Source organism: Lepidochelys kempii, chromosome 21 (assembly GCF_965140265.1).
Source record: "Lepidochelys kempii isolate rLepKem1 chromosome 21, rLepKem1.hap2, whole genome shotgun sequence".
Classification (NCBI taxonomy): Eukaryota; Metazoa; Chordata; order Testudines; family Cheloniidae; genus Lepidochelys; species Lepidochelys kempii.
The window spans coordinates 13,292,028-13,356,301 of NC_133276.1; the positions used below are offsets into that span (position 1 = coordinate 13,292,028).

At 49.9% G+C, this 64,274-nt stretch overlaps 1 protein-coding gene across 4 annotated transcripts; it reads right to left on the reverse strand.

Moving 5' to 3' along the window:
• Positions 1-2,777: 2,777 nt before the first annotated feature.
• Positions 2,778-52,073, reverse strand: KCNC4 (potassium voltage-gated channel subfamily C member 4). 4 transcript variants are annotated; one of them, XM_073320021.1, is made up of 4 exons: positions 50,031-52,073; positions 37,454-38,390; positions 33,899-34,084; positions 2,778-3,564 (listed from the first exon to the last, which is right to left on the reverse strand). In XM_073320021.1, exons 1-4 carry the CDS (start codon positions 50,673-50,675, stop codon positions 3,545-3,547), a joined length of 1,788 nt encoding a protein of 595 aa, XP_073176122.1. In that variant the 5' UTR covers positions 50,676-52,073; the 3' UTR covers positions 2,778-3,544. The 4 variants fall into 4 exon arrangements, with proteins under 4 accessions (XP_073176122.1, XP_073176121.1, XP_073176123.1 ...); XM_073320020.1 differs by having other exon boundaries at positions 33,893-34,084; XM_073320022.1 differs by lacking the exon at positions 2,778-3,564 and adding an exon at positions 19,304-19,433 and having other exon boundaries at positions 33,893-34,084.
• Positions 52,074-64,274: the final 12,201 nt, after the last annotated feature.

The window sequence follows — 64,274 nt, forward strand, 5'->3', positions numbered from 1 at the left end:
TGGCACCTTAACGATATCGGCCGTATGAGAGAATAGGAGCAGGACGCATGCTGCAGCGGTAGCAGGAGGGGTAGAAGGATTTTTTGGAGCAACAGGGTGGTGTCAGAAGGAGATGGCTGCAATCAGGAGCAACTAAAATGCTCAGGAGATATAACGCACTCTTGCAGGATTTAGGAACATTAACTGAAGCCAGCTTCCCCAGCCATACAGCTCCTACCTTGCACCAGAGTGGGGCCCACTTTGCAGAGGCATAGAAGCCCTGGGTAGCATCTGCCTTCTTACGCTCCCCCCGCAAGCTCCATGCCTTCTGCTGCTACCTATCCTTCTCCCTGCAGGTGACACAAGGGATAGATCTACCATGACCCCTTGAATTCCAAAGGGAGTTTGATCAGGCCCCAAATGATTGTGTAATTGATTAACTGTAGGAAGCAGCAAAGCCAGCAGAGCTTAGCCACAGGCTATTGGGGACAATTGTACCACATAGAAAGGGGCAGAGGGTGGGCGGCTTAGCCAGCAGCTGACAGGGGAAGAGAAAGATTTGGATCTGCCTATTGGCAGAGACAGGAACCAGCGGGAAATTCCTGACCCGGATCAGAACTTCCTCAGTGTTTGGGTGTGTTCAGCCCTGGGGTTACATTTCTGGCCCATCTCTAGTTAGAAATGGGCATTTCAAAATAACCCGAGTGGATGCATGCCGGATCTGGGGCTGAGAGGGTTAACAAGCTGTTAATTCGAGCTGGTTAACATTTGCCCCCAAATAAATTGGTTTTGGACAAAAACTTTTAACTCAAAAGCTTTGAATTGCAATGAGAAAAAACAGGACTTTCCCCCACAAGTTTCATCTCATTTTCTCATCGAAATTTCAACAAGATTCATCGACAAACTGACTATTGGAAAGTTTTGATGGCAGAGTGTAACAGCCTGGCTTTGAGTTAGTGACAGTGCCCCCTAGTGGTGCCAAACTGCATAAGGGACATAGCACCACTGCCCTCTAAAGGAGATCTAGAACAGCTGGGAGGGGAAGGTCCCTAATTTTCTCCTGTTGCAGCAGTCAGTTGTCCTTCTGCCTGCAGCATTGCCCCAGTTGCTTCCTTCTGTTCCAGGCTTGCCAAGGCCCTTGCGGTCTCTGAGCTGATCAGATTGCTTGCTGAACGCCTGCTTCTACATAGAATATCAGGGTTGGAAGGGACCCCAGAAGGTCATGTAGTCCAACCCCCTGCTCGAAGCAGGACCAATTCCCAGTTAAATCATCCCAGCCATGGCCCAGCCCTGCATTGGCCTACATAGTTTGCAGCAAATACTCATCTATCTTGGACATCTCCACCAGGGCTTGCCTTGCTCGGCATTTCTGATCCCTATTCTACCACCCTGGGAGTGGTGCAAGAGGGCCACCCGGGCTTGAGAAGTTAAACTCTGGGCTATGGAGCCTGGGCACAGACTCATCCCGCAGCACGACCAATCAGTAAGTGCCACTGTGGCCCTGCATCACTGAGGTGCTCGGGCCCATTTACACAGCGACTGTGAGCGGCTTTCAGACCCAGACAATGAAGCCGCTTGCTCAGCATTGATCTTCTGGAGAGCGAAACAGCAGCAATTTTGGAACCGGGCCATGGAGTTTAATATAATTATGAAGTCGGTGGTGCAGCTTTCAGCCAACCTGGCTTGCAAATGGCTTGATCTCATCTGAGTGGGAAATATATAGTTCTCTAAATGTCTCGGAGAAAGGTTTTAATCTTTAACTGATGCTTGGCCATCAGCCACAAAACCACTGATCACTCAGTAAGTTGCACTGCTTTCTTTCCAGTGTTATGGAAGGCCTTTCCCAGAGATGGATTCCCAGGGGCTCAAACCCTCTAGTTCTGTTTCCTATCATCGCATTTCACCATCATTCACAAAAATCAGCCCTGGCCTGTGTACATTCTCTCCACAGTCATTCCCAACATGCGTTTCTTGTGAGCTTAAATTAATGTCCCACAAGCTAATTACGACAGTGACCTGGAACTAGGCAGTGCAGTCAGGGCCACTATGTACACTGCCATTCCATGCCATTTGCTGCTCAATCCCCATCCTGTGCTGGAGAACCTAAGCTGTCATTTAAAACTATTAGGGGCTAGATCCTCACCTCGTGCAAATCAGTGCAACTCCTTTGACTCAAGTGGAGCTACAGCAGTTAACGTTAGCCGAGGATCTGATTCTATATTTCTAGGCCTTACGATGGAAAAAAAAACAAAACAAAACACACCATTGAAAATATTAACCTAATATAAAACCAATATAGTGCCGTCTTCCTGAATCTGCAGGCAGCCTGACACAACAGCTCAGCGAGGTGCGAATGATTCCATTCCTTGCAAGAGGTTGTTAACTCTGAAACCTAAAGATGGCATTTAAAATGTCAACATTGCTAACTATTTCCCTGCTAATCATCTTTACAGAAAGAGAGCGTGCTTCTTCTACAATCTCATGCTGCCAAGTAGGGAAATCCATATTAAAACACACACACATAAAAACAGGAATCATTTAAATGAAGCTGCCATGGAATTCCCAGTCTGTTGCACTGAGAGCACTGTGGAACCCAGGTGTCCAGAGGCAGACTCCAATGACCCTGTCACAGAGTCCAGGGACCTGGACACAGAGCCTAGGGGCCTGTACTGTAGGATACAGGCCTAGGGTGCTGCAGGATTATACAGAGTCTTGGCTGCAGTTTATAGGTGCTGATCACCAAATGGGATTCAGTGAGCTCAAGCAAAGGAAAGGCAGTGACACATACAAGAGCCAAATTTCAGCTCCCAGATCTCTTTATTAGAACTCTAGTACTGCTTGACAGGAAGAGGCATGTGTACAGCATATAAGGTAATGGGATTAGTATTGCCTTGGTCACGGAGATATGTAACAGCATTAGAAAGAAGCTGGCCATATCAGGCCAGCTGGTCTACCTGGTCTCTGCTATTGCACTCAGTCATTGGCTGCTCGAGTATTGCAACTTGGACTTCTTGGAGGCTTCTTCCCCCCACCCCCATGCACCTCCGGAGCCATCGTCCAATGGGTCCCAAACCAATCCCAGGAGCTGCCTCTTCTAGAGAAGGAATCTGTACATTGGAGGAGGCCGGAGCAAACGTCACAGAGTCTAAAAATAATAGTCCACAGCTACCGCTCGGCGGATGGACACGGTGAGAGCACAGATGGTGCCTGCGACAGGGCGCCCGTGATGAGCTGCTGACGCCCCGCGATGGTCGTCTGCGGCGAGATCTGGGCGCCGTCTAAGTTACTACAGCAATCACGCCAGCCAACGGGTCAGTCAACAAGTGGAGGGGAGCGAGAGGGTGCATCGGAACGGACAGCACGGGAGTCGTGAATGGCATCGTCAGTGGGGGCAGGGCGGGGACCATGGTATACGTCAGACAGATGGTCGTACAACACATGCACAACAAGCAAGGTTACAGCGTGGCGGGGGAATCCGGTCTCGTCCCCCTCTTCCCTCGCCTGCCCGTCCTGGGTACATTTAGACCCGGCAAATGGTCTGAGCAAATCCCAGCTTCCAAGGGAGTCACAGGGGATTCGACAGTCCTGCAAAAACAAGGATTTTCAGAGTCTTTCACAGCAAAAAGAGCTTTGCCCATGCGGCTGAGAGCAGGCCAACATGGCCCCACTAACGCGTCTGTTGTTCTCTCGGCCTGCCAGCGCCTGACCAAAGTTTTAAGAGAAGGTGATGACCTCGGCTTGGGGATAATTAGAAGAGGGGACACCTTTGCAGTTCTCTGCATTTAAAGGATGCAGGCATTAAACACACCATGGTACGCACTCTCCTCTCAGCACTTCCTGCTCGGGGATTTAAATAAATAGATAAACAGAGACAGAATGAGATTCACGTGCCCTGTGGGTCCAGAAACCAGGATGCTTTGAAAGGATGATTCATTCAGCTTTCTAAAGCCTGGGTAACACTGAAGCCGCCCAGACAGACCATATGGTAGTTGGGGTGAGTCAGAGAGAGAAGGCTCAGGCTAAATGAAGGGCTGACATCACCCGGGATGGGCACCCCTGAGGCTGGGTACCGTACAATCACTCTGCAGTTATTTGGGTCCCAGCCCATAGCTGAGCATCCCTGGGCACCGGACGATCCTCACCCTGGCTGGGACTCAGAAGAGCAGTGGTTCTTAACCTTTTCCACCCAGTGACCCCATATTATTACAGGGCCTCACTCCCAACTGGCCATGAAGAAAGAGGGAGGTAGCTGATTGCAGTGTGGGATCGCAAACAGCTGAGTACCACCACCCCTCGCGGGGCTCCCTGAGGGCCGGCCACGTGAGGCCCCTTACCTTGGCTAAGAATGCCAGGGGCCAGATAGGGTACCACTCCAGCCACGAGCCTGCACGCACCCCAGGATTGCACATCCCCCCCGGGCTATGTTTCTACTGACAATTCCCTGCATCATCCCACTGCCTGGGTTCAGATCCCAGCTGCCCCTGAGTTCACTTGAGGCTGAGCGGAGCTGGTAAATAGCTGGCAATCCCCCGGGGCCCTTACCTAGCTAGTTAGGTGTAGGGACCCCCATGTGAGGTGTGAGAAAAGAACTTGCATTTCCTGATTATAATCAATAGCAACAAGGGAACACATTCTGCAGGAGACCAAAGCTGTGAAGGCCCCTAGTTATATGATCCCAGCTAATAAACTGACCAAAGTGACTACTGGCATCATGGGTGTACGATTCTTTTAGAAAAAGAGCCTTCACCATAACATAAAGCTCATCTATTTCCTTAACCGGATGTTTAAGAAACATCGTCCTGCCTATGTCATCAATACAGCACACTCTGAAATCACTCAACACCCCTCATTGCCACAGAATACACCTGACACGCCATGCATAGTTGGGACCGGCTGCCTAGGGACAGATTCTGTTCTTACCTAGGCTGGTGTAAGCAAGCTAGAGTAACTCCAGCGAAGTGAGCAGAGTCACATGGACACTGGTGGAAATAAGATCAGAATCCAGCCCTGTGATCACTGAGGCATTCTCTCTCCTCAACAGGGTATTGTTATGGCCACGGGAAAGTTGGGTATGGTGGGATAATCCACAGATGGGCCAGATTCTGAGCTCTTACACCGATGTATATCCAAACTCAGTGGACTTCCAGAGTTACACCAGATCACAATTTGTCCCAAGGAGAATTCAAGGAAGCCCCATCACTTTTCCCGCTGCCTGATCTGAACTGCACAGGATGGTATATTCATGCAGATAGGGAGGGTGTGTTCATTGCATTGGTCTCTTTCTACCACCCTGCCTTCTTCAGTACTTAAACACTGAAAGATTGATGCTCCAATTCAGCAGAGCTCAAATGCAGGCTCACTTTTAAGTGTGTAAGTGTCCTATTGGAGTCACTGGGACTACTCACACTCTTGAGGTAAGTGCTATAAACCCAGATCCTGAAAAGTACTTGGGCTCCTAACTTCCATTGATTTCAATGAAGTTAGGAGCTTGAATACCATTGAGGATGTGGGTTTAGGACCCGAACGGGTAGCCTGGACTCCCAGGGGGAAAAAATAAATAAATACGGGGACCGGGAGGCTGGGCTCCCAATAGGGTTGCCAATTTTGGTTGGATGTATTCCTGGAGATTGGATCACATGCCATGATCTTTAATTCCTGGAGACTCCAGGCCAGTCCTGTAGGGTTGGCAACCCCAGCTCTCTAAGAGCAAGTCAGGGGAGTGTTTAATGTATCATAGAGGTGGGATCCAAGTTTTCCAGACGTTCCTGGCATTCTGAGGGCTGTGTGTGTGTGTGAGGTGGAATACCGAGAAAGGAGCATGTGCAAACTCCGCTTTCGGGTCTCAGGGACGTTTGGATCCAGCTCAAGTACATAATGCAACAATGACTAACCCATGCACCATGGATGTGAACCATGCATTGGAAAGAGCAGGAATGAGATCTATGCATTCAAAACAGCTTCAGAATAGTTACCAAGGAGCTAACCCCTGGCTGGGTACTGGTGACAAACACATGAACGCGACCTCAGAATAGGTCAGTGCGACAAAACAAAAATGAACCATGGATCCTCCCTTAGCGCCAGCTGCTGTGCAGAACAGCAGGTGCAGTGCCACTGAGCAGCCACCTTTCCCAAATTAATCACGGTCCATCCGATTACATTCTTGCTTTCCCCAGGGTGCAGGGTAGGAATGCACAAAGGCTGTCTTCGCCCTGGTTGTCACTGCGGGAGAGGCAGCTGCAGTGGGAAATGACTATGACCCCCCGTTAACTTACATCCTGGGAGGAGAGGAGAGCAGAGCTGGCCCCACTTGTGTGGGCGAGGAGGCAACGTTCAACTATAGAAACGAATGGTATGTCCCTGCCCATAGGCGGCTTTCCGGAGGGGAAGGAAGGCCCAGTAAGCAGGGCACTCCGGATACATGGGATCAGTTCCCTGCTTTGCCACACACTCCCTTAGGCAAATTGCTCAGGCCCAGATTTTTAAAGGTATTTAGGCGCCTAACTCCCCTTAATTTCTGGAGGAGATGGGAGTGAGGGGCCAGTGACAAGGCTGGGATCTGCCCAGGATACAAGTCTCTACTTGCCCCCCCTCCACATCCCCACACCCTGGCCCCTCCAGGGGCCCCACTTTCAGTGGGAATTCAGTAATAGAATTAATGCCAGTCAACATGGGTTTATGGAAAATAGATCCTGTCCAATTAACTGGTAATCTCATCAAAAAAGATACCAAGTTTAATAAAGGCAATAGTGTTGATGTACTATACTTAGACTTCTGGAAGGCATTTGAGTTGGTACCACACGACATTTTGATTAACAAAAACTACAACAATATAAAATTAACATGGCACATATTAAATGGCCTCAATTGCAAATGGGGAATTATTGAGTAGATGCGTTTCTAGTGGGGATCTAGTCTTGGCCCTATGCTATTTACCATTTTTATCAGTGATCTCAGAGAGAACAGAAAACCATCCCCCATGGAAGTCTGCAGAGGACACAAAACTTGGCAAAGTGGTAAATAATGAAGATCACAGGTTACGGATACGTAGTGATCTAGAATGCTTGGTAAACTGGGCATAAGCAAACAATCTGTGTTTTAATACGGCTAAATGTAAATGTGTCCATCTAGGAGCAAAGACTGGAAGCCCTACTTTCAGGATGGCAGATTCTATCCTGGTCAGTAGTGACTGAAAAAGATTTGGGGGTCGTGGTCACACCTTCTTGTCAACTGTTTGAAATGGGCCACTCTCATTACCATTACAAACGTGATTTTTCCTCCCTTGGTATCCTACTGTTAATTGAATGGTCTCGTTAGACTGACCTCCCACTTGGTAAGGCAACTCCCATCCTTTCATGTGCTGTGTATTTATATCTGCTACTGCATTTTCCACTCCATGCATCTGATGAAGTGGGTTCTAGCCCACAAAAGCTTGTGCCCAAACAAATTTGTTAGTCTCTAAGGTGCCACAAGGACTCCTCGTCGTTTTTGTGGATCATCAGTGGAACAGGAGCTCTGAGTGCTATGATGTGGCCAAAAGAGCTAATGTAATCCTTGGATGCATTCATAGGGGAATCTGAAGTAGGAGTAAAGAGATTATTTTCCTTCTATATTTGGCATTAGTGCGACCGCTGCTGGAATCTTGTGTCCAGGTCTGGTGCCCACAATTCAAGGAGAATGTTGATAAATTGGAGAGGGGTCAGAGAAGAGCCCCAAGAATGAAGAAAGGATTAGACAACCTGCCTTGTAGAGACAGACTCAAAGAGCTCAGTCTATTTAATTCAACAAAGAGAAGGATAAGGGGGGGACTTGATTGCAGTCTACATGGGGAACAAATATTGTATAATGGGCTCTTCAGTCTAGCAGAGGAAGGTCTAACAATCCAATGGGTGGAAGCTGAAGCTAGACAAATTCAGACTGGAAATAAGGTGTATATATTTAACAGTGAGAGTAGTTAGCCACTGGAACAATTTACCAAGGGTCGTGGTAGAGTCTCCATCACTGGCAACTTTTAAATCAGGGTTGGGTGTTTTTCTAAAACATCTGCTCTAGGAAATATTTTAAGGAAGTTGTCTGACCTCCTGCATAACCCAGGACAGACTAGAGGATCACAATGGTCCTGTGTGGCCCTGGAATCTATGAACCAAATATTTTTCAACATCTGGATCCTAATCTTGCTGTTCCCCCATTTCTACAATATGGATAAAAGCACTTCCTTGGCTGCCTACCGGAGGTGTGGTGAGGATAAATACCTTACAGATTGTGAGGGGCCTAGATGCTATGACACTGCTGGCGATGGATGGTACCTTAGATCGGTAGGTATCCCATGTGATCGTTGCCCGAGTCTGCCCATCAAGGGCTGCTTTCTCTTGAGAACAGCAGTGTGAAGCTAAACCACCATAGAAATTCTAAGCGCAGGTTCCTTGATGCTGGGGGCAGCTTGTTAACGGTACATTAATGTGGGCCAGACCAGACCTTCTATGAAATCACAAGGTCCTTCACTCAAATACATCTCCTTTCCTTGACTAGAGTCCCCTCCACATGCACTATTTGAACCAAGTATCCATTGAGACACCAGAAACTGCAGCTTAGGCTTGTTGGTTCCTTGTTTGGTTTCTTTTTTAAGGTTATGGATGACCTATATTCCCAACATTTAAAAAAAAAAATCCTTTTAGCCTCAAAGCCTGCAGTGGCAGAGATCAGTTTGCAGATTAGCTGGAGCAGTCTGCCATGTGCCTGCTATATCTCATGGCCTTCATGGACACAGCACACAGACCGCTGGGTGCCAAGAGGCAGGGCAGGACGAGGGGTGACTGCATCTTGAACAGGGATCAATGCAGAAGCAAAGCTTTATTTTGGAACACAGGGAGCAATTAAAGGGTCTGCTGAGCTTTTCCATTGCCTGGATGGATCTCAGGGAACTGTTGTGTTGAAAGGTGCTAATGGCTGCCCTCAGGAGAGTCTTTGATCCAAAGACAATCATAGACCTCTAAATTCAGTGGGTATGGGACTCAATGGAAGGAGCACTTAAGCCCGTTTTATAGCAGACAGCTACGAACAATGCAGGGACTGCCCAAGACACATGGCCAGTTGCAGCTCAGCTGTGTGGGCTGAGTTTCCCTGACGGCCACTGCAGGAGCTAGGAGGCTGGTTTTGCAGCCTGTGTGTGTTGGAGGCAGGAAGCCTGGAGAAGTAATTGTGAGCGTGACTCTGAGAGGAAGCAGAGAGACAGAACTTCTTGGGCACAGAGCTCGCTGGAGTGGCAGGCATGGGGATTTCTGAGGCAGGAAGCTGCCTGCTATTTGCTTGATGCTATGAGTTAGGTAGAAACTACTTCTCATTGTAATGATCCCAATCCTGTAAGGCCTTGAGTATTGGCCAAGCACTAGGCCAAAAGGGAAGTGAAAATGTTGGCCCCATTGGGGGCACTGAGCAGTTGGAAATCTGGCCCTATAAATAGATCTCTGTGCCGGGAGCGTGAAGGATACCTGGATGGCAATGTTCTGATAGGACATTATATCCCCTGCTGGGGGAAGACAAGCTAGCTCACATGCACTAAAGCCATGGAGGGAGGTACGCTGGCTTCTCTTGTGCAGGGAAAGAGAGGTCACCAGGAAGAAGATCAGCCACCATGCATTATACATCTAAAAATCTTCCTTTTCTAAAATCCCCCCTGCTGTTTGTCAGGGTGGGAACCGCTGAGATGGCAGTTGTGGAAAGTTAAAGCACCTGGAAAGGGGTAGCAAGCTCGGTAATGAATATCCTTCAGCTTTGAAAAACTTGCGATCTGTTAGGGCAGCAATGAAGTGACACAGGGATCAGGGGTTAGACTAGGGAAAATAGTAAGAGGGGAAAATCTCTGCAAAAATATTTGCCACTGTAACAATCACCCTGGATGGGTCACCTGCAGGGACAGAACCCAGGAGCTCTGGACCTAAGGCCATGTGCTGTTACTACTAGATAATAAATAATCAGCCCCATTCACTCAGACAGTGTCAGTTAAATCTCCTTCCATGGTCTGGCCACTAGAAGGGGACCAAGACAGATTTAGCTCGCATGATACATAAACTAGGCTAGGATGGATTACAGTTTTTTAAAATCAGTAAGTGTTGGTTTAAAAAAAAAATCAAAGAAGTAAAAATCACTGCACAGGTAGAAACGGACAGAGTATTTCCACCAATAATCATCGAAGTTGACAGACAGGCAAAAGACGACAAATGCGGCTTGAGAACACGGAGTTTGATTTAAGGCTGCTTAGTGCCTAGGTTTTGACAGGGCGTTGACAATGTGTGCGCTAAGGGTTCTAAACCCTTAACTTTTGAATCTCCTCATCTACTGCCATTAAATCATCATTGTCTGACCCACTTGTAATTTCTGACAACTGTGAATGTTTAAATAGATACAAATAGAAAAAATAGCTTTAAAATCAATCAATATCTGTTAAATTGATTTTAAAAAGAAAAGAAAAATCCAATTCTGCCAAGCCTATATATAATCAATCCCTGAACCCAGAGGCTGGCTTGTCTGGGATAGACTATCGTATCTCCAGCTCTAAGCAGAGGTTTCTATCACTTGAGCTAATTCTCTATTTCCTGGTAGAAACAGCATGCCCTTATGGTTCCTCCTGACTCTGAACTCCAGGGTACAGATGTGGGGACCTGCTTTGTGTGGATTAGCCACTAGAAGGGGTCAGGACAGGCTTAATTGAAGAGTTACATGTTGTTTACAGATGAACATGTGGGAGAAAAATGTTTCGGTTACTTCAGAGGTTTTTTGTGTGAGTGCTATTGTTATGGCCACCCCCTCGGCAAACACACAGGGACTGAATCCGTAACTATCAAAGCTAAAAGCATAGTGAATGCGCCAAGGCTCTGTAGCTGGTGGTTGTAACAACGAATGTGGATCAGGCACAGAGGGGGACCTGTAATATACACTCACCACTGTCACATTATCTTGTGGCAATGCGTTCCACAGGCTAACTGTGTGAGGTGTATATAAAAAACAACACTGTGCCCTTCAGGTGAAATCCCAATGCTTTCTCCCAAGGGTGTCTCTCCCTGTGACGTAACAGATCCCATGCGTACAAGGAAGTGCACTTTGTAGCAAAAGAGATTATTTCATAGGCTTTAATAATCTCCTTGCTCACACTGAAAAAAAAAAAAAGTCCTCCAAAGCTGAATGGGGAATAAACTCTTGCTTTTAAGAAAGGTATTTCTCCAGAAAATCTGGAGACAGGAGGGAGTTCTTAGTCCTTGCAGTACAATAGATGCCAGGAGCTTAAATTGGAGTGAGATCAGAATCAACACTAGTGTCACTCCAGTGGAGTCACTCCAGTTTGCTCCTGTAAGCGGCAGCAGACTCATACCCCAGGTTTCTAGTCAGAGAAACCTGGCTCATCGAAAGGACCTTTTCTCCTCTGTTTACCTTTTAAAGTCCTATTTCTTACTTCATGTGAATTCCACTAATTTCAGTGCTCACTAAATATAGGGCCCAGATTACAGAGCTCCTGCTTGCCTTCCCCACCGTCCTGTCCTCTCACACCATCCTACCCCAAACTCTCTTCTCTAAGGAGCTGTATACCCAGTCTTACAATGAAACCAAGACTCAATGGGACCCGCCATTGTCATCCGTTGGGTGAGGGATGCAAATGACCAAACTTCTTCACCCTAATCCTGCCCTGCCTGCTCCCCTTTGTTGCTTCTTCCTGCTGCTGGTGTCTTAATTTAGGATCAGGTGTGGAGTCCTTTTCCACCCTGTTTTACACTTATTCATATGAGTAACTCCATGAAAGCCTACTGGGAGTCAGTGATGCCTAGTGCCAAGGGCACTGGGCGGGGAATCAGACAGACCTGCATTCTGCTCCTGGCTCTGTCCCGGACTTGTGGGACCCGGTCAAGTCACTTCCCCTCTGTTTCCTTTGTCTATAGCTCCTTGGGACAGCGGCTCTTCCTTGCTATGCACGTCTGCAGCATGCAACACGATGGGGCCCTGATCCAGGCGTTAAGGTGACAAAAATGAATTCTCTGCTCCTTGGAAGCTAAGTCCTTCTGGGCAGGGACTCCACTGTTGTTTTGCAAAGCACCACGTACATTTCCGATGCCTTGTCTAGAACAAATAATTACAAGGGATGCTATGGGAATGAGCTTTGTAAGCTTCCCACCCACACAGCTCTGCCGATACACTTCGGCCCTGACCTGCAGTACTCCCTGCTGTTCCAGTGCTGGGCTCCTACCGTCAGCTCTGCTGATGCTCCTCCTTCTTGCCAGTGGCATCGTAGCTCGTATCACCCACACAGCCCTGCCCCGCTAGTCCAGTCATCAGCCCTCACAGAGCTCTGACCTCCCGGTCCCTCTGATAGCCCAGTCCTGGATCCTATCTTGGCAGAGAGAGAGACAGGTTGCTTAGTTCTCTACAGGCAAACCTGACCACCTAGCCCTGCCTATGCTGAAATCCATCTGTGTCACACAGCTCAGTCCTGACAACGCCCCATGACCCTCCCCAGACATGACCACCCAGCTCAGGCAAATCTGATACCTAATTTACTAAAGTCTCATTATCCAGCTCCAGACCCCTGCACTGGGCAGAATGGTAAGACGCACTCATGGCGGTCAGTGGGATTTTCATGATAGGGAGTTAGCGCTAGACCTTCCCTGCTGAATTTCATGCGGTGGCATTTGCTTGCAAAGGAGATTCAAACTAGTGATGGAAGAACCTCTAAACCGGTTTGGAATTTGGAGCCATGCGACTCTCCAAATGTTTGGCTGCTTTGCTGAGCCTCATCCAAACTACTGGGGCTGCAAGTCTGTCAGGAATGTCCCAAGATGATGATCTCTGGGAGGTGGGTGACCATATTTCCCCAGGGAAAAAGGGATACCGTGTAGGGATAGCCTGAGCCTTCTCCCACCATGTATGGGGCTGGTATCACCATTCTCCAGAGCCCTTCCTGCCCCCGGGGTGATGCTGGGGTTGGTGTCGCTGCTCATACGAGCCCTGCCTCCCCCACATGTGGGGCTGGCATCACTGCTCCCACACACATATTCCTCCCCACCCCACTTTGATGAAAATGGGCATTTGTCCCATTGATCAGTTGGCAAGAGCAAATGGGACAAATGCCCACTTTTGCCAAAAAAAGTTGGGACACCCAGGACAGGGCTTAAAAAAGGGACTGTCCTGGCTAAAACAGGACATGTGGTTACCCTACTGGGAGGTTGCCACTCAGGAGAGCAGCCTTTCACTTACGATTCCAGGGATTGCTGCATCCATCCTGGACCACACTAGGAGGAGGCTCAGAGACCAGCAAAAACTAAAGCAAAAGTTTACCAAAAGCTTTTTCACAACTCCAAAAAGAGAGTTGGTTTAGAGATGCTAGCCTGAGACCCAGTTCTTTTACTGATCTAACTAGAGATCCATTGATTTACCCCAGCAGAGGATCCAGCACCAAACATTCCCATAGGTCAGCGCTGGGATTCTGATCTGCTCCCATCCCCAGCGAATGTTCAGGTGGATTTTCACAGGTGTGGTTTTGCTCCATCATGCCTCACTGAAAACCAGACGTCCCAAAGCCAGAACTTAGAGCACTGGTAACCCATAGCGCTCTAGTTCTCTTTGTCAATGAGTTCATCAGTATTGATTGGAGCTCTGAGTCACGCTGCAGCCTCTGTGGGTGTATCAGCTCTGGCCTTCCCAAATGAAGGGCCATCAGACAGACCCCACAGTAAGGGGGGCAGTTTGTGATCCATTTAATAAGGCACGGGAGTCGAGACTTGGATTTGAGTACCGACTTTGTTTTCTGGGCCGGCTGAGTTCACTGAAGCTCTCTGAGCACCAGTTTCTCCCTTCTTTCGGGAGTGCTTTGAGAGCATCAGATGAAAAGCGATCCACAGAGTGGTGGTGACTTATGGAAAAGCCCCACAGAATTTCCCATTCGTAGCGTTGTAGGTTTTAAGGTCAGAAGGGACCATCCTGGCCAGCCAGTCCGACCTCCTGTATAACAGGCCATAGCGCTTCACCCTGTGATTCCTGCATCCAACCTATAAGTCCCGGTTGAGCTGCAGCAGCCCTTTTACCAAGACAGCCAGTCTTTAAATCAAGACTGCGTATGGATGAAAACAAGCTACTCTAGAAGTTGCCATAGAAAACTCCTATACGATTGAATAGAACAGATCGGCTCTATAGGTGTTTTAACCATCCTGTCGAATGCTTCAGTCAGTTCTAGTGGCTGGCTCAAGGGACCTTGAGAAAGACTCTGCTCTTCTAAATTCCCTAGCACTTTCCCATACAGACAGTAGTGGAGAGGGTCCAGACTCTGATATGAGCTGTACCTGCGCTATACAGCTTAGTGCTCTGAAGTTCCATTGACTCCAAGGGGCATTAATAAGTGAGGCACAGAGCGGCTAAGTGACTTGCTCAAGGTCACACAGGGAGTCTGTGGCAGAGCAGGGACCTGAATCCAGGTCTCCCAAGTCTGAAGCAATTTGTTTCCCTGCTAGGGGGAGCTGTCCATTTGCCTGGGACCAGCCCATTCCCCCGAAGAAGCTGAAGGCCATCCACAAAGCTTGTGAGACTGCGTGTGAACCTCTGAGCCACCGTGCTGGGCAGATGCCATTGGAACTGCATGCAGAGGCAGTTATCCAAGTGAAGAGAGGATCTCAAAGGAGGTAGAATCAGGAGTCGGATCACAGCTCACATATCCAGCTGATGGAAGCAGTGGGGTGGCAGGGCCCTAGACAGGGCTGAAAGGGGGAGCGTCCTAGGGAAGCAGAGGTGTGGGGTAATCCAGGATACCCGCAGGACTCTAACACTTGGCAATACCCGTTCCTGTCTGGATGGGGAGAGGATTGAGTTTGGACCTTGGCTGGGGAATGATCTCCCAGGAAAAGCCAACTGTAGCCAGGAGCAGAGCTGCTGCTCAAAGCATCTCCTCTTACCTGTGCAAACACCCTGCCCTGCTTGTGGAGAGAGGGGCAGTGTTTAAAAGCTTTCCACTGTCCTGCAGGGCAGCTAGGAACACTCCAGCCTGCTCTATGGATTTCTCATGATACCACTAAGCTTTTTGCTCCCCCAGCTTCCTTTACCCTCCAAGCTGTTTTTGCATCAAACTTATGATTGTCCAGATCCCCCAGGGACTTGCCTTTGAAAACAGCTTCACCGGTCTGAGAAATTAACCCAGATAAAAAAATAATAGCAACAAAGGACTTTGTTTAGTCCCATCAACAGACAGCAATGCCAAGAGTACAATCTGCGTTCATAGAATTATTGTATTATGGCAGAGACTATAGTGGCCCCAACCGAGATTGGGGCTCCCCCACTGCGCTAGTCCCTGACCGAGATCAGGGGCCCATAAGACAATATAGTCCCTGCCCCAGTCTAAATAGACAAAGAAGAATTCTCCTCCTCAGAACAGAGACAGAACTATTTAGTGACTTGCCCAAGGTCCTGTACAGAGTCTGTTCCAGATCTTGAATGGCACCCAACTCTCTCGAGTCCAAATTCAGTGCCATGGTCACAAGGCCAGCCTTCTACTCTGAAGCAAGCTACCCCAAGTGCCCATCATAGCATGCGATCATAACAGCAGAGCCAACTCCCACTTGCATGACCCATAATTGGGGCCTTATGTTATTTGCTACAGTAATGTCTCCTCGTGCTATCCTAGTGCCCTGCCCACGGTCATAGCTTGGAATCCTCCATGGGTACGTCTACACTAATCAGAGAGGGGATTGTCGCTCAGGTAGACATACCTGCACTGGCTTTACCTAGGCTAGCATGGCAAAAATAGCAATATAAACGTGGAAGTACATGCTTCAAACTAAAAAAAAATAAAAATAAAAATAAAAGCCAATTATTCACACAGCTCGACCCATGCCACATTGCTCTGATTGTGTGCATTCTACAATAGATCACCTGCTTTTGTTGGTTCTCTTTGTCAAAGGACCTGTTTGAGCTGACAGAGCAGCTCAGGAAACACCCATTGTTTCATGTTCTCTCTGTATATAAATCTCTTCACTGTATTTTCCGTTGAATGCATCTGATGAAGTGAGCTGTAGCTCACAAAAGCTTATGCTCAAATAAATTTGTTAGTCTCTAAGATGCCACAAGTCCTCCTTTTCTTTTTTTCAGGAAACACTGGAACCTGAACCCATTCAAGCAAAAACACACACAAAACAAACAGGGACGGGAGCTGGAGAGCTCACAGAATCCTTTCAGATGCAGGGAAGCCAATCTTGTTGGTTGAAAGGAATGGAGAGGTTTTCGAAGTTGAAACAACAAGTGCTGGGCCCTCAGGGGGAATGAATGCTGGCTGCTCAGTGCTAAAAGGCACAAGGTTCTGTCACTTGAGCCAGATACTCCTTGGCAGCTATAGTGGGTTCTTATCCTCTTGTGAGAGCCAGCCACTAGAGGAAGACAAAGCCAGCCTGGGTTCATGTGGGTTACATGAACACTGTTGCCCTCTGGATACCACACGGTTCTCCCTTGGAGACACACCACTTGCCACCAGGGTGGAAGAAAAAGCCCTAGCAAGGGAAATTGCACTTGTGACTTCTAAGCAGCTTCTCCCCCTTCATCTGCTGAATATCATTACCCAGGCTTACAGCCCTTAGAATCTAACTTTAGTCATTCAGACACATGGCTTTGAAGGGGTTTTTCTTTCTAGAGCTGGAACATGACACTTTCTGGGACCATTTTCCTTCCTCCCTATCATTTTATTTTAGGGAACTATGACAGCCTCTAAAACTGCAGGAATTAAAATACCCAAAGCAGCATTCTCAGCAACCTCCCTTCTGCAGTCACTTCGCAGTTGCATCCTCTGGGCTTGCCTTGTAAGTAACATCTATTGTTGATGGCTGGGATTTAAAATGAGTTCCAATTAACACATCACATAGATGGGGCAAAAAAAACACACCACTACAAGCCCTCCCCTCATCCCATATACCACGTGCTGTTACTTTAAAGCATCCATGCCCTTGGGATTTGGCTTTCCCCTGGCACTTTGTATATTGATGAATTACTTACATTTCCCCTTTGCAGTTTTAGCTGCTGTTTGATATACTGATCCAGTGCTGTAATTCTTCTTTTCTTCCTGTGGTGAAGTGCCATTTATTGTTGCACTGTGCTGTTGCTCAGCTGCTGTGTTTCACCTGAGAGGTGGCTGCATTTCAACAGTCAGAGAAAATGGCCCTTGTACAAATGTCTTGCACAGTGCTTTGTGGTCCTTCTGGAGGAATCATTCCTTTCCATTGGGTCTTGGTTGGGAGGCAAGAGCATGACAATAGCTTCTTGGTATGCCCAGAAGGATGGAGGGGGACAACCTAATAATAGATCAGTAGCTTAAAGTTGAGTAGAGAGTTCTCTCTTTATCCTAGGACTGCATCTATACGGCATCCACCTTTGCTCTCTTATTTCCTCATAGGCATTGCCTGACTGACATTTTTTATTGTCATTAACTAGGCACTGTGGATTTTTACTGGCAGTGCGGGGGAAGCCAGGTACAGATGGTTTCTGGTCAATGCAATTATTTTCATGCCGTGTCCATTTCTTGTCCAACTGATTGTTAGGTCTTTCCATTTTCTCAGCTCCTTCAGGACTCTCCTGAGAAACAGAGCAATACTTTGCACATATCTTTCTTCCAGGGATCTCAACGGGCTTCACAAGCATTAACTGATCTCCACAACACCCATGCAGGTTTATCCCCATTTTACAGAGAAGAAAACGGAGTCAAAGAAGAGGTGAAGTGACTTCCTCAAAGTCATGCTAAAGGTGGTAGTGAAGGAGTTGGTAAAGGAATGCAGGATTTCTGGGGACCCGGGCTCAGACAGGCACCCGGCACCAGAGTGATGAGTGTGTCAGCACTTTGGTGGCAGGGACCATCTGTTTTTCCCCTGTGTTTGGACAGCACCTAGAACAGTGGGGTCCTGTTTTGGAGTAGTAATAGGGACTAATGCATAGGGCCGGGATAGAGGATGAGCTGGCTGGCTGCATACGCTCATTATTATTTGTGTTAAAATAGTGCCCAGTCCAGGGTCCCATCATGCATATACCTAGTGAGAGAGAGTCCCCCTTCTCAATGACCTTGTAAGCTAAAGAGACAAGACAGACAAGGAAAGGAAGCAGACTTGCCCCAGGCATATCAGTGACTAAACTGGGAAGAGACCCTAGGTATCCTGCCCACCCCCCCTGCCCTCCAACGCCTTCATTATTGAACCAAACTACCCCACACCTTGATGGACTGTTTTTTTTGCCATCCCCACCAGACCCCCACATGGTTTTCCAATGGGGGGTTTGAATCCACAGCAGTGTGCTGGCAGATGTGTCCTAGGGGTCATGTATGTAGATGTGGGGGTTGTGCATGGATATAGATATGTGCAAATTTAGTATGTGCATAGAGAGGCCTTGTGCCGTGTACTGTAATGGCGTGTGTGCACACGCCAGGCTTGAGGGGAGGTGTATCCTTTGCACGCAGTGCTCATGCACTGTGGGCATCGTTAACGTAGGGATGAGTGCTCGTATATACACGCACGTGTGCGTGTACTGAATTTCAGCGCAGTGAACACAGGAGCCGTAGCAATCCCAGCCATTTCTAGGGCACGCCCTGGGGGTGTGGGTGTGGCCGGGGGGGGGGGGGGGAGGGCTTTAACACACTCGGGCACTATATTTTCAGCAGCATTGACCTAACAATGTATCTGTTAATAGGAGAGAGTTTGAGAAATTGACCTGAAGTGGTTTATGGATCCAGGGTAAGTTCTCTTACCCCAACACAGCTCCAATCAGGCTTCTAGCTTCAGAGCCCTGTCACAAGCTGTGATTGCATTGCACAAGGTGGAATTGATTAGCCACAGCTGGCGAGCCTTTTGGTGACTCGGAAAGAACAGGAGGACTTGTGGCACCTTAGAGACTAACAAATTTATTTGAGCATCAGCTTTCGTGAGCTACAGCTCGCTTCATCGGAAGACTCAGGGGACTGCTGAGAGGCTAAGGAGCTTTTTATTGCTAAATCAGAGTCAAATCCAGCTTCGGTTGGCAGGAGTGGCTCGTTACACTCAGAGGGCTATCCAGGGAGCTGCGTGAAGCCACGAGCCGACGGTTTCACTCCAGTCCAGCCAACAGGTGTCACTGCCACCCCCATTCCTCTGCTCCTGCGAGCAGCAGAGGCACCAAGGACTGAATGGGCATGAAGACCAAACGATACCTCCGGCCCAGAGCAGGTGCACATTTAATTAAAGCTTGCACTGTGATTACTCGGGCCCTGGAGTTAAAGGGAGGAATCAGGCCCCAAGGCCATCAAGCCGAGATTGAGGACAATGTGAAAACCACTTAACACCAAGGTCTTTAAATGCCATTTCAGGACTCTGGCAAAGGCAGAGAAGCCAATATTTATTTTTCGGAGTATCTGAATAAATCGGCCCTGCTGCTGTTCCATGGAGATTTCTTCTTACTTGGACATGTTTCTTCTCGCTAGATCTCTAAACATAGTGAAGAGGAAAGGTCTTTTTAAAAGGCTATTCCAGGCTGCAAACCAAAAACAACAAACAAAAACACAAAAAACCACCAACCCACCCAACATGTACAGCTTCCCCCTGAAAAAATTACACTTTTTTTTTGGGTGAAAGAGAAAAATAAATGCAATTGATCCCTCAACAGCTTGGTGCCTCTCTCTACAAACTCCCTGAGTCTTATTCTCTATTTCTGGTTTCTGTTGCTGTAGAGGCAGGAAGGGCTGCACATTCGTCATGCTTTTTGCCAAGTTGCATAATGCCAATGCTAAAAATCGCAGAGCACAGCTACATGTCAGGTCTAATACACAGTAGATGAAACATTAGTAGCTTTGCTGATCATAAGTTTCTGGGTCTGCTGAGGGTTTTCCATGCCACACAGAGCAACAGGCTCCCCTTTGGTGTTTGCAGGAGTGAAGTTTCAGGAGCTCAGTAGTTAGCTACAGGCTCTTTGGGCTTCTAGATGTATCCAACGCAGGGCCAGGTGACAGCTTTCAAGTTTCTCAGACCCAGCGTTTTCCTTGAAAAAGGGGCGGCAGGTCTGGATTCTATTCCTTGGTCTTCCCAACCTTGCTGCGTGGCCTTGGGCAAATCACTTAGGATTCACAGATGCCAAGGCCAAAAAGGACTAGGGTGATCAGCGCTGTCTGACCTCCTGCATAGCACAGGCCAGAGAATTTCACCTGCCACTTTCTGCAGCCAGCCCAATAACTTATGGTTTCACTGATGCAGATCTTTCAGAAACAGACATCTTATTTTGATTGAAAAAGATTTGAAGGGATGGTGAATCCACCACATGAGCTCTCCGGAAGATGCCCAGCTACTTACTATGATGAGGCACTGGGTATTAAAAACCTAAATAGGCTTTTGTTCCTCACTGCCTCAGTTTCCCTATCTGCAAAAGCTGAATACCAACATTGACCTATTGTCAGGCTAGAATTTGGGGCAGGAACCATTTTTTCTGTTCTGTGTTGGTACAGCACCATACACAATGGGGGCTTGGCCCATGGCAGGAGCTCCAGTGTGCTATGGTAATACAAATAAGACGACCTTGTAAAGTCTGTTGAGATACAATAATAGATGCCGGGGAGAAGGACAAGGCATTATTAGTGCTATGAGCTGTGGTCTCTCTTTTCCTTTCCCTTGGTTACATTAGAGGTGCTAACCCTGAATATTCTGTGTCTCATAAACCTGTTAAAATGACCAGAATGGTTAGGTAAATGAATACGCTTAATTACAGAAATCAGACGCATGCACGGCGATAGAATAGCTCCTTGACGAGCCTCTTTGAGGTAAGTGGCAGACGAGTCACAGGCATGGCACAGAGTTCAGGGCAAACCCTGGCACCGAGATTGGAAATGGATGAACACGCAGCACTGGGTTCTCTTTCAGGCTATGTCCACACGAGGCGTGCGCCCCGTGGTGAGCTGGAGCCGGCTCGCACCGGTTCGCTAGAGCTGGTTGTTAAATTTAGAAGCCCCTTTTAGAACCGGTTGTTCCGCGAGGGAGAACTGATTCTAAAAGGGCTTCTAAATTTAACCGGCCAAAGTGACGCCTTAGGTGCCGACTCCATGGGTGTTCCAGCCCTGGAGCACCCACGGGGAAAATTTGGTGGGTGCAGAGCACTCACTGGCAGCTCCCCGCCCCACCCCCGGCCCCAGCTCACCTCCGCTCCGCCTCCTCCCCTGAACATGCCGCCCTGCTGTTTCTCCACCCCCCCACGCCCAGGCTTCCCACGAATCAGCTGTTCGGCGGGAAGCCGGGGAGGGCTGAGAAGCAGACGGCAGCTTCCCGCTCAGGTCCAGGGAGGCGGAGGTAAGCTGGGGGGGGCACGAAGAGGGCCGCCCGTGCCGCAGCAGGTAACCAGGGTTGGGGGAGTGCAGGGGAACCGCTTCCCGCCCCAGCTCACCTCCGCCTCCCTGGACCTGAGCGGGAAGCCGCTGTCTGCTTCTCAGCCCTCCCTGGCCTCCTGCCGAACAGCTGATTTGCGGGAAGCTGGGCGGGGGGGGCGTGGAGAAGCAGAGCGGGGTGGCGCGTTCAGGGGAGGAGGCGGAGCGGAGGTGAGGTGAGCTGGGGCGGGGCAGGGAGCTGCCGGTGGGTGCTCTGCACCCACCAAATTTTCCCCTTGGGTGCTCCAGCCAGCCCTGGAGCACCCAGGGAGTCAGTGCCTAAGGTGCCACTTTTGACGTGATCAGTGGGGGAGCGGCTGCTCCCCCTGCTCCCCCCCAGCTATGCTCCCCCGCTCCTAGGAGCCAGAGGGACCTGCCGGATGCTTCCTAGGAGCTGCCCCAGGTAAGCACCTCTGGGACTCCCCACCTCGCCTCCCGGCAGGTGCCTCTGGCTCTTAGGAGTGGGGTGGGCACCCACTACAGTGGCCAATGAGACTCTCCTGCCCGGTTCTAGGGGCAGTCAGGGGACAGGGGAGAGGCATGGATGGGGTGGGGGTCCTGGGGGGGGCATCAAGGAACATGGGGGGGGTTGGATGGGGCAGGAGTCCCAGGGGGCAGGGGTGGGCAACAACCCCCTCGTGGGGTGAGGAGGGAACCCGTTAAGATTTTGGCAGCTGATCACTGCGGGCGCCCCTGGCATAGCCACACCGGCAAAGCACTCCTGGTCTGGAGGCGGCTATCGGCCAAAGTCATGCTTTGCACCGGTACAACGAAACCACTCCCGACGGGCAGAACAGGCGATGTCAGTAAACGCACATAGGAACTGCGACCAGCCCGGTGTCGGTCAGGGATCACACCTCTCCCCGATCCACAGAGAATCATAGGACCTGAAGTGCTCTCAAGAGTCCCCTGCACTCATGGCAGGGCTAAGGGTTATAGCTGTGCTGGCATTAGGCTGTAGAGTAAACACAGTCTTGGCCTCCACTGCTGCTCCAAGTTTGGTAACAGGCATGTGGGGGAGGTGGGGAAGGTGCCATGTCAGAAATGGTTATTTGGCACGTAGCAGCCCTGACATAAATCTGTCGGTGATCGGCAGCCTAAATGAAGCAGCTGAACAGTTTGCAGAGTCCTCCCAGCGCAAGTCCCTGCTTTTAATTATTTTGTTCTTTTAATGATCCACAAACAAGTTGGGGGGGGGTGGGGGGAGGATGAGAGACAACCACGACTTTTCTAGTCTCTGCCCTGTGCTAACTAGGGCTCGGAAAAACCCACGTTTTCTTTCTTCTGAAATAAGAGGGAGGTTTTTCTACACACTCCTGTGAGCTTGTTAAACTCGGCAGGGAAATCAGGCCAGTCACATCACCCTTAGGTAGTACCTTTCACCCACAGATCTCAATACTGAGGGACGTTGGTATCATTAGCCCCCTTGTACAGATGGGGAAACTGAGGCAAAGAAGGGAAGCCATTACTGAACAGGTCCCTAGTGAAGCTGGGATTAGAACCCAGGTCTTCTGACTGCATGTCTAGTGTGGATCATGGTGCCTCCAAAAATGCAACAGGAACAAAGAGCCCAACTGTTGAGTAGTTCCTTACCCCTCAAGCTGTCCCACTGAAATAGACTTGCTCAGTTGTGCTTTGCTAGTGATAGAGGAGACCTGTCTCTTTAAGGGACACAGGGCTTTAATTGTCCCCATCAAAGGGCCCGAAGGCTGGGCTCTGATCCCTTCCTCTGATGGGGAGTCCAACTGCGACATTCCCCAATCATCAATAGTTTTCTTCTCCCCTCTCCTGCCCCTCAGTTTTTCAAAGTGGAGATTTGCTGAAATGGACCCTGCCCTGCAGTGTCCTTTTTGACCAATCAGCATTTCCCCCAACTACCAGACATTTCGGCGGAGAATTCCCAGCTGGTCCTACTATGGAATAAGGGGCTACCTAGCATGAGCGAGAGGCTCCCAGCTTGGCCCCACAGCGCCCGATGCGGAGCAAGGGTTAAGCCGTAGCCAATCAGGGAGCAAGTGCGCAGGACACAGCATGAGCAGGACAGCTGGCCCCATCAGCCCACGCACAACAGCCTGCATAGTAGGTCTCCACTGCAGCTGGGAGACTCACTCCCAGCTGGGGTTGTGGATGTCCCAGCTTGGACCCTCGGCTCCAGAGCCAAGCTCCCCCCCCCAAAGCCAGAACCCCCACACTGTGATTTTAAGTGCGCTAGCTCAAGTCTACTTGCCAAAGCCTCCTGCCCCTGTGCTCCATCGCTCGGATGTGCACAGGGCGAGGGCTACCATTGACCTTAACGAGCCAGTTGTTGGTTAGATAAACGGGCCCAGGCAGCAAGCCGGAGACAGCTTAAATCACCAACACGGGGGGTGGCTAAGGAGATGGGAAATAGGGGTCACGCCCCCACCCTCTACATTGTGGTAATAAACAAAAGAAAAAAAGAGAGATGAGACTCCATCACCCAACTCAATGACCCTTTATGTTCCACCCACTCACGGCTGTTCTGAGAGCCATTTGATGGAGAGGCTGATGCACGTTGAACATCCTTGCCCTGTTTTATTTAGGTTGCACTTAAGGATTTGAGGAAAGCGGCAAATCTGCACCCAGGGTTTTCCCAAATGCACGTGGGAAAGAATAGATTCCCCTCCCCCCCCCACTGAAAAGTTAACATGCCCAGCAAAACAGGCGGCCAGCGCAAAGGACAGCCCACTCAGCTGGAGGCGAGCAATTCCCAGTTCGACTCTGGCACTGCGCTGCCAATGTCAACTTTCAGGGGACGAGCAGAGTGGAGATGCAACATGATGTTGCATGATGGGAGGGAGGGGTGTCGGAGCAGAGACCAGTGCAGGACAATGAGATGACAGAGAGGTCCATATGCTGTTAGAGAATGGAAGGCATAGGAGATTGGGGGTGTTACTCTTCATGCTTATAAAGTTTAGGTTTTCAAATTATCCCCAAAAGTTTAGGGTTATTTACTGATCTATTGCACATTCAGTTCTTCATGAGAATGTTCATTACATTTGGGCTTTCCCCAAACATCCTGGTGAATTCAGAGATTCCTAAGGTCAGAAGAGATCTTATGATCTTCTCCTCTGACCTCCTGCATAACACAGGCCAGAGATCCTCACCCCAAAATCCCTACCTCAATCCCTACCCTGGTTGAACAGCTACAGATCTTATAGACACCAACACATCTTTATTCAGGACAGTACTTAAGCACATGCTTAAAAAAGTTAAGAGCTTGCTTAAGTGCTTTCTTGAAGAGAGGCCTGTAAACAGTTTTCTGCCTTCTGAGGACCCCTTCGTGGTGACTCTGCAGCACCCTGCCTCAGTTTCCCCCTCTCACAGGGCTCCTCAAAAATTCCACCCCATCTATATCATTTTAAAACATTCCCCTTCTGGAAGGGGCAGGGGGCAATTAATGTAGTCCATAAACACACTGCCCCTCCAGGCCCCAATCCTTCCCCCAAACCCAGGAAGCCCATAGCCATCTCTCCAGAGCAAAGCAGCAGTTCACACCAGCTGGCCTCTTCAGACACCAGTTCTCCCCCTGAGACAGGTGACCCCAGCCCTCCTTCCCTGTCATAATCCAAACAGCCCCAATCCTTGCAGCACTCACCTGCAGCTTCCAGCTGGCCTGTAGCTAGCTCAAACTCCTCCACCTACCCTCCCACTCACCTTTGCGGGCCTCTCCCTTATATCCCTGAGCCTGGTCAGTCAGTCACATGACCAAAATCATTTGTCCCACCTGGGGAAGTGTGCTGATCTCACCACAGGTGGGCCCTGAGGCCCTTAAGGGGCCAGCCACTGTATGACAGGGCCCAAGGATGGGAGAATCCACCCCACCCCATAGTAAACTGTTCCAGTGGTCAGTTCCCCTCCCGGCCCCCTGTTAAAAATATGCAGCTGGTGCCTGGTGTGAATGACCCTGGCTCATGTGAGTGTTTGTGAATAAGAGGCTGATCAGCGGGCTTCTTTACCAAGGAAGCTGCCTCGGTTCTATTCGCCCAGCCCCAAGGGCTCGCGTTGTTTTCTAATAGGGCCACGGAAGCACCCGATCCCAAGCTGCTGCTTGGGCAAACCATCCAAGGAAAGTTGCAAAGCATCGGAGGGTTTTGCTATGCTAATTGCCATCAGCGCTGTTCGTTAGGGAGGCTGGTTTCCCAGCAACACATATAGGTGCTAACTGAGGTCAGCCTAATTGGTTTAAAAATGGGTTTGTTGCCAAGGAGCTGCATGGAGGCATTTTACAAACAGAGCGGCTGATGGCAGTGGGCACCCTGATGGTCTCTTCCCCGGCAAAATGGCATCAGAGGTTCCACCTTACCCACGTGCAAATACTCACCGCCCAGTGATGCGCCTGCATGATCACACCTGTGCATTGAATGGGGAACAGAAATGCATCGTCACGCAGACACGCACATGAACTCGACAACGCACACGGGGCCGGGGGGGGGAGCTGCATTAACTCACCTACTCCTATACGTCTGGTCAATTACTCACGTTCTTGCAACACCCTCAGGCACAAAGAGACAGAAACATAGGTACTCACACGCATGCCCTCGTACACTCATCCATGCATATACACACCGGCACACTCACAAATAACTCATGCACCACACACTGCGCACTCACTTATCATGAAAAACACACTGATGTTTTCACCTCCATGACACAGCCCATTAACTCACGTGCACACACTCCTAAATGAATTATATACACGTTCTCCCACATGCATAGCACCCAGATCAACACAGACTTATGTAGGTATCACTTCTGCAGCACGTATGCACATACCCACGTACAGACATTATCTTACATAGATTACACATACATAGATGGCTGCTTGGTGCGCTAGGCTGATGCAGGACAACGAGTGTGTTAACACTGCACAGTTACCCAGGCTCTTACCCCAGTTTTAACCTTACCCTCCCTACCTTCTACACAGAAGAACCTCTAATCAGGGTTTGGAGGTGTTGGAGCCTGTGGAAAGTTACCCAGATGGGAGTGTGGGTTAGAATCCAGGCTCTGCTTTAACTCGAGTGGAAGCCTGCCCACTTTGCAATGAAGACACAGGCAAATCACTTGAGTTCTAATAGTCCTCCAATGCCTTCCCACAATTCCCCCTGAAGGACAGAAATTCCCTCGCAATTGACTGAGAAAGAATCCTAGAGCATTTCAGCCCAAAGAACCATGGGATATGCCCAGACAGATACGGGTGGATGCAGAAACAGCTAGGACCCAGTACTGTGGGCAGGACTTAGCAGCGGAGATGCCAGGCTAACCTAACCAGATTAACTGTGTAGTGTAGACACAGGCTGTCAGTGGGAGTTAGATGGCAGGACAGACTGCAAAGGAGTACACAGGTGCTCGGTTAGGGGTCTGACTGCCACACCTGCTGCCCAGCTACAGCCTCGAGGGGATGTGGTCTGACATCTCATGGCATTGCCAGGCCCTGAAGCCCTCCAGGCACATGAGGCAAAATCTACCCAAATACAAAGGGCCAGCACCAGTGGTAAATTTTACCCATAATCTGGTTGGCTGGTGGGGACGCCTGCTGCTCCTCTTCAAGAAGTACTAAGATGCTTATGAATCAGTGTCCTAACATATAAAGTACTAGATGGGGTACGATAGACCACCAAATCACACTAGGGAATAGGATGACTGGCTCCTTGCACAGCTATCTATAATGTGTAGGGATAAAAAACAAACAAACAGCAAACAACTGCGATCATGGAGGACTTCAATTTGAGAGACACATGCTGGAGGTCTCACTCTGCCAGAACTAAAACACCCTTGGAATTCCTGAACACTATCGATGATCATTTCCCAACTCAAAACGCTGCAGCCAACACAATCCTGGGCAAGATAATGGAGCAGCTGATATGGGACTCGATTAATAAAGAATTAAAAGAGGGTAATGTAATTAATGCAAATCAACAAAGGTTTATGGAAAATAGATCTTGTCAAACTGGAATGGGTTACCTAGGGAGGTGGTGGAATCTCCTTCCTTAGAGGTTTTCAAGGTCAGGCTTGACAAAGCCCTGGTTGGGATGATTTAGCTGGGGATTGGTCCTGCTTTGAGCAGGGGGTGGGACTAGATGAGCTCCTGAGGTCCCTTCCAACCCTGATATTCTATGAAACTAACTTGATTTTTTTTTTTGATGAGATCACAAGCTTGGTTGATAAAGACAGTAGTGTTAACATAGTACACTTAGACTTTTGTAAGGCATTTGACTTGGTACTGCATGACATTTTGATTAAAAACTAGAACCCTATAAAATTAGCTTGGCACACATTAAATGGATTAAAACCTCGCTAACAGGTCTCAAAATGTAACTGTAAATGGGGAATCACCATTGAGCGGGTATGTTTCCAGTAGAATCCTGCAGGGACTGGTTCTTGGCCCTATGCTATTTCAAATTTTTATCAGTGAGCTGGAAGAAAACATAAAATCGTCAGTGAAAAAGATTGTAGGTGACAAAAAATGAGAGAGTGGTAAACGATGAAGAGGATAGATTACTGTCACAGAGCGATATGGATCGCTTGGTTAACTGGGCACAAGCAAACAATACACATTTTAATGTGGCTAAATGTAAATGTGCTCATCTAGGAACAAAGAATGTAAGCCATACTTACAGGATGGGGAACAGAGACTCTGAAAAAGATTTGGGGTCTTGGTGGATAATTAGCCAAACATGAGCTTCCAGTGTGATGCTGTGAACAAAATGGCTAATGCTATCCTGGGATGCATAAACAGGGGACTCTCAAGTAGGAACAGAGAAGTTATTTTACCTCTGTATTTAGTACTGGTGAGACGGCTGCTAGGATATTGTGTCCTTTTCTGGTACCCACAATTCAAGAAGGATGTTGATAAACTGGAGAGGGTTCAGAGAAGAGCCATGAGAATGATGAAAGGATTAGAAAACCTGCCTTCTAGCGAGAAATGCAAGGAGCTCAATCTATGTAGTTTAACAAAGAAAAGGTTAAGGGGTGACTTGATTGCAGTCTACAAGCACCTACATAGGGGACCAAATATTTAATAATGGACTCTTCAATCTTGCAGAGAAAGCTTTAACACTATGCGATAGCTGGAAGCGGACGCTGGACAAATTCAGACTGGAAATAAGGCATAGATTTTTTAAATAGTGAGAGTAATTAACCATTACCAAGGGTTGTGGTGGATTCGGCATCACTGGCAATTTTAAAATCAAGACTGGATGTTTTTGTAAAAGATCGGCTCTGAGAATTATTGTGGGGAAGTTCTCTGGCCTGTACTCTAGAGGGAGTCAGACAAGGTGATCACAACAGTCCCTTTGGGCCTTAAAATCTAAGGTGCTGGCGGGATGAGTTCTGGATCTACCGCCAGGGTGTACCTTCCAGAGCCCTGTGTGTAGCTCAGCAAAAGGGCAGGATGTGCTCCCACACACAGGGTACATGCAAAGAGAAACGTGCACACAGACATGCCAAAACGGACACACGCAGCCATGTTTCAGGATAGTGACAAGTGATTCCCCCACTTCTGCTGCTGAGACGGTTTCAAACACCTCATCTGTATGGACAAGGGATTGGGGTCATGCCCTCTGAAGGGGAAACAGGGGGAAATACTTCATCTGTGTTAGGATGGGCTTGCCCTTCTCAGGACCAAAGAAGACGCATGCATGGAAGAAGGGTATTATGGGAAGGAGAATTATATTCTCCAACTTCCTGAAATAAACCATTCTCAGTCTGAAACATGTCTACTGGAACCAGGACCAAATCCTGTCTATGGCTGATATCTGCATTATACTTCCAGCCAAACGCCAATGTCCTGACTTCCAGAGCTTGTAATAACATAAGTACCTGTCCCCAAACTTGACGGAAGTCTCTCAGGGAGCTGGGCTCAGAAACAAAGTACTCTGAAGTTGGAGAATTGCCAGGATGTCCAGTACCAGCACAAATAGCCGCAATGGGAGATTAATTAGGGCCTGAGCATTCACAGCTCCCATTAACTTTGTCTAGGACAGAGCCCTCAGCACCTCTGACAATCAAGCTAGAAGGTTCTAATATTTGGATACAAAGGCTCCTCCTAAGCATATCTAATCCTGTCTCTCTTGCCTCTGGTCCGAAGAAACCTCTTTAAATAACAATGCGTGAAACAAAGGCCGCAGTTAATAGAAACAATCACTAGTCTCCAGGCTAATTGTGTTTCATGAAGCATGTTGAGAAACGACCACCTCACCCCTCAGAGACCCTATCATTTATCACATCACACAGTAACTGGACATCACATCTCCAAATGAGCATCTTCCCCAGTTCTCAAGCCATCTGACAGCAAGTTCTGATCGAACCTCAATCAGGAGGTTTAGATGTTTTGGGGGGACATTAAAGGAATGTGTTGGTCCATATATTTTCATGCACCACGAACGTTTGGTTACATCGATTCGCAGAGCTAAGCAGGGCCAGGCTGGGTCAGTACTTGGATGAGAGATCTCTGGCAACAAATGCAGATGCTATAGGAAATAGCACTGGTGATCCCGTAAGGTGGGTGCGCTTTGCTTGGACTTGTTAGGGAACCAGTGTCCCAGCATGGTGTTAGGGGACACTGTGCTCTGACCACATGTCATCATGAAAGATCCCCTGGAGGTTTTCACCAGAGAAGGGATTCCAGTGCCAGTGTCCTGGCTACTGTAGGGCAATTTGCATCCCGTCCAGTTACATTTCCCAGCTGCTCCCGCTGCTTATGGTAATCTCTCCCACTTTCCGCTTTAGAGCATTTTTGGAGTGTTTCTCAGGCTATTCTATTGCCACATCCCACTCCAGAGCTGGCGGCATTTCAGCTGAGGATGATGGCAAGTTACCCCTGTATGCATAGAATTCATACCTTTGTAAAGCCCCTGGTGCTTGCAAAAGGAACAATAATCAATCAGCAATCATGACTTTATAAAAGATAGCTCAAGAGCCCATTGTAACACGCACTGAAACTTCCTGTTCAGATCCCACTCGACCCTCTACAATTGACCTGTGCAGTTTAAAAGAGAACAGGTCAGATCCTGAGCTGATCTACTTCAGTTTACGCCAGCAGAGGCTCTGTCTAAAGAGGTTTCCCTGTAAAGGGAAAAGCCCAGTGTTAATTCTTCCTTGTTTTCCCCAACCTGTTTCCCCATCTGGTCTGATAGTTTACAAATCAGAGCTGGTTGACATTTTCTCATCAAAATATTTTTGAATGAAAAAAATATGGCTTCAAAAATATGGTCCAAAATAAAAAGTTTGCAGAAATTTTTCATTTAGGTAAAAAAAACCCTCAAAACCAATTTTTTGGGGGGTGAGTTGTTGTTTTTTTAACCAAAATCCCCCAATGTTATTTTTTTCGTCAAAAAATATTTTTATTTGGTCTAGGAAACATTATTGGGTATTTTCGGCTTACAAAAGTCAATTTTTTTAAAACCAAAAACTAGTTTTGAACACTGAAAAAAACCAGCCTGTTTAGTTTTGCTTTTTCACAAAACAAAAAAAGGCAGGAAAATGTTTATAATAAAAATGTTTCAACGTTTCCCAAGAAAAGTAATTGACATTTTTCTTCCAGCTCTCCCAAAAATCTGAAAGTCCTAATGTCTCTGAGTTTCTAATTCCTTCTCTCATCTGATAAAGCCCGAAGCTTCATATGTTATAAATTCCATCTCCTCTATGCTGCCCAAATTTCCTAACTGACCCAAAACCTGATCCAAAGCCCAATGAAATCAGTGGGCTTCAGATCTGGCTCCTAATCTCCACTTTAGTGAAGAACAACAGAGGGCCCTTCCACGGCAGAGTCACACAGAAGTCTCCAGCTCATGTCTCTGCTGGAGGAGCTAGAGAGTTTTGGTCGAGCAATGTTGCTTCTCGCTACATCACAACAATGGGCTGGCAGTGATGCCCAGTCCCACGTAGTGTTGGATCAGCCAGTAGCTTTGATGGCAAAGTGAGGATGGAATTGGCAAAGCTACTCAGGGCTCTCTGCATTGCCAGAGAGAGACTGGACCCGGCGCAGTAACACAGTACTGGATCCACATTGACCGTGGGAAAAGCAGTGCTGCTCCAAAGCTCCTCAGAGCTGGATCAGCCAGGACCACAACAAGGGAAACTGGAGTAAGATGTGTCAGGTGGCAGCCCCTCTTCTGGCTCCTCCGGAACCTTATTTTCAGGTTCTGGCTGCACTTTTCCCTCCATTCCCTGATCTACGCACAAAGTCACGGGACTGGGACCTCCTTGTCAACCTCCTCCTGGCGCTGGCCAAGATGGCCTCCATCGCTGCAGGAGGAGGAAGCTGGGCTGGGAGCGGGGGTGTGGTGTGCTCTGCAACTGTGGGACCTATTTCCATTCCCTCATTCAATCACACCTCCGGGCAGCGTTCCTTTGGCAGTGTCCACTGACTGCCTCGTGGCTTTGAGGAGCAGTGGGTGCTATCCGAGGTTGTCCCCATCTGGTTCCTTGACTTTCAACCATTGACCTCGCTCCCGTTGCCATTGGATTAGCCATTCAGACTGCAAGAGAGACTGGCACTGGTGGAGTGGTTCACGGCTCCTCAGCCCTGGGCACTGTTTAATGCTGGCTCACCCAGTCTCTAATGCTACACGAGACAATGGCGTGGCAGCCAACGCTCTTGGCTCACACCAAGGAATGAATGGAGATCCCTACAGCTTGAGCTACACTGCCCGGGTCCATTGCTGGGGCCACAAGAGACTCATCTCCTCCTTAGACTGGACACAGAAGGGAATGTGTAATACACACTGACCCTGCCTACTGGGTTAGAACGAGCAGAGGACCTAGGCACTGGATTTAGATGTTACCAATATGGCAGCATTAATCCAGCTCTCAGGCTGGATCATGTTACACCATCAAAGAGAGAGAGAAAGGGGGGGAATAGGCCATGATGCCTCAGGGGCAGATTTAAAGAACAAAGCCACTGTTTAGCGCTTCTGAGCTCTAAACGCAGCAAGAGAGGCCAGCAGATGGCTTTATGCAGCTCATTAAATAGGAAAGAGAAAAATCCTGATTTGATTTATTTTCCAAGTTTTCAGTTCAGCTCTTTGCAGAATTTGTTTATGAAACAACAACATACAAAGAGATCATCTGGTGGATGGGAGGAGCTAGGACCCAGTGCGAAACCATCAGACCTGCATGAACCCACTTGGGTCAATCCCTTTGGGCTACTCAGTCAGAACTCTCAGTAACTCCATTGGCCGGATCCTTGGCTGGTGTAAATTAGGGTAACTGGAGCTAGTTGGAAAAGGTCAGTTGTTTTTTGCTGGAAATTAAAAAAAAAAGTTTCAAAATTTCTCTTGAACATTTTTTGTTTTATCATTGAAAAATTGAAATTGCCCAACATTTCAGCTTTCAGAAACAATTTTCGGTAACGATGTAAGGATTTTGAAACCCATAAACTCAAAATGCTTATTGAAAACCAAATATTTTCACCAAAAATGTTCCAATTTTGATTTCTGTTTTTTTCAATTGCAAAACCTGAACATTTTGATCAAACCCTGCCCTAGCATCACTTTTGCGCTCGAAAACATTTTGACCAGCTCTAGCTGGAACTCCATGGACTTCAGTGGAGTTTCTCCGGTTTACACCAGCTGAGGACCTAGCTAAGTGAGTGGCATCAGAAGTGGACAAACAAGATAGGGGCGGAGCTGGTGGGTAAGGAAGCTGGCACAAATATCAGCAGCTACAAAGAGAAGAGAAGATACTGGTGGCAAGGTAGTTTCCCAGGCAGATAGTCTAGCTGGATGGGAGGCAGATAGATACAGCAGACCTGATTCTCTGTGCAAAGCGAGCGTAAAGCTCTATTACACTGAACTGGTAGCTTATTACACACACTTTGCACAGGTGTAAATGAGTAGACGAGGTGCAGGGAAGAGCCAGTGGTTCTAGGTGATGCTGTGGCTAGCGAAGCAGCTAGGTGTGGATGGGGAAGAAGGATGCCAAGAATACAGGTGAGGATGTACTGGTAAGAGAAGCCCAAAAGGGATTCCAGTTAGCACAGAAAGACAAGGGTAGAGGGAGATGGAGTAGACAGGAAGATGGTCTTCTGGGGATAGATGTGAAAGAGGGAAAAGGTCACATAGGACAATGGAAACGGATCACCCAGTGCACTGGACAAGCCCTTCGTAAGAACAGCACATGCCTGTGGAGCGGGGTGAAGGGATGAGCCCGAGGAAGCCAAAGCTCAGGGCAAGGTGGCACTTTATGGGCAACCTCCGCTCTGGCATTCACTTCTAAACAGCCTCTCTCATGCAGTGGTGGGGGTGTTTCACCCCAGAGGTGCAGCGTGGGTGTACGCCTAGCGTCACTCAGGGACAGCGTGGGCAGGAGAAGGGCAGGGAGTACAGTATCCTGAGAAAAGAAGCATTTTGCTTTTGAAGGGGGTTATTGGGGGGGGCTAATGGAGAAGTGACTGGGAAATGCCCTTACCCTCCACCCCCCGGGTTGGAAAGCAGCTTTACGCATCCATGCTCGTCCCTCTGTCCTCCATCTCCCCGCCCCGTTCTGGCACTCCATCCACCAGATGCCTCTGGCTCTCACCTGTACCTTTCCGGATGCCGCTGTCGGCCGCGCAGGGGAAATCGCCGGCATTCAGCAGAAAGCAGGTGGCCGCTTTCTTGGTTTTGTCCCTGGTGCTGGAGCGCCTCATCGGCCGTTTCTCCTCATGCGAGGACGAGAGGGGCTGCTCCTCGTCTGACAGCACAGTGTTGGCATCGCCGTTCTGCTTGGAGTCTTCGGGGCAGGATGGGAAGGGGAAAGGTATGAAAAATATCAATTTTCCAGAGAAACTGACACGCCTAAACACTTGTCTGCTCACTCCTGCTGCTGGCAACAGGGAGGCCATGTGGCTGACTGCCCGCTAGCTACAACGCGGGAAATGGTAGGGCAACCTTCCCCCTTATGTGGCCCAAGTTGATGCGAGTGGAACTGAAACAGCAATGAGGTTTGCTGGCTCATTCCCCAGATAATTTAATGCCGCCCTTCCTTAACTCAGAAATAACTAGAGGGGCTCTGTTCAAACCTTCCAAAAAATAAAAATCCGCCATGAGGGAAAGACAGAGGCCACATTCCAGCAGGTGTACACTGGAGAAGCTCTACTGATTTCACTGGACCTATGTCAAGTTTACCCGAGCTGAAGATCTGGTCTAGTAACATCAGTGGAGTTGGGCCAGTTTATACCAGCTCAGTACCTGGCTCTCTGGGCTCAATCCTCAGATCAATCCTGAGGCGGCTCTAAATTACGACAAATAGCCACCTGCAGGGGGATTGGGAAGCTACCCCCCAGCTCTTTTACAACTGCCCCAAGCTGCACCCAATGGATTTTGGCTGAGAGCTGGGTCCTGCGGATGGAAATTTTCAGTTTAGAAGGGAAATGTTCCATGAGTGTGGACAAACAAGGGGTTTGAAAGGAAATTCCTGCAACTTTAATGGAGGTGCTCAGGTCCTGTGCTGATGAGTATAAAACACAGGCTTGCAGCAGGCCCCGCTACACACCCATGGGAGAACGTGAGCAGGGCCAGATCTTCAGTTGGTGTAATTCCGTGTACCCCTTCAGTGGGGCTACAGCAGTTCGCACCAGCTGAGGATCTGGCCCTGTACATGGTGTGAATTTAGTGCTGGCGAAAGACACCAGATTAACAGCCCTGGAGGGGAGAGATTCCTCTGTAGGGCAAGTACAGTCAGGGGAAGTAGCAGGGCCAGCTTTCCTCACAAACATGTCTCAAAGAGCACTGGAAGGTACCAACTCCTGGGCCCAGAGGGCAGTTCAGTCTCCACAGCCCATTCAGTCCTTGTTTTCTCTGCTGAGATTGCCAACAAGGCGGCCTGTTGGTGCCAGGTATGCTAGTGTCTTGGGGTACGTCTACACTGGAAGCCAAGGTGTGACTGTCGCATTGGTAGGCATGCCCGTGTTAGCTTCAATCTAGCTGGCATAGGTAACAACAGCTATGTAGACACAGTGGCATGGGTTAGCAACCAGAGTACAAGTCCACTGGGGTACATACTCTGGTTGCTAACCTGTAGTCAAGCCCACGCCACCACGTCTACACTGCTATTGACACCCATGCTACCATCTCCCCTTCACTTTGCAGTGTAGACAGCAGCTTTGTGACGAAGACCCCACTTCTGCTCTTAACATTGGGAACTGGATTAAGATCCAGCCAACTCACTTTCAGGCAGCCCACAAGCTTTTGGTCACTGTCAGCTTGCTATTGTATCTATTTGCTGCTTTGATCTACCGCTCCTAAAGCCTCTCCCAGCCACAGCTGAGCTCGATAGATTTGAGCCAGCGACCTAGATGGCTCCAGGGCTGCAACAGGCCAAGCTAAGGATAGCTTTTCAGCTTTTGCTCTGGATTCATTGGCTCTAAGCCAAGATGTTCCATGCAATTTAAATGCATCTTTTGTTTGCAATTCAAAACTGGAGACAAACATCAGAGGCCAGGCTCCCAACGGAGGCCTCAGAGAGCCTTTCTCTGCCAGCTGGGAGCCTGTAGCAAGAAACCCCAGAGAGAGGCAAACCCCAGGCAGCAGCCACACAGAGCGTAAGATTGTCAAGTGTTGGCACCAGGAGATACAGACAAATCAGGAGCACGCAGCGGCTCCTGTGCTCCAATGACAGGCTGCACCGTGAAGACACCCCAGCAGTGATTTCAACCTATTACATTGTAATACATTCCCTTGGGGGCTGGCTGCTAACCTTTGCACACCAAAGACACGTGGATTCTTGGCGCTGGCAGCTCGGTGTGGTGCGAATAAGGCTGGGCAAAGCAGTGCAGAGGGTCAAATGGGTCTGCTAGATGCTAGTGGGAAAATTTTTGACACAACAGGTTTCCATCGGAAAATGCGGTTTTGTCAAAAATCAAAATGTTTGCCAGGATCAGCGTCCATTGCAACAATAATTTCGAGAGGACAAAGTCAAAACGAATCATTTCGACGTTTGTTGCAATAACGTAAAAACATTTTGTTTTGCCTTTATTGTTTTGATTCATTTTGGTTCGACGTGTATATTAAAAAGCCAATTTTAACATCATGCCACCTTTGTGCAATTGGGTATGGTCACGTTGTAACATGATTGAAAAGAAACATTGTTACCATACTGAAAATAACCAATTTGATGATGCCAGAATTTTCATCCACGAGAACGTTTCAAAATTTTTCGCTTTTTGCTCCAAAATTTGAAATAAAAAAACAAATTTGGAACGTCAGATTTTCCCAGGGAATGGAAATTCCATTTCCTGACCTGCTCCAGATGAAAGCACCAGGTCACTGGAGCAGCTCAGGCAAATCATGTGGCACAGGCCAAGCTGGGCTAGCTACCAGGGAACAAGGTCACGACATGGGTTTGGCCAGCTACCGGAGCATAGAAGCACTGCATGGGCTGGGCTAGCTGCTAGGTACCACACAGGGTAGGGTAGGGTAGGTAGCTGCTAGGTACCACACAGACCAGCAAGGGGTCAGGGCAATGCACAGGCCAGCCTAGCACAAGAGACACTGAGGGATAATGCTTGCTAGTAGCTGGCACTCTTAGCACAGAGGCACTTAGAGGATTTGCCGATGGATTTCTGCAATTCTCCTAGCTAGCCATTAGCTGCCAGCCACGGACAGGAAGCATCACTGAATAAACTACTATCTTCACTTTCGGGTTAGGTAAAATGGTTAACACACTGGGGTTGCTTCTGATCTCATGGGGGCTTTTAAATCAGTCAGTCCTTCAGTGGAGTTACTCCTGATTTACCCCAGGGGCAGTGAGAGAGAGGAATTAGGCCCCACGGATTTACCCCTAATCTATGCCAGCGTGAGAACAGATTCAGGTCCATGCGGCACCATTCCTAGTTGCTTTCCAAAGATTCTGCTTTCCTAATGTTGCAATCACCTGAGCCAGCTGCTTCTGTCAAAGGCCTGGAGTCCCTCTCAAAAAATCAATACCTGACAGCCTCGCCTTGAGGTGAGGGCATCAGGCCAGATTCTGCTCCCGCTCCAGCGTGAATCTGGAGTGTCCCCGTTGAACCACAGCAGTCAGCCAACCCCCCCAGTGGGAGTGGACTCTTCCCTAGAGTCTCCATTAGGTGGGACTTACATACCTGGCACTTTTGCATCTCACCTGATCGCTTTCTCTCCACCACCACCTCCTCCGCCGCCAGGGGGCAGGTGTCGCTCTGCGTGCTGTTGCGGGGCGAGTTGTCCTCGGACTTGCAGTATGTGGGGGAGTCCAGTGGGGCTGGACGGGGTATATGCTTTTTCTTCTTCTTTGGGAGCTTCTGCTTGGCCATAGCTAGTGAGTAGTACATGCCAAAGTTGTTGACGATGACAGGCACCGGCATGGCGATGGTGAGTACCCCGGCCAGGGCACACAGAGCCCCCACCAGCATGCCCGACCAGGTCTTGGGGTACATGTCACCATAGCCCAATGTTGTCATGGTGACCACCGCCCACCAGAACCCAATGGGGATGTTCTTAAAGTGAGTGTGGCCGCTGCCGCTGGGGTCAGATGGCTTGGCCCCAATCCGCTCGGCATAGTATATCATTGTAGCAAAGATCAAGACCCCCAAGGCCAGGAAGATGATGAGGAGCAAGAACTCATTGGTGCTGGCCCGGAGTGTGTGGCCTAGCACCCGGAGCCCCACAAAGTGCCGTGTCAGCTTGAAGATCCGGAGGATTCGGACGAAACGGACCACCCTCAGGAAGCCCAGCACGTCCCGGGCAGCCTTGGAGGACAGGCCACTGAGGCCTACCTCCAGGTAGAAGGGCAAGATAGCCACAAAGTCAATGATGTTGAGCAGGTTCTTGATGAAGAGCAGCTTATCTGGGCAGCAAATGATACGCACCAGGAACTCCAGCGTGAACCACAGGACGCACACCCCCTCGATGTAGGTGAGGACGGGCTCTGTCTCCACCTTATTCGTCAGCAGAACCTTTGTGGTGTTGCCAACCACCATCGTCTCAGTCACATTGACATTTCTATTAAAGGCCTCATGTGTCTCCAAGCAGAATGTCGTGATGGAGACCAGGATGAAGAAGAGCGAGGAGAAGGCAACTATCTGCAAGAGGAAATGAACTCAGTGGTTAGGGGAACAACCCGGGGCAGACAGGGAAGGGGAAGAAAGCAGCTTCAAAATAGACTTCCTTCCCCTTCTTATCTATCCCTACAAGGGGGGAATAAGAAAAGATACACACTGTGGCCAAATCTTAGGGGAGGGGTTCAACAACAGGACATTCCTGATGTCAATTGTATTTCATACACGCCCTCTGACACAAGCCCTGCTCTTATTTCCTTCAGTTCCCCATCAAAGCACAGCCCAGAAGCTTGCCATGCCAGAGGTCACAGACAAGGAGAGGACACAGTCCCTCCAGTGACACCTGGGAGACTAGCGCTGGGTACCCGTTGCCAGAACCCAGCATTGTCATGGTAACCACGGCCCTCCAGGACCCGGCGGGGATGTTCTTAAAGTGGTCACCTCAACTAGGGTCAGAGGGCTCGGCCCTGCTCTACTCTTCATAACAGACCTTGGTGTCGAAGATCAAGACCACAAGGGCCAGGAAGGTGATACAACTACAGAGCGTTTCACTTCTCGCTCCCCTCTTCATATCAGATCGGGACTCTCCGGGTGGCTCTTAGGCCATTTCCCAGGGAACCGGTCAGTACGTCACAAAGCCACCACTGCTTGACCCTGCCGTTGGGGAGAGGTGATGGACTGGACAGGCCGGGGGAAGCTTGCCCTGCTGCTGGGGGTAGTGATGTATCTTATAGGACTTTGGCCTCGAGGGCTTTCAGAATGTCAGCCCGGCACCTTCCACCAGCACTACCAATAAAAAAGGAAGACCCTGATCCTACAGCTAGGCCTCTGCCATTGAGGTAGCCTGGGTATGTTTGTGCCTCGGCGTCTCTCTCAGTCCATTTGCTCTTCATTTGAGCCAGCAGCGCCTCATGAGAAATTAAAATTCACGATGGCACTATTCGATCATTAGTCTCTCCCCTAACTCGCAAAGGGCGACGGTGTGGTGTGATAACGACTCCTTCCCCGGGCACACGGTGACCTTGAGTTAAAGCTGGGAGACCTTGGGATCGTCCTTTACAGCCGGCTCCTCAGTTTGTATGAATGGCAGCAGCTCCATTCAAGTCAGAGTCATCCCCTCCACCCCCCCCACCCCCCCACTGGAGCCAGAATTTCAAGAGCTCATGTTGCAGCAGCTCCCACTGAGAACAATGGTTGCTCCTCACCCCCCCCCCCCCCCCGCGCACTGTTGAGAACAATGGGAGGTGCTGGGTCCTGAAACTCAGCTGAAAATCTGGCCACTTCATCCCGGTGTCTGAATGGGAGCAGAGGACATTTGAAATTCCAGCCCCACAGAGGTTGTGACCTCTATCACTATGCTCTCATTCAAATCCAGCCCTGGAACCACATCTCCATTGAAGCCTATGGGAGCATCCCAGGGATGCATTTGACCCCAAGCCCAAAGAGACTCAGGTATATAAGTCATCTGGGGGCTGTTTGATAGTCTAGGTGAGATCATTTTTGTGCTCCTACCAGTAATAACAACACCTAGTTCGTAAATAGCACATCAGTAGCTTGCAGAACACTCTACCAAGGAAGATCAGTATCATTATGCATATTTTAGAGATGGGGAAACTGAGGCACGGAGCTAGGCAGCAGCTTGCTCAAGGTCCCCCTGCAGCTCAGAGATAGAATGCAGGTCTCTTGAGTCCTAGGCCAGTGCATTATCCACTAGGTTGCACACACACAATGCTGCTCAGCAGGCAGATGTACACATCCAAATTGGGAGCCTCCGTTAAAAAGGGCAGTGCTGAATCATTATAGAAGGGCCAGCTCTTCCGCTGTTGGAAATCTGCACGGCTCCATTGAATCTGTGCAGCTCCCGCTAAAACCTTAAATCCTACTCCTCTCCCAGTGCTAGAATGGGCCCTGGATGAGCTCTGAGGATCATGTGCTGGGACACTTGTTGTCCCTGTCCTGTGGATGGACTGTGGACTCTGAGCTCGAGGGCTGCCAGGCCAGATCCCTTTACAAGAGCTACAATCCGGTGTGACCCCGGGGTGTGTCAAGCTGCGGCAGCTGCTGGAACGAGGAGATGGAGATTCTGAAATGGAACTCCCTCTAGTAACAGATTTGTTTAAGTGCCCATTATGAATTCACATGAAAGGCTGGTGTAACAGCACCAGTTAAAAGCGTTCAGTTGCTCTGCATGCAAATGCCCCATCTCTTGCTGTAACTGATAGTGTTCCTATTCACAGCTCCAGAGTTAAGGATCTGTCTGGGTTGCCATTAGAATAGAGAAATTAATTTTGCTTGGGGAGGGGGAGGGGCTTGTAACTCGAGTGTAAGAATCTCCAATCTACAATTTACACCAGCTGAGCAGGCTCCCAGGCCCCTAGGTCCAGGCAGGATGCTGCTCTCCATTAATGTCTCCACCATGCCCCCGCCCCCCATTCTGAACAGGGAGGTGGGGAGGGGCGGGTAAGGGATGGAGCCTATATAACAGCTGCCAGAGCTGAGCTTGCACTGGGGGCGGGGTATTAATTTTCTGCTCCTATGGAACAGCTGCAAATTACAATTGTTCCAGAGCAATTCTGGCTCTGGGATGATTCTGGAGTCTTGGGGCAGTGCAGGCAACCCAAACCCATAGGACCACAGGAGGAAGCTGGCTTTCCCGTGCTCCTTAGACAGACCTTTAACCCTTCAGTTGCTGGTTTCAAATGCTTTGCTAAGCACCTCTACCAACAGTGACAGCAGTCAGGCTTCTCATTCATCTAGACCACAAGCAACTGCAAATGGGCCCGAAATAATAAGCTGGAAAGCAAATGCTCTGCGGAAGAAATGGGTTTTATTCCCCAATCAGCCTCCTTCCTGATAGGATGAGCTCATGATGAGTCCATTATCCAGAGCATCTGTTTCCAAAAGCACCTGAAAAGCCTCTGAGCAGAAAAGCCCCAGCCGAGGAAGCTTGCTGAATCTTCTCCAGTTCCTCTATTAACAGCACGTACAGGCTTTCAGCTTTGCATGGACCTGACCTGCACTGAAGTGACATGCAGCATCCTGTAGCATTTTATACAAGTCTGATTCTGCTCCCATTGGAGTTGTTAGCAAAACTCCCTGCCACTGGCTGCAACATGAGCAGGATTGGGCCAAGTGAAGTGCTCAGTCTCTTCTAGTCAAGAGAACTGGACCAGTTTGTGTGTCAGACTTTCTCTTGACCACCTTGTTGCATCAGACCATGACACCGCAAGACAGTTAAAAATTACAGGCCAGATCCTCAACTGGAGTGAATCAGAATCAGCTTCCAGCTACCTCAGTTCACACCAGTGGAGGGGCTGGTCCTAAATGCCAAGACTCGAGCCAAGCTGTGGGAGGCTGAGAGGATCTGTATCCCAGAGCCCCATTCTGGGCTCCCCAAGGAAAACAGAGCAATCAGAAATGAATGACATCATATCACACTGTGTTCAGTGCAGAGAACCACTAAAGGGAAAGATACTCTCCCGCAGCACACAGAAGGAGAAGAAGATGGAATGAATGAGACACAGGGAGAGAGACGGAGAAGGTGGCAGCCAAAGGACCTCATTCTGATCTTACCCTACCACCAGTGTAATTCGTCAGCTGGTGAAAACTGATGTAGCTCTGTTGAAGTCAATAGGCAATTAATAAGATCCAGCCCAGGATTATTGACTTCAAAAGGACTGACTCCAGATTTACACCACTGTCACTTAGATCCAAATCAAGCCCAAAAGACTACAGGAAAGACAGAACAAACCTGAGTTTGCTCTCTCTTGCACCAGGGTAAATCTGGAATAACTCTGCTTAAGACATTGGTGCTACATTGGTTTTAGACCCAACGTATGGGAGATCAGAATCAGGTCTGGCAAGTATAACTATCCTCTAAACACAGAAGGGTTGGATCCCCAGGCGATGTGAATTGGTGACGTTCTACTGAAGTCAGTGGAACTGCTCCAGTTTTATATCTGCTGAGGATCCGGCCCATAATCTTTACCTTGGCTCCGACCTTTGTCAAAGTGCTTTTTTTTTTTAAAGAGCTCCTTTTTGAGCCTGCTATTTAGAAGGCCCCAGCATGAGCAAAGGGAGATCACGTCATGGGAGAATTCCAGACCCCAAAATATTTCATTGTGATTTCAAGGTTTAAGGCTAGAGCGTCTTACATGGGCCTGTCGGAGCTAAGTGTCCAATTGCTGCTGACTCTCATGGTGCCAGACACACTCTCTGTCTGCAGAGAGCCAGAAACACTACCTCTGAGCGGCATGACCTGTCACGTTCACCTCATTGGGATGTTGAATCAGATTCCCAACAATGACCATTGAGATGTCAACATTGTTAAACCACTTCACTGCTGACTGAGGCAAGGAAGACAGGAAGGGGAAGGAGCATATTAGAAAGCAGACATATTACATGTGAATGAATTCTGGTGCCACAAGTGGGTGGCATTTTGGGAGAGATTGTCACCACTCATTTCCCCCAATATTCAAGATGGCGCCAAGCCCGAGAAGCCTAGCAGAGCCCAGGAGGGCTTCTAAGTCCCACCAAGGGGGCCTCAACAGAACACATCAGAAGATATTTAGAACATCTGCATACTTTACTGTGAGCAGCACCGTGGCATCTTAAAGTGGGCAGGGCTCATTTTGCATGTGGAGCTTGGAAGTGTACGAATACCTCCCCTCCGCCCACCCCAACTGACCCATCTAGAATACAAGACTAGAAAACACAGTGTCTCCTGTGCTGAAGCTATGCCCAGCTAAGAATCAAGCTCTCTCCACAGAAGGGGGTGGGGGGCAGAAAATAAAATAGAGACGGCTAAGGGGAGATATGATTGAGGGCTATAAAATCATGATTGGTGTAGAGAAAGTAGATAAGGACATGTTGTTTACTACTTCTCATAACACAAGAACTAGGGGGTCACCAAATGAAATTAATAGGCAGCAGGTTTAAAGCAAACAAAAAGAAGTATTTCTTCATACAACGCACAGTCAACCTGTGGAACTCCTTGCCAGAGGATGTTGTGAAGGCCCAGACCATAACAGGGTTCAAAAAAGAACTAGATAAATTCATGGAGGATAGGTCCATCCATGGCTATTAGCCAGGAAGGGCAGTAATGGTGTCCCTAGCCTCTGTTTGCTAGAAGCTGGGAATGAGCAACAGGGGATGGATCACTTGATGATTCCCTGTTCTGTTCATTCCCTCTGGGGCACCTGGCATTGGCCACTGTGGGAAGACAGGATACTGGGCTAGATGGACCTTTGGTCTGACCCAGTAGGGCCATTCTTATGTCCTTATGCGCAATCTTGCACCAGTGCTAGGGAAGTTGTACTAGATAGATGAGCTAATGGGTCTATGAGCCTGCGGGCACTGATGCTGTCATCTTACCACAGGGGAAAGAGATTAAATGCTCGGGGGAGCCTTGTAAGCAGATGCTACGTCAGTTGCCAAGCTCCATGGGTGCAGGGAGAATGAAATGCTAATAAAAAACCCAACCCACAAACTCTGAGCAGAGCAATATCACAGCCACTGCACCAAGCAAAGTGCCCTGAGCTACAGTTTAGCTGCATTAGACAGGTCTACTTTCTCCAAAAGGGGCTCTAGGGGGTCTCACAATCCCCAGGCTGGGGGTAAAATTGCTGTGTGCAGTTTGGGTGCTCTAGTCATTTAGCCAGGTTCATTTCCATCAGCCTTTCTTGCTGCCAGGCTAATGCAGAGATAACGCAGAGCGTCTAGCAGAAGGTTAAATACCAAGAGGCTAGGCTGGCATCGAATCTCCATCTCAAGGGAAGCAGCCTGGTCTTTCTCTTGCGACCCCCTCTCTTTGCCTTGCGTCGCTTGTGAAAATAGAACGCGTAGGTAAAGAAGAGAGAAGAACCTGGAGACGAGCTGTCCAGAGACTTCTAGAGCAGGACACACGAGTTTGAGTCAGACAGCGACCAAAGGGCTGAAGCCAGTGCCAGTGAAAGATGCCAGGTGGGCAGCTCTGGGGACTTAGCTGCAGAGACGGACAAGGGCAGCATGAGGTTTCTACCCTGGACAGAACTAAGAGGGGATTTCAGCCTCCAAGGACCATTCAGTGACAGCTCCCCTGGGATGTGGGGAAGGCTAACGGCCATGGTAGTCTTTGTGACATCAGCATACTGTCATCTCATTTCTCCTTGGCCATCAAACAACCTCCTGGCAGCAGCTTCTGATCGCTGCCACTTTGAGCTGGACTTGAATCGGTGATCGGGGGAGGGAACGCTTCAAGGGCCTTAATTGGAAACTCGCCCTGGTCTCTGTGTTGACTTCAATGACCTTTTGATCAGCCTCTAGAAGCCACTGGCAATCCCCTGAGCCATCCAGCTCCTGAAGAGCGTTTGTGGCTTTCAGAAGTAACCCTCAGTGAAAGGGCTGGTTAGGAAGGAGCCTTGGGTCAAGGAGTGGGAGAGCTCATCTGTTCCTAACACTTCAGTCTTGATGCTTCACAAGGACTGTGGCTCGGCTTGGGAGATCTTCTATTCCCACCTTCTCCTACACTTTTAATCCAAAGGGAACTCGACGCTCCACATCTGGACTCTGGCACAGGAAGGGTTAAGCACTCATGGGCCTGAGTCTCCTCTCTTTTGCACTTGTTTTACACTGGAGTAACTCTGTTGGCATCGGTAGAGTAACAATTGACTCACATTGGGGTTAGTGAGGGAGCAATCAGGCCCAGTGGAGATGCACCTGATTTACACTGGGATGAGAAAGAGAGGAATCAGGCTCCCGTCTCTGTCACCTCCTAGCTCCAATCTCAGCCACGCTGGCTCTGTAACAGCATCCTCCTTTCACATAGCATCACAGATGCCTCCAACCGTGGACCTGGGCCGTGCACTTGTCCCACCTGGCTTCCACGACCAGGGAGCCTCACTCTGCTTCCTTGGAACTGCCCTGGGAAAACATCACAGCCCATCTCATTCTCACCCATTGAGAAAAAACATCCAGAGAGGAAAGTGCTGTGGGGAAGGAAAGGATCAGGCTCCCAGATGAATTAAATAACTGGCTTCTGCCCTGCCATCAACAGAGGCAGCTAACGGAAGGGCAGATGTGATCTCCATACACTGGCATGTTTTGACAGAAATCCAAAGGATAATTTTTTCCAGCTGATCCCAAATTGTCGGGTAAATCGACAAGCGAAATCTAATAAATTTGACATGCAAGGCACGGGCTGGATGGCTGAAATAAAGCAGCCAGCAGACCTGCCTGCCTGTTGCAACACAGCGTCAGTCCTAAGGCCCTAAACTACAGTCCAACAATGGAAACCCTGTGCTGGGCACAGAGGTAACCAGGCAAAATGCTGGCACCGTGTGGCAATAGCACTGTGCTGAAAAAGGCTAAGGTGGGGCACCGGGGCCATAAACAGGGCAGGAGACGGAAGCCCATCAGCTGGCTCACAACCCCAGACACCCTGGACTTTGTGATTCTGGTGAAACAGGACTCGAGTAAGCAAGAACCGGGCCCGTAGCTAGGCAACAGGTATCTCTCATCAGCTCCGTTCCCCACCCCTCCATCCTGTTTACTTTTTGCTTAGCTTCTGTCAGAGCAATCTATTTCTCAAATTCAGGGTGTCTGAATGCTCGGCCGCTGGCGAGGAGGCCTGCAGGCCAAGTGGGATGCATTAGTCGAGCTACGGTGACCAAGCGTCCGTCACTTCCCTTCCAGCACTGGAGTGCACTAGATTTACTCAGGGTTCAGCTCACATCAGCAGCCTTGGAGCCACTCTGTCACTTCGGGAACGCACGCTCCCTTTCACCTGACCGGGGTAATGCCAGCCCCAGGACAGGCTGAGTCAGCAGATCCACCCAGGGAAGGATGGCCTCGTGATTAGCCTTCTATAGTACTTATATGGCCCTGTTATTGGCTGTGCTATTATCCTCATTGTACAGAAGGGGGACGAAGACAGAGAGAGGTTAAATCTGGGGCAGAGCAGTGGCTTCAATCCAGTTTTCTCAAGTCCGATGCCAGTGCTCTAACCATTGGACCATCCTTCCTCTCTACTGCACTAGCTAGCAACTCAAAACGTCTGGACTAGCTTCCTGGCTTTGCCACTGACTCCCTTTGTGACCGTAGGCACATCACTTAATTTCCCTACACCTCAGCTCCTTTACAGTGGGAACAGTAATCCTTGTTTTGTCTGCTTAGATCATGAACTCTACAGGCAGGAACTGTTTTACTGAACAGTATTTGTACAGTTCCTTGCACCATGAGGCCTCTAGGCACTACCATAAGACAAAGACAAATTCTCCCTTCTACTTCATGTGGATATTGGATGCTTCCTGCGCCCATCTTCCAGGGAGTGTTAGGTAAGCAGCTGCCATGCTCCACCTTAGAGGTGGCTGTATTTTGGTGGTGGGTGACAAATTTTCTATAAAGGGCCAAATTTTTCTATGCTACACTGCTAGAAATCTGGAGCAACTCCAATGGTTTCAGTGGGGTTATTCTGCATTGACACTGGTGTAAGTAAAGCAGAATTCGATCCAAATTTTTGTAAGACTCTTCGGGATCCTTCAGGATGAAAGATGCTGCATAAATTGAGAGGGGGCTGGAGACTGAGCACAGAACAGGAAGCCAGGAGATGCTGATTGCTCTGCTCAGCTCTTCCCGCGATTCACAGTGTGCCTCAATTTCCCTCATCCTTGCAATGGCGATAATACTTACCTTCCCCATAGGGGTGAGATGTGCATTAGTTAACAGGACTGATGGTCCACGGGACTCGTGCCACCATTTACACCTGCACACAGTGTAAAACACCACCATTCTGACTTGGTCGAGTTTTGACACTCACTTTGCACTGTTGTCAAAGACGTAAGCTGGTGGGGCATTACTCCCAACGAGGGGTGTAAATCAGTATAGCTCCATTATCTTCAGCAGAGCTATGTTCATTGACACCCACTGAGGAGGTGGCCTGCTGCGGCTTAAGTATAAGATATGATCCTTTCCCCTCTCTTTCCCACAGTCACACAAAGAGTCAAGACTCACTGTGCAAATCAGCTACACTGATTGACACCTGCTGAGGGTATGGCCCTGTACCTATATATCCTATATAGCTACAGGGGAGTCACCTCCACATCCAACTCGTTGCCACATACGTTCTCCCTGGCCCTACCAAGTCAATTACATCCTCTGAGAAAACAACTTGGGCCAACTTTTGACCTTGCTTACACCAGTGTAACTGGTGCATTTCCACTCAGTGGGTCCTATTTAGCTGTGGTAAAATGGTGCGTGGGATGGATGGGGAGTGGACCCGATTCTCCTCTCACACTACCACTGGCATAATGCCATGAGACCCAATGGAGTTACTCCTGATTTACACCAGGGTGAGGGAGAGGAGATTCAGGCTAAGCACTGACAAGTCCTGCCCCAACAAAGCAAGTAGGATTGCAAAGCTCATTGCCAAGACAACACAGATGTCAGAGGGAACCGGCTGGTCACACTCTCCGGCTCCTTCTCCTCCAAGCACAGAGTCCAGTAGGCAGAAGGATTTGTTTAGAATCCAGCAGGTGGAATACCAAGGCCTGGCTCGAGAAGGGCTTTCGAACCTGATTAGATTTCACCACGTTTAAACGCTCTTCTAGCCCCTAGCCTGTCAGGTTACAAAGAGAGGTCTGGATCCTCAGCACACTTCCACTGACTTCATTACAGCTACGGATGTAGGTCAGAGTAAAGGTGACTATGAGAGCTAAAGATGGGTTGGAAACAAAGCCCCCAGTTTAAACACCCCCAAATTCCAGTATGGCTTTTTGGAAGGACACCGTTTATGCCAGCTGAGGATATGGCCCCAGTTTGCTCCCAGTCCTTTAACCACCCACCATGGCTCCCTGCTTTAGTTACTCTGCCCCAGTGATCCAGGGGATCAGTTGCTGACTTGAGAATCAGGGAACCCACGAGCTGTTCCTGGCTCTGAGCGATCTGGAGTGGGTGATTTCACTGCTCGGTGCCTCAGTTTCCCGGAAAAAAGGACCGTTTGCTGTCCCACACTTTTGCAAAATGCTGTGAGATAGTGGAATGGAAAGCATTACCGAAAGGAGCCCAAGATCACTGCAGCTATATGCTACGTAGACTCGTTCTATTATAAAGGATAAGGAGGAGCCATTTTTATAGTCACTTGCCTACCTAGCTACGCTATAGCCTCCCACCCACTGCACCCGGGACATCAACCTCTGCTCCCAATGAGCTATCCCCGAGGCTATCATAGCAGTGCGCCACTCCCCCTGGCTTGGAGTAGTCATAAGAAATACCCAATGCCTGGTTTCCATCATCAGCACCCCGGCCTGGAAAACAGGAGCTCAGCGTGAGGGAAATGCAGTGCAAAAAACTCCTAAGCAATTGTTTTCAGTGGCGTCTGTTTTGGAGCAGCTCTCAAAGCCAGAGATCCCTCAGAGAGGGGACGGAGGTTTGGTTCCCTCTTTAGAACGGGTCTCTCTGGAAAGGCCGTTGCTGCCAGAGCATTTTATTCTGGTGTCTGTCGGGTTTCTCTTTTAGCTGAAAGGAAACACTCCGGAGGAGCATCTCACTCTCTGGGTTTGAGTGCGGTTCCTGCAAGGAATGTCAAACCCTCTTTTCGTTCCCAAGCGTGTCAGCCTGATGGTATTTACGACCTGGGTGTGAAGCGGGGAACGGATGTGCAAACAGGAGCGGACGAGGGTGCAGGGGTAGATGGGGATTTGCATGGCAGCACATGAGTGTGTGTTTGTATGAGTTGGTGGTGTGTGGGCTTGGGGAGGAGTGTGCGAAGAGAAGCACATGCTGGTGTGTGTGAGGGTGAAGATGGGTGCAGGTGAGCTTCTATGGGATTGGGTAGGGATACGCTGTGTGTTTGTGTTGCTGTGTACACACGGATGTGTCTGTGTTCATGCATATGGGGGTGTGTCTATGCCAGTGTGTTCATCGGTAGGGATTCTGGTACGCGGGAGTGAAGGAACAGGCAGGAGAGTTTGTATGGGGATGTTCCATGTATTTGAATATGTACAGATGGGTGTGGGTGGGTGCGTTTGCATGAGTCCCCTTAACGTGCACAGATGTGTGTGTGAGAGAGACAGGCTTTGTGTGGGCGTGTTGTGGGTCTGTCCATGTCGGCAGGCCTGGGTGTGAGAGCACTCCAGTCCTGGACTCCCTGCCGTAACCTTATGACATTAAACCACTTTCAGCATGTAGATCCACAGAGAATGGCAAGAGGAACTGGATAATCCACCAGCCTCCGGAGCCACCTGGAATTCTGCCAGGATTTAGGGCTGGCAAGGACTCTCCCTGGCAATCCCTCAGTCCCCACCGGCTGTGGGATGGCAGCCGGGGACGTGTGCTGGCCTGGTGTCGGGGGCTGGCGGCTGATCATTCTGTGGCTGAAACCACCCCCTATGCACGGCAGGAGAAGTGGAGTAGAGGAAGTTAGAGAGGAGCATGGGTGGGGGAAGGGAGGAAGAGTCAGCATCCCTTAGGGGGAAATATGGGGAGGGCAGCAAGGCAGCTCAGGTGGGGGAGATGAATGGGAGAACCGAGGCACCCATGGAGGGGTGGCAGATGTATGACAGGGTGAACCAATGGGCCCGGGGAGCAGATGAATGAGGGGGGAACCAATGCATGTCAATGACCCTGCACCTGCTCTGATCCCTCTCTCCCCTCCCACCCACCCGCCGGGGTTGTCTCTCGCAAACTCACCCTTGCTGCCCTGGACGAGTAGGGATCCTCGAAGAGCGCCCACATCCTAGGCTGCCAGTTGCGGCAGCATCCACGCCCTCCTGTGGCCCCAGCAGCCCCCGGCGACCGGTCGTCCATGCCCAAGCGCTGGAGGGCCATCTCCCTGCCCCCTTCCTCCTCGGCCTCCTCTCCTCCTGCCCCGGGCTCGGGGCTCTCGAAGATGTCCAGTGCCTCCTCGGCGTCGCGGTGCTGCCGGTAGGTCATCCAGCAGCAGGGCTCCACGTCGGTCTCATCGATGCCCCAGTAGGTCAGCTCCTCCTCGAAGAGGGGCCCGCAGATGTCAGCAGGGCAGTGCAGCTTGCCCGTGCGGTAGTAGTTGAGCACATAGGAGAAGATGCCCGGGTGGCGGTCGAAGAAGAACTCATTGCTCTTGCCGTCGAAGTCGAAGTTGCTCTGGGCATCGGGGTCGGCCAGCCAAGCCAGGCGGGTGCCGGGCAACGTCCGCAAGGTGCTCTTGTAGGTCTCATGCCTGGTGCCCCCTACGTTGATAGTGATCTTGTCCGACTCTTCCCCTTTGGCCATCTCTTCCTTCAGGCATGTTTTGGAGGGTGGTTTGTTCCCAGACTTGCGTCCACGGTACGATGAGACACACACCGAGCTGATCATAGATTTAGGTGGATGGGAAATGCCCTCTAAACACCCTTCCTTGAGCAAGGAGCTGGGACAGAAGGGCAATTGTGGGGGGGAGCTCAGCTTTCTCTCTCCCCAACCTCAGACAGCTCTGCCCTTTGGCTGCCTCATGGATCTCTCTCTGGAGGAGGAGACTGGGCGCAGGTGGCTGCTTTGGAGAGAAGGAAGGGGGCAATACGAAGGCCTGGTGCCCTTGCTCCAAACACCAGGAAGCCGCAACGAGGAAATCCCCACCGGGAAGAGAAGAACAGTGACAGAAGCTCGTGCCACCGGGCTGCAAGCTGGAAAGTAGCGTCAAAAGGCACTTCGATTCGGGGAGCAAATAGAAGTGGCTGTTGGGAAAGCCACAAAAATAAATCTGAGTAAGAGAGAGACAGAGAGATTTCAACAGCCGCAGCAAGTGTCTGTCTTCCTCTCTCTGCTGGCGATGGCAAAAAATCAATCAATCCAAAAACCAGAGTCTTTGGGAAAAGATGGGAGAGCTTTGCTCTGCTTTAAGATCGATCTGAAAGTTTGGAAGAGCAGGAAGGAAAGTGATTCAGAGCGATGCTCCAGGAAGATCTCTCTCTCTCTCATACACAAGAGGAGTAGATACCTGACCAACAAGAACGGCTGGCTTTGGTTTCTTCTATTCCCCCTTCATCTGCTGTCAGACACTCCATAGAATCCGCTCCCCAGCAGACAGCACCGGGTGCACCGGGATCCTGGCTTGAGGCTGGGGCGGGGGAAACACGCCGTCCCCCCAGCTCGGCTGGATTCCCCTTCCAGGCGCGCTTCGGGGAGAGAAGAGAGCCGAGGGTTGGCTTGGGAGTCTCTGGGATCTGGGTCAGTTGCAGGCGGGGGGGATGTAAACACACTTGCTAGGACCAGGAGCCTCGCCCGGGCTCTGTCTGCCTCTGTCTCCGAGGCTGGGGGTTGGGTTTTTTTGGTTTTTTGTTTTTTTTTTCCAGCCCCGAGACGAGCTCGCTCGCGTGGATGGGGGGGATCCAGGAGCCGCTTGTTCCTCGCTCGCTGCCAACTCACGGTCACTTTTTGGCTCGGCGGGAGGGAGGGAGGGAAGGAGGCGATCCGGGGGGCGCTGGGCTGGCCTGTGGCAACTGCAGCTTCCTCACACCCAGAGTATCCTCTTGCATCACCCAGCAGGCGCTGGCTTCCCGGGGCTGGGGCAGGGAGATCTGTTGCTCCTTCTCTGGGCTCGCCACCTTCCCCGGCAGGGCGCCAGCGAGGGAGCGCGGCAGGTGGCGGCTGCGTCTGGGGTGGGGGCCGATCCGAGACCCGCGGGCGGCGGCACAGCCCTGTTTGGGGGCCGGGTTGATGAAATGCCGTCGGCTGCTTGTTGCTTTTATACGCGGCTCCTGCCTTTCCAGGCTCAGCCCCTCTCTCCTCTCCTCCGAGCTGGTTAACCCTTCCCGCCCCGCCTTCAGCGCGCCTTGTATTGATCAGTCCAGCCCGCCCCTAGCCACCCTCCTCCATCTCTACCCGGCTAGGGAGTTTACACCCCGGGACCATCTGGGGATCTCCCAGCACGTTACCCCCCATGAATTAAGCCTGGCCACACTCCAGGGCGGGGTGGGAATGTCATGCTCTCCTGGGGGAAAAGGCAGGGGAGATCTCTGGAGGCACCGGCCCAGGGAGATCAGAGGCTGGAGTTAAAAACAGACCCACCGACTTTGCCAGGCCAGCTCCATCCACAGCCAGACTAACAGATGCCAGGAGCAGCTAGAATGGGCTAGATCCTCAGCCGGTGTAAATCCACGCAGCCCAATGTGACCTTCTCAGGAGACAGTCAGCAGATAGTCTCCTGCTCTCCCTAATGCCCTGGAGTGCTGGCCTGGGATGAGCCAGCCCATGTCCGTTGGCACGCCCTCCCTCCCGGCTCGCTGCGCCCTGCCAGGCAAAGGGCTCTTTATCCCTCCCAGGGTATTTTTCAAGATGTCGGGACAGGCCAGGGGAAATTTGAGGAGGGTTCAGAACGTGCCTGGGCTGACCCCCTGCCAGAATTGCGGGTGGGGGATCCCCCTCATGGGAAATCCAACACCAGGCACTTTAGGCTGAAAATGCTCCCCCGGGGAAAGCGGGACTGCCAGATGTTGGATGAGGCCTCACATCAAAACCTTCCTTTGGGTGGTTTCTAGTGACTGTCCAGGGAGAAGCTAAGGAGCCCCAGCACCTTTTGGGAAACGAATAAGGGACAACTCCTTTGCCAAGGCCGGTGCCCAAGGTCCTGGGTGAGCAATTTGCTCATGACCTGACCGGCACTGTGAGCGCTCAGCCCCTCTGCAAATCGACCCATATAAATCAGCAGCTTACTGGTGCCCTGTTTACCTACATAGTCATCTCTGGGTCTTTAGGATTGGGCAGCCAGGTCTGTAGGATCCCCACCATAGCCTGCTGGCAGTTTGGGCTGAGTGGGAGGCCGGGGCTTGCTGGAGGCTCTCTAGGGCAGGGCTAAGGGTAACCCCAGAGCTCAGGGAGCGAAGTCTTTCCCTGAAGCATACTAGGCTCTGGGATCCAGCCCACAGCCAGAGGGGAGATCCAGAATGGTCCACCTGGCTCTGCTGTCTCTGCAGGGAAGCGATGAATGGTGCAGATGGTACTTTTATCTCCAAAACTCCTCGGTTCAATTCCTCCTGAGAACCCAGCCAGGGGGTCATCGTGTAGGAGCCGAGAAGGAAGGGGGTAATATGCCATGCAGACAGCACTTAATACAAAGTGAGGGAAAGGGGCAATTTACACTCACTTCCTGTTCCACTGAGGCCCCTGGCTGGTGGGTGTGTGGGGTGGTGGTGGCCAGTCCCTGGTCCCAAATACACCTCCCTGGCAGTGCTGGCCCCTCCCTCCTTTGCTCTTTTTAGCATCCGCAGCCCAAGTACAGCTACCTCCTGCATGGGGTTGGAGGTACCTGGCACCCCGCTTTGCGTATCCACAGAAGGATGAATGTAATTTGGCCCTTAGGCCTGAGAGAAAGATGTTCAATTATGTATCAGGTATATATATAAAAAAAATCAATGGTAGTACTACACCCAAAGTACCCCCCCCCCCATCTATGGTTCACTTACTGCCCTTTGGGGGCCAGATCCTCAGTTGGTGTAAATCAGCATCACATTGGAGCAGTCAGTGGAGCTACCCTGATTTATACCAGCTGAGGATCAGGCCCTGGGATGCTTTGACTGGGAAAGCTGCTATGGAAAACAAACTCTCCCCTTTCTATGCATAATAAATCTGTCCGAACAGGCTATACCCTGCCATCCTTAATGGACGGTTGGCCAGAATGAAGTAGGAGTGAAAGCTGTGGGATGGGACCCAAAATGACAATATTTTACATTTATGTAGTGCCTGTCTTCCCAAGAGATCTTAATGCACTGAGGAACCCATACTCATGGGGCACTATTGGATTGCAGCCTCCTATGGGGTGCAGGGAAGCAGCCCGCCAGAAGACTAGCTCACATCAGGAGGAGGGAGGGAACTTTTGGCTAAGGACACCTGTGCCAGCCTGTACTCTGTCCAAAAATGCCATCAGATCTTTAATGTACATGCAGAAAGACAGTGAGCATATATGGTCTCCCCCAAGAGGTGCCCTTACCTGCAGAGAACTCAGTTTATCTTCATCAGAAGGATGAAGGAAGGTGTCTCACCCATCTTTCAGATGAGATGTGAAACTGAGGTCTGGCCCACTTGGTCATGAAAGATCCCATAGAGTAGGAGAGGTGTATTAACCCCACTGTCCTGTTTAAATTCCAGATGATTTATTTACATGCTTCTGAACGCAGTTGCAGTGGGATGGATTATTCTGCTTTAAGGGAAATAACTGTTCTTGCAGGAGTCACCAGGGGTCCCTGTTACACAGTCTTACACAGAGTTTCTTCCCCCATCTCAGTGTAGGAGCAAGTGTACAGTCTTTGAAGACATGCTCTTTTGCTATTTGTTTTTGTCACGCAGGTTTGCCTCACGGCAGCCGTTGGACGTTGTAGGAAAGTTTGCTTTCTGCCTGAATCTCTCTAACTAGAGTCAGTTCTCAGGACTGAGTTGTCCCTGGGAACTGGGCATCAGTGTTTGGGCTGAGAGTCTTGAAAGAAGAGATTGCTTACATGCTGCTTGTGACCATCTCTGTTCCAGGACTGGTGTATATAGCGTAAATAAACAAGCTCCACTAAGAAAATACCCTGGCTCCATATCATTGATTTCTTCTCCAACAGGAAACTGAGCTGGAGGACCCGGATATCTGCTACCGCATAGCAGAGGGGCATTGATATTGTTGTTGTGACGGGTGTACCTGGTGAAGCCTGCAGGGTACAGAGAATTATGGAGGCAGACAATTTAGAGAATGGACTTTGGATAAAGCAGAGACCCGGGTTCTATTCCCAGCTCTGCAGGGGGACCTTGGGCAAGTCGTATTCCCTCACCCTGCTTCAGTTTCCCCACCTGTTAAAAGGGACTGACCTCCTTTGTAAAGCACGTTGAGATCTACTGACAAAGAGCACTAGATAAGAACCAGGTATAATTAGTGGTAGCAGTAGCATCCATTATGAGCTGGATGCTTCCCAAACTGAAGGAACAGCCAGGATAGAGACATTTTGGAGCTTGGGGACAGCTCATCCTGAGCCCTCTCTCTCTTTCTCACACACCTGAATTTAGCTTTCCACCAGCCTTGTTGTGACTCCCCCTTGGGACCCTTCTCTCACTTCCTTCAATTCAGCCACTTCAGCTGCATCCTGGAAGCTCCCATTCAATTGAACAGGAAGGGGCTGGCAGAGGCTCTCCCTCCCCAGACAGCACCCCAGGAGGATGAGTTGCGTGCCTGCTTTTGGAGGGGCAAAAAGAGGAGGGTGGACTGCAAGCATGGGGGGCAGAAACCCAGGGAACGCCTTCAGGACTGGTGGAAATGCCCTTTATCTTCCGTAAGAAGTGGCTCCTACAGCCTCCTATTGATAAGCCCAGAGCATTTGTCCCACTTGACAAGGATACTTCCTCGGAGAGTAAGCATTATACCATAAATTAATAGCCCCTGAGAGCTAAATACCCAGTATCACCATCCCCACAAATTCAAATATCATGCCTGCCATTGGCCGCTGTTGGAAGACAGGATACTGGGCTAGACAGATCTTTGGTCAGACCCAGGGTGGCCGTTCTTATGCCAGGTCACCAAAGATAATAATAATTTAAAAAAAAAATCACAAGAGTCTTGATTTTTAAGACAGTTTGGCTTAAAAAGAAGAAATGTAGTGTTCTTTTTTCTTTGCCTTCTGGGTTCTGAGCCTTTAGGTCACACTCCGATCACATTACTAGGGTATTTTCCATGAGAGCTAGATACGTACTTTTGTCTTTTAACAAAAGCCAAGATTTTCACACAATCACGTCTCCGGGAGCTGGGGTTTGACTAAACACACCAAGTATGACAAGACTCTCCAGAAAGTCAGGAGAGTTGGCCACACTATGAAACAGCTTCAACACTGAATATCTATGAAGCTGTGGGCCAGCGTCTCAGCTCAATGGGGACACACCAATCTATACCAGCTGGGGATCTGAGGCAGGATCTGAATTTTGTGATGATGGAAATCCAAATTCAGCTCCATATCCAAGTTTCGCACAGAGTCCTTATCCTTATAAGAGGCTGGTTGGAAACCCTGGATCCAATCCCTCTGAGGTATTTAAAAAGCCAAGCATGCATCCAAAGCCAAGTTTTCGCAAATGGTCCTTGTAACAGAAGCCACTGGAGTGAGTGGACACTCCTAATCCCTGCAAGATCTGGGGCCTTGCAATAAAGATCCATCTCTTACCAGCACTCTTGTGAGTTTACACCCTTATTACAACCCCCTAATGAAATGAACCAAGAACATGGATTAGTATCAGTTATGTTAGGGTAGTAGCTAGCAACTTCTGAGATCCTGGAGGTAGTGTTTCTTAGTGGGCAGAGCACTGAACTGGGATTGAGAAGACCTGGGTTCTATTGCTTGCTCGGTCACTGTGTGCCCTTGGACAAGTCTTCACCATTCTGTGCCTCGGTTTCGCCATCTATAAAATGTTGATAGTGATGTTGACCTCCTTTGTAAACCAGTTTGAGACCTGATGCAAAACACTACAAAATAGTGAGGTATTATTATTGTGTGAGGTGCTGTACAAACACAGAGTAAGAGATCAAGCCCACCCCAAAGAGCTTACAACCTACAAAGAAGAGGGTGGGTGGGATGGGAAATACCAGGTCAGAGTAGCAGAGATGGGAACAGAACCCAGGTATCCCAAGTCCCTCTGCATAGGGACGGGGAAGGGGAATAAAACAGGATTGGAGCAGAAGGAAGGGAAGAAGTGAGCAGGCAAGGAGACGAGGAGCACGTAGGAAAGGGAGCGAGTGGAGAAGGGAGAGGAAGAGGGAAGGCTCGGTGGATGGTTGAAGGATGAAAAGCAGAGCTGCAGCGTGCGGGAGCAGTGAGAGTGCAGGTGGGGAGAGAAGCAGTGAAAGAAGCACAGATGGGGTGGGGAGGAATTGAGAGAGTCGGGGGGAAGAAGGATCGCAGGGAGGAAGGATGGGGGGATAGGCAGAGAGCTCAGGGGTTAAACAGCAGAAGCTGGGGATTAGACATAAGAACACTCTGCCCTCTGGTGGGTTTGCAAGGATCTGAAAGGCCTTCATCCTAAAGAGACACTGCTCAGCACCTTTGCATTGTAACACACACACACACACACCCCCCGCCAGTGTGGGAGGTCAGCAGGGGCAGAAACCAGGACCAGCTCCAAAGCACTCAGCTTTGCCACTTGAGCTAAAGGAATGACTCCACTAGTTGGCAGCAGTAGTAGGCTGTTATCCTCCAGGAAGACCAGCCAGAAAAAGGGCACACAACACACTGCTATTCCAACAGTCAGCAGGACAGAGCAGGCCCAAAGCACTTTTCCCCCTTTTCTGCATGTCTTCATGGCTCAGAAAGGGGATGACACTCAAATATTTGCTGCTCACTCACTAATCACCAAAATTCAAGGAGCAGAGGGCATGGGAGACAGGGAGCATTGGCCCTACACCTGCATCCACCCCCCACCCCTCCCCCAAGGGACCCCATGACCAGTGGAGAACACTTTGTGGATCCAGGATTGTGGGTGTCACTGGGGGGATTTGTGCAAAGGACCCCCGCTGCGCATGGACCCCGGAGGGCAGACAGACGATCTCCCCTCACATTAGGTGCGCTTGCCTCTGAGCCAGAATGGCTTCACGACAGATACTGTGGAGCAATCTAAACCTATATTAACTAGAATGGCACTTAGGTTGCCACAGTGTCATGACAGCATGCTGCAAGCATCATCACGTCAGGACAGGCAGGCAGGCGGAGGCAGGGCTCCCTGGGTTGAGGCTCCCCCTGCTCTGCAGAACGGGCTCCTGGAATACACGGCTCGTCTTGGCTGGCACGAGGAGCGATGCCATCACACCCATGCCACGTCACCCTGTGCTGCTCCGCTGACCCCCACAGGGCAACGTAGCATGGGCGTGATGGCATCAGCCCAGCTGGGGTGATGTAGCTCAGCTTAATTGGGCTCCTGAATCAGTCACTCACCTCACCGCTCCCACCCAGGGCCAACATCACTTACCAAAGGCTTCTGAAAATCCCCCCTGCACTAGCTGGGTGTGCAAGACGCTGCCCGCCCCAGCACTTTTCAGGGCCACATAGAGGACCAGACCCTACTGCAGCTGGGGGAGCTCAAGAGGCAGAGGTCGGTGCTGGGGGGCCACAGTTCAAAGCCAGCTAGCAGGGGGGTTGTCACACGCGTAACAGCACAGGGATGCAGGCCAGATCCACGCAACCCCTGCAGGTGCATTTCCAAAAGGCCCGGCTTCCTAAGTGTGCAAAGCAGGCCTTGTGCGGCAGACCTCGGTTCAGGTTCTGCATGAACTTGGCTAAGACACTTCCTCCTGCCTGTAGGAGAGGCAGAATAATCCTTCCTTTCCCTGGCTTTTCTCTATCGAGTGGGAGCTCTTTGGGACAGAGGCGGTTTCTCACTGCTGTGTGTACAGCATCTAGCACAATGAGACTCTAATGCCGATCACCCTGGGAGGCTCCTACACTGGCAGAGCCCACGGCTAGCTGTGCAGAGCGCCCAGATCCTTTAAACACGGCAGCTGCCCCGTTTCCAATTCCCATGCTGCTAATTGAATGGCTTCCCTTTATCAGTTCCCTTCAACTCGAGCCTCTCTCAGCCACATAGGTCAGGGCAGCTCTTTATCGCCTCACTCCATTACAGCCTTAGAAGCCACTTGCCGCTGCGGGGTGGACTAACCTGAATCAGAGAGGAGACAGCCGTGGGGAACGCAGTGGCTTGTTGTGAAAGGCTGCTCTGTTCTCAGAGGGTTTCAGTCCCTCGTGCTTCCTGGGGCTACAGCAGGGCTAGGAAATAGGCAGTATCCCAGGCTGGGATGGCCCTTGAAGAGAGCTGGGGTTACCCCCCTTGTGACTAATTACCTGCCACCCACGTGAGGAGGTCACAGACCAGATGACAACCCAAAGATTGAAGTGCTAACCTCAAAGGCCAACAAGCATTTCCTCTGGAGCAAGACCTGCAGGGAGCAGGTAGGGTCCTGCAGGGAACAGATGGGAGACAATGGATTCGGAGAAATAAATCTCACCCCTTAGAGAGAAGGGATCTGGCTGCAGCTGCGGTTGGGAGTTATTTAACACACTGGCCAATGAGCTGGCCACACTGGCTTACAGAGGGGCTGTGGTCCCTGCCACTCACTGGCCAGCACAGCTGAGCTAGCCCTGTGGGGTGGGGAGTGATAATTTGCTACTGCTGACTACCTCCTGAAGCAGAGCAGAAATCAAGGCAAGAACTGTGCCTCTGTAGTGACCTGGGGTGATGCAGCTCCAGGCTGTTCCAATCTGTGTCCCCCATTACATGCATAGACCCCTAAGCCATTTTTCTAGAGGGTTTTCTCTAATCAGGTGCTAAGAAGTCTCAGCCACTGGCAGCTTGTGCTTCAGCTTGGCCTGTTTTGGACCCCGTTTCTGCCAGGGCTGGCAGCGTCCACTGGGTCTGTGCCCCCACTGACCTAGGGCTGGGGTCTATGCTCCTCAGAGGACTAGGGTCTGAATGATGGTATGTCCACTGCTACAGATCAGGAGTGACTCCACTGAAATTCATGGAGCTGTGCTGATCCACACCAGCTGAGGATCTGGCCCATCTGTAGCCAAGAGTGAAAACATGGAGTTTGCCCCAGTGGCCTTGTCCAAAACTTCCCAGTGGTTGGCAGTGAGCCAGTTGTCCGCCTGGTTGCTGCCTTCCACCCCAGAGGTGGCTTCATTTCAGTGGGTATTTGGGGGATTCTACCCTAAATTCTTACAGCTCCAATATGGTGGAATGTTCCCAATTTATAACCCACTGTGGATCTGGTCCCTCATATCCAGCCTTTCTTCCTCATTGAGTCAACCCCACGATGGATGGGGGTGGATCCTCTTCTTTCTCAAGGTGGTGAAAATCAGGAGTAACTCCAAGGAAGCAGAAGGATTTACACCTGTTTTACACAATTGTCAGTAAAGAGGGAATCAGGCCCTCAGTGTTTTACTGGTTGGCCTTTTCAAATCCAAATAACTCCATGATTCTATTACAAAGGCCTATGGCCCCGCGGTGCTGCTTGGGTTGTATTTTGGAGCAAGACCTGGTGTCCAGGCCAAATTCCACCCAGGTGAAATACATTCTGCTGCTCTAAATTCTGCCTGCAGCTTCAAACGGATGCAGTAGTCTTCCTGTCCTTTGTCTTGTTGCTGTGCACTGTTAAGGGGGAGCTATGCTTCACCCTAGAAGTGGCTGCATTTTGTGTGTACACTGGGCCGCATCCTCAGTTGGCGTAAACCAGTGTCGCTCCATCGACGAAGCGGTGCTGATTTGCACCAGCTGAGGCTGTGGCCTGTAATTTGCAGGTACTGTGATAAAAGTGCTCTGAGATCGCGTAGGAAGGAAGGCCCAGAATTTCAGGCGGTATTTAGGCTCCTCGCTTCCACTGATTGGAGTGTCTGGGCCAAAGGCGCGATGAAAATTAATAGTTTCTTATGTTATCACAAAGTCAAGGGCATTTTTGTGTGCGTTCTTTTAATGTGAGGACGCACAATGGCAAGGATTAGTGAGGAAGGCGACCGACCGTTGTTGGCCAATTTCAGAGAAGTGGGGCACTTTGCACAATGAAGTGGCTCCCAGTGTTCTATTGCAGGGAAAGGCTGCCCCCTTGTGGCTGGAAATGGTTTAGACTGAAGTGTCAACACCTGTGGTTTAATCATCATAACCACCTGCATGCAGGTTAGAGCTCTGGGCTGGCGGAAAACTCTCTGCGGCTCCCCTCATGGGGATCATTGTGCCCCACCAGCATCCCTAGGGCAGGGGTATACCTCTGAGCAAGCCCTGTGGCTCTAAAATCCCCTGTCCCCCACTCCCTCGGCAGCATCCCCCAGTGGCTGGCCTAGGTGGCTCCCTGCCTAGCGGGCTGGCTTTTGTGCACCCCAGTCTTAGGTGCCTTTCTCTCCTCATTCACTGACGAGGGAGCCTAAGCACCTAACTCAGGCTTAGGGGGTCCCGTTGTTCTTCCAATGGTTTTCTAGGTATCTAAAAGTGAGGGCCGGTAACACTGCGTATTGCTACACCTAAGTCCCTGTGTGCCAAGACAGAGGGGAGCTGAGTCTACTTGGTCCTTATTACAGGCAAGCAGCATTGTGTCCGTAAGGGGACTGAGAATGGACATGACTCAGGCAAACGTGTGGGAGGGATAGCTCAGTGGTTTGAGCCTTGTGAATGCTACAAGCACGGAGATCACTGGGGAATGCAGAACAGGCCCCATCAGTGCACACCAGAGCCTCACCCCCCCAAACCAGGGTGGGGAACTGAGAAGGAGCAGTCTCACTGCATGCCCTAGACACAGAGCCCTGAGCCTGGAGTGCCCAAATGGGTGTGAGAGACATTCTGGAGCTCCCCTTTCCCCCGTGCTCCTGTTGGGGGAGGCGCAGGGTGAGAAGAGCGCTATCCAAGCTCTAGCAAGTAACGGTGCAGTGACTGGGCGCTGCTCATAAAATCTGCCTGCCCATTCTGCGCTTCCATTCGCTTTTCTCTGTGTGCCTTCTCCACAGCTCCAAATGCTTCTCTGAATGTCTGAACTTTCTCCAGACATCTCATCTCATCTTCTGGGAGGACCTCATTGCTCATGCAGGTGCCAAGTGCCAGCCAGTTCAAGCAATTCTCTGCCTCATTTATAAGTTTGTGGATTCTACTACCATGGTTATTGCTTTTCCTCAGAGCCTGGCTGATGCCTGAAGCACCATATAGGAGATCACATGGTGATAGACTGAGCTTATTAAGTATTATTTGTACTGCCTGAAGGCCCTGACCTCCGGTGCTAATTGCTGTACAAATAGATAAAGAGATGGTCCCCACACACAGACACAGGCAGAGACATGTAGGGTGATAGACAGACATAGACAGAGGGTTTCATGGATATTTATGCTCTCCATTTAACATCTCCCTCTTCTGTCACTGCCGCCAGATCCCTCCTTCAGGCTCGATCTGTATTGCCCTTGTAAGCACTGCTGTGACCCCTTAGTGCCCTCTGGCAAAGAGGTTGCTGCTCTGTATCAGCAGCCTGTGGCAGGCCTGAGAAACTCATCACACCCAACACTTTCCTGTCACAGTATTTATCTGTAAAGAATGCTGTGTGAGATCCGAAATGAAAGCCAGGATCACGCTGATCCTCCTTATCGCGGCGTGCTGTATGTACGGATGATATTTCAGACGCTGGGTCTGTGTACTAGACACAATGCTTTAAAACCTGCGTCCCCAGGCAGAGCCGGCAAACACGTCTCCCCCACACCGGAGACAAAACGTGCCTGGCTCTGTCACGTGTAAATGAAACCTTGTAAGTCAACAAAATAGAAGACCGTTTGCACACGACCTCAACAAGAGGATGTGAAGTCAACATGAAGCCACCAGGCATCATGGAGTAGACATTAGAGGGTTTTACTGACTCTGGGGAGAGCAACAATGACTTTTGGGGAGTATAAGGGGACACCTTAATCCAATCGCCAAGGGAGCCAAAACAACAGCAGTTTTTGCATCCAGGGATGGTGGAGCCAGCAACAAGGGCTGGTGCTACTGGGTGGTTGCTTTAAGTGATAAACTACTTTAGACAAGGATTCCAGCCTGATAAAGTTAAGTTTCAACTTCAAGAATCGTGTTATACTTTTTGTTTTCTATATAACATTTCTGCTTCCATTATCCATGCTCAGTGTCTCTTAAATCTTAATCTTTGATAAAACACGTAAGATTGTTTCACTATAAATCTCTGTGCAGTTTTCAGAGTAGCAGCCGCGTTAGTCTGTATCCGCAAAAAGAACAGGAGTACTTGGGGCACCTTAGAGACTAACAAATTTATTTGAGCATAAGCTTTCATGAGCTACAGCTCACTTCATCGGATGCATTCAGTGGAAAATACAGTGGGGAGATTTATATATACAGAGAACATGAAACAAGGGTGTTACCATACACACTGAAACGAGAATGATCAGGTAAGGTGAGCTATTACCAGCAGGAGAGTGGGGGGACCGGGGGTGGGGAGGGAGGGAACCTTTTGTAGTGGTAATCAAGGTGGGCCATTTCCAGCAGTTGACAACGTGTGAGGAACAGTGGTCGGGAAGGGGGGGCGGAATAAACATGGGGAAATAGCTTTACTTTGTGTAATGACACATCCACTCCCAGGCTTTATTCAAGCCTAAATTAATTGTATCCAGTTTGCAAATTAATTCCAGTTCAGCAGTCTCTCCTTGGAGTCTGTTTTTGAAGTTTTTTTGTTGCAGACTTGTCACTTTTAGGTCTCTAATCGAGTGACCAGAGAGATTGAAGTGTTCTCCGACTGGTTTTTGAATGTTATAATTCTTGACATCTGATTTGTGACCATTTATTCTTTTACGTAGAGACTGTCCAGTTTGACCAATGTACATGGCAGAGGGGCACAGTTGGAGAACACTTCAATCTCTCTGCTCACTCGATTACAGACCTAAAAAGTGGCAATTCTTAAACAAAAAGACTTCAAAAACAGACTCCAACAAGGGACTGCTGAATTGGAATTAATTTGCAAACTGGATACAATTAACTTAGGCTTGAATAAAGCCTGGGAGTGGATGTGTCATTACAAAAAGTAAAACTATTTCACCATGTTTATTCCGCCCCCCCCCTTCCCGGCCACTGTTCCTGTTCTTGTCAACTGCTGGACATGGCCCACCTTGATTATCAATACAAGAGGTTCTCCTCCCCCCCCACCCCCCGCCGCTCTCCTGCTGGTAATAGCTCACCCTACCTGATCACTCTCCTTACAGTGTGTATGGTAACACCCATTGTTTCATGTTCTCTGTGTATATAAATCTCCCTGTATTTTCCACTGTATTTTCCATGGCATGCATCCGATGAAGTGAGCTGTAGCTCACGAAAGCTTATGCTCAAATAAATTTGTTAGTCTCTACGGTGCCACAAGTCCTCCTTTTCTCTGTGCAGTGTGGTTATAAAGGACCAGATCCTGAGTTGTACCAATGAAGCTGGGAACAGCAAAGCTGGTAATTAGTGTGA

Coding starts and splice junctions, on each gene's coding strand:
- KCNC4 (XM_073320020.1), bottom strand. CDS start 50,675: ATGATCAGCTCGGTGTGTGTCTCATCGTACCGTGGACGCAAGTCTGGG. Junction 38,391..50,030: donor ACTCGTCCAGGGCAGCAAGG/GTGAGTTTGCGA, acceptor TTCCTCTTGCAG/ATAGTTGCCTTCTCCTCGCT. Junction 34,085..37,453: donor GGTGGAGAGAAAGCGATCAG/GTGAGATGCAAA, acceptor CCTGCCCCGAAG/ACTCCAAGCAGAACGGCGAT.